Source organism: Primulina eburnea, chromosome 4 (genome assembly GCF_022965805.1).
Source record: "Primulina eburnea isolate SZY01 chromosome 4, ASM2296580v1, whole genome shotgun sequence".
In the NCBI taxonomy this organism is placed as follows: Eukaryota; Viridiplantae; Streptophyta; class Magnoliopsida; order Lamiales; family Gesneriaceae; genus Primulina; species Primulina eburnea.
Genome location: NC_133104.1, coordinates 1961977 through 2022924, shown reverse-complemented (window position 1 = coordinate 2022924; position 60948 = coordinate 1961977). Strand labels below are relative to the sequence as shown.

The window sequence follows — 60948 nt, the reverse complement described above, 5'->3', positions numbered from 1 at the left end:
CTCACCGCTTGTGATCGCCCGCCTACCGCCTACCGCTTTTTAGAACACTGATATATATATATATATATATATATATATATATATATATATATATATATATGTGTGTGTGTGTGTGTGTGTGTGTGTGTGTGTCTTAATTTTATATGTTATATAAATGAAACTGTGAGTGGAAATCGAATTAATTGTATTTGTGGAAATTTGGTCTGTTTCAGTTAACGAGAGGGACCATTATATTTCATTTTAAGTGCATGAAATAATATATTATAGTGGATTTTATCTTATCTTGAAAATAAATTAAAATGGGCGAGTTTATATAGAAATACATGGCATGAATGGATGAAATGGGCAGAGCGATTTCTTTACAACTTTATCCATTTTATTGTTGCAGGGAGATTAATTGTTCTAGTTAGATGAACGATCAAAATGTGATATTTGAGTTACTATACAATTTAAAATATTTAAGTTGTATTGTTTTTGTTATTTGTTATATTTTTTGAAAAAAGTCACAAGCGTATGATCCCACGATTTTTTTTTATGATATTTGATTTCGGATTATTTATTTGCAGTATATCGTTTACTACAGTACACACTTTATTTTATATTTTTTATGTTTGGCTTTCTTTTTGTCTTTGATCGTGACAAAGTTTGGCTTTTGAATGCTCTCTTAGACAGTATATTTTGGCTACAGTAATTGCATGAACATTCTCCTTTTGACAAGATAACACAACTTTGAATAGGTACCTAAAATCATATTTCTTATATATTATTTCAAAGGAAAATAACTTGGAAGCCACGTTTTAAAACTTTTAATCGAATAGAAATTAAAATTAGTAAGGGATATTTTTATATATTTCTAGTCAAACAATAACTTATACTAAACAACAGCGGCAATGTTCCCCTAGCTCAAATTCGTACCCTAATCTAGAGACACGACGACTAAATCATACACAACATATACAAATTTATCTGATAGGATAAGAATTTGACCCATCATTATATTGTAATTAATTACGTGTGAGCATACGTACATACATATATATATACACACACACACACACACATATATATATATGACAAAAACTTGTGTGACACGGTCTCACGAGTTGTATTTTTGAGACGGATCTCTTATTTGGGTCATCCATGAAAAAATACTATTTTTTATGCTAAGAGTATTACTTTTTATTGTGAATATGAGTAGGGTCGATCTGTCTCACAGATTATTATGCGTGAGACGGTCTCACATGAGACTCACTATATATATATATGGCAAAAAACTTGTGTGAGACAGTCTCACGGATTGTATTTTTTGAGACAGATATCTTATTTTGATCATCCACGAAAAATTATTACTTTTTATACTAAGAATATTATTTTTTAAGCAAAAACTTGTGTGAGACGATCTCACGGATCGTATTTGTGAGACGGATATCTTATTTATGTCATTCATGAAAAAATATTACTTGTTATGCTAAAAGAATTACTTTTTATTGTGAATATCGTAAGAGTTGACCCGTCTCACAAATTAAAATCTGTCATTCTATTTTTTATTGTGAATATCGGTAGGATTGACCGTCTCAGAAATAAAGATTCGTGAGACCGTCTAACAAGAGACCTACTCTTAAAATAAACGTGAACTCAAAAAAAAAACTACGTACTGAGTCAGGTGCTTAAAAAACAGACGAGCCTAAAAGAAAATATCTACTTGGCTCGATTTAAAAAGTGACTCCAGAACATCAAAGAACTTAATACGAGTCTTTCACTTGAGACATAAATAGATAGTATAAACTTGTGACCATTTTACGTGCCTAACCTTACAATATCACATGTATCGTAATTACGAATTTAAGAATATACAACGACGATTCAATGATACAAATGCACGGAAGTTTGATCCAACTTTCTAAAGAAAATCTAAGCCAGTTGCTGCGGCAAGAGGAAGCCACCTTTTGCAGGTTACGGGGTTGGGATGTTCACTACCGTGCTGAAATTTCGATGGGTTTCCCAGGTGTAGGCTGTAGAACTTTGGCTTCCGGTAGCTCTTTCGACAAGAGCTCCTGCATTGTTATTATATCCAGAACAAAGTTGAGAGGATGATTTTATCTCAAACCAAGTGCATTTTAGCACCGGTAACATACAAAGCAGGATCTATGATAGAGGTACAATACGACGAATAATATGAACCCGTAAATTCGGAGGATGCGAATGAAAACTTGAGCACTTTATTCAAGTTGAAAATCCATATCTATGTTTAGTTAAAATGGTTTAGATTCAAGCTATCGTTGTCGGATTCCGAGGCAAACTCGCATCTACCAGGCAAGCGTGCCACAGGATGCCAATGCACCATCAGCACGAAAAGTTTGTATTGGCAAACATGCCAGGAAGAGCTTATTGGTTAAATTCTGAGAAAATGAATTAATCTATATGCAGTGAATCTTTACAAAATATGTGTTCTCTTTATTCACATATACCGCTTTCGAGCAAACTCTAGTGAATTCATACCTTGAATGATTCTACGGTCCCTTCAGTTTTAACAAGACTTGAAAGCAGCCCTTTACTATCAAGATCACCGTTTTTCATTGGAACGATAAACCTATAGAAGAGAAGATGAAGCAAATTTCAAATTTTCCATAACCAAGCTCAAATTATTGATTGAAAAACTCAAAAAAGATACATACTGTGCATGCAACAACTTTGCAAGACGAACAGCATCCTCTTGTCCAGAAACCAAAGTGAAGCTTGGCAAGAGTTGCTTAATAACAGGGGTTATAACTATGTCGGCGCGTTCTTTCTCAAAAATATTTTCATTATAGACACAGTGGGGTTCATAGTACAGAGTCAGCTCGCCTTCAGGAGAGGTGACAAGATAGCTGTGGTATAATATGTAAAGGATAAAATTTGTAAGAATGCATCATTAATATGAAACAGAATTCGGTCTTGATTGAGTGATACTTCACATATTCTACCCGTTTTCTGGACGCTGCCAAGGAGGACCTAAAACCGGCCCTGCAATAGCTCGGATCTTGACTGAAGAACCACTATTGACTTGTATTTCAGAGGCCTGACCTGGTTCTAAATATGTGACCTAGACATTTGTAAGAAAAAGCCAGTAAAATATACAGCAACTAAAGCTTCGGCTCATGATAATCATGGCCGCAATAACAACTTTGAACTATTATTAGAAGTAATAAGATTAGATACTTTGAACTAGAAAGAAAATGAGCAAAGACTGATAACATAACTTACATTTGTAAATAAGGGATCCAATAGAGCCTTGGCATTCGGAGTCGCAATTACTCTAAGATCCGGTAACTTTTGTGAAAGAGGCTTTAGAGTTTTCATGTGGCAATGATCATCAAGGCTTTGTGTAATTAGTAAGCAATTGATTTCGGGAAGATCATCAAGCTGCACTGATTTGGTCACACATCCATTACATCACAGCATACACAATATGATAAATTTAGGGGAAGACCTACCCAGAGTTGAGTAATGACGGTCATTTCTTTCACAAAATACATTGAATCGTTCCATTTATTTAAATTTCCAAGTTCAAAACAAAACAAAAAACTGTACTCAAAATATTGATTCAACATCAGATAAATTGTACCATGAAATTCTTGAGAAGCTTTTTAGCAGCATCATAAAGCCAAGGAATTCCGAAATCCAAGTTCCCCACCAAGACTGGATCAACCAATATTTTCACCCCTCCAACTTCCCACAACCAACTATTCCCCTACTCCAAAAGAAAATTTTAAAAATATCAAATTTTCGACAACAATTCTCAAAAACCTCAACAGAAAAACAAAGCCCAAATCAAGAAATTACAAAGACACCTCTAAATAAGTGAGCTTGAAAACATCAGATCCAGAATTACTCGTCTCCACCTCTTTTTCTTCTGATACCACAGCAGCAACTTTCTTACTTAACCTGTCAAAAAATTACAAAAAAACCAAAATATACTCGTGAATAAATACTTCCTCCACGGGCAATTCCCAAAAATGACACAAGCCCATAAAACTAAACCCATAAATTAAACAAAATGCGAAACAGAATCAGCTCCAATGGAATCAACTGATAGGTAGGATAGCGATTTTCAACTGAAATTTACAGGAAAAAAAAAAACCCGCCCACAGCTAGCTATCACTAACATGAAGCATACCCCAACCTGTTAGCTGAGAGCTTGAATACACTAGAATAGATGAAAAATGGAGTTTCCTGAAGAAAGGAGAAATGGGTTTTTAGCACTGGGGTTTTCGGTCTCCTAGTCCATGGTTTAATGGAAGAGTGTTGGAAGAAATTGCTCCGAGAAGCCATGATTGATAGTGGGGACTGAAGATACAAAATCAACAATAGTACATTGGTGGTTTCTTGAGGTGGGTGCTATGTGAAGTGTCGATTCAATTTTCTGAAACAGATTCTTGATTTTCTTAAAATGAGTGAATCGGATAATCCCAAATGGCAACATTTTCGTGTTCAGACAAATTAAAATACAAGAAGACAGGTAATTTGCAACAGCCACGATAGTGGTTTCCGATAGAAACGAGTATGAGATATTTTTTACAATGTATACGTATATGGATAGAGAAGAAGCTAGACTTTTCATGAGGGGAAGCAATTTTTTTTCCAAAATAATTCATCATCAAAAGATTTTGAAAAATAACTCAACTTTTTTATTTTATATTTACCTACAATAAATAGTAATAATAACATTTATCATATTTACATATTTATAAAAAAAAAACGTTTTTGAATATAATGAAAAGTTAATAAATTATAAAATATTGGTTAAAAATAAATTAAATAAGAATTAGAAGAAATTAAAATGAGCAAAATTTTCAATATTTTACTATGACAGATTCCAAAAACCAGCCGTACCTTCAAAACATTGTTTTTTGAAACATAAGAATAAAATAAAACAATATTAGTATATAATATATTAACAATAATTTGCATTGCAATGCCTCTAAAACATAATTAAATTATTGAATTATTCAAATTAAAAATGTAATTGCACTTACGTATCCGAAATAAAATGTCCGAATTGCGACTGAAATAGTAAAATATTTTTCAAATCATTGTTATACAACAACATACATACACTAATACAAACTTATGCAAAAAAAAAAAAAAAAATTGAAATTAGGTGAAAATGAGAGACAATAGTTAAAAAAAAATTCATGGCTTCTAGTTGAGTAGTAGTTTACAGAATATTGATAGTTATTCAATATTTTTTAGATTTAAATATTAAAATAAGAATAGTATGTTGGGTTAAATAGTCTATTGCTACCATTTTCTATGACACATGGGGAATTGAAGGCTCTACGGAAGACTAAGATCCTTATATGAAAGAGATTTTGAAACGACCAAGTGCTTCTTCTTTTTTTACACCACTCTACCATAAGAATATTTGGGCTACGTCATTAATAGTGCGAGGGAGATCGCAGAGAGCTTCTTAGTGATCCAACGGTGTGAGAAAAATATCTAAAATTTGTCGATCCCATTGGGAAGAAAAAAAATTAAAACATTATGTTTTTTATTGAGTTGTTTATATGTAAATTTAATTTAATACTAATTGATATTCACATACATTACACACTTGTTTCATACTTTAAGATGGAAAATCTAAATTACCTAATTACTTAGTTTTTGAGTGGTATTATTTCCTTTTTTTGCCTAAAAATTTTAAATTTCACAAACATTTCAAATGGACTTGCTTAATAAGATTAGAAACTCTACAATCTAATCAAAATTTGCAATTCAATGTCTGATCAAAATCTCCAATGTAACAACTGTAATTACTTTCAACCGTTAATCGAGTATCAAGATATTGACACTTTACTGATAATGATAGAGGCGTAATTGGCAATGGCGGATTCTGGCGATTGTCGAAGCTGTGCTATTAGAGGAAGCAACTCCGATGAGCTAATAAATTGCCTACATTGTGGGTAAGCACACATCCTGACAAGTGAAAATAAGGCTATCTTTAGGGGTGACTCATTTATGGCATCCTTTCTTGGGTTCAATGCCACCTTCGAGCAATCGGCCACCACCTTTAGCAATGCCTGAAATGATAATGTTTTTGGTTTAGAAAAATGTAGAGGCATGGATAACATCAGCACTCACAACACAAATGTAAGACTGTTGCAAATGCATGTGATTATGCACGCAGAATATTTTTTTGAGATAGCAAATGATATAATAATGAGATCATAATCTCAAAACAAAAGGAAGGGGACATGACGAAATCGGTAGACGCTACAGAATTAATCGGATTGAGTTTCCCCATTGGTGAAGTGCAATGAGAAGGAGATGGTGCCTGCTCATTTGCTTCCACCCTTGTGACATTATAGTTCCCAAGACTTCTACGTGACATAGTTATCAAGACATTGGCTGATACTTTTTCTTTCAATCGTTTACCGGCAATTCATACAAAAGCACCATCATTCCCACGTGGTTGAAACTACAGGGAAATTGACAGATAAAACTGAATCCACCTTCTTATTTGTGACAGAGGATGGCCAATATATCTGTGAAGCATCTTTTGAGGCATATTTTTCGGACAAACTGGTGGCAACCCAGAAGAACCAGATTGCAGTGACCTCAATGGAAAAAAAGATCTGACTAACGCCAAATGACTCATACGAGCCTGGAAGAATTTGATTTACCTGCATGCCTCCTTTGGAAACCATGTCTTCACAAAGCATGTTGGAGTTCCGAACAAGATTACTGAGAGCACCTGCAGCATTTGCCTTTGTTTTATCCTCCTCATCTGAGAGGAGTACATTTTTCAGCTGCGGGATGACTCTTCTAAGTTCTTCATACAAAGAATCGTTGTGATATGCAGCATTTCCAACCTGGAGTTCAAGACATATGCTCATTAATTAGTCTAAAACAATATCACTTCGCCACAAGACAAAATAGAGATAATGTAGTCGCGACATTGTTGAGGAATAGACTGTTGGAATACTTACTGCAAAACAAGCAAACTTCCTTGTTCTTTTATCAGGATCAGAGCATCGATCAATAAGGACACCAATTATATGATGTTTTGCCTTCAAATAATACGACAGCTAGTAAGTTACTATAGTAATTGTGACCAGACTTCTAAAAATTTAACGTGTTGATTAATTAATGGGTAGTAGATTATCAAGATCAAAGAGCAATAAATAAGAAAGCGCAAGTGTCTCTTTGGGTTTTCATGAGTTCTATACCAGTAAACCATAGAAGTAGGAGCTGTGGCGACACATATTGCCAATAGCACTGCAAGCCTTGGAGCGAATATTTGGATCTTCATGCGTGAGAAAGTGCTTCAGAGCCTCCAAGATATCCGCTGCCTTGATATTTTCATAAAATAACTGCATGAATAATTGTGATTAGAAATTTCCGATGTGACTGTCTCACTAACACGATAATGAAAGTATCTGCATATAGAAAATTAGATAGAAACTACTATGTCAACAGATGTTTTTTTTCCCAGCTGATTGTTAAAGTGGTGAGTCTTCATAGATGAAGATTATAGTTTATAACTAGGCTATAAGCAGAATAAAAAACCGATCAGAAAGACAAATCATTTTGTTGCCATTTCAAGTACAAAAGAGACAACCAAGAGGCATTAAGTTCGGATTAAAGTCTCTAAAAGATCAGAATAATAAAGATTTATTTTTACTTCAGAACCTTGTGTCGATGAGAGAAACAAAATCCCATCAACAATGCAATACAGCTGACCAGCAAGTGTTTTTTTTCAGGTCAGTAAGTTTTCCTATCTAGGAAGTATGTGTAGCAAACCTTCCTGAACTGACACAATAAATAAGGCCACAAATATTGGATATCAACATTACACCGCCATAAGAACCACAAGAAAAGTAGGAATTATGAAAATTTAGCAATGCATATTTTTCTCATTTTTACTGTGTAGCTAATAATCTGTATGATAGATAAGATATAGACAAAGTGACCAGTAAAATGCGAGGTAAAATCATGTCATTTGAGTGTAGTTTGTTATGACACGTAAGAACTTCACATGATTCATTATGTGCCAAGATGTAATTTTATGAAAATTACCCTAGTAGAAGTACATCATAGAAGTACCTTATCCATTCGAGCTAAATCAGAAACAATCATAAGAAAATCCAAGGTGGCTTCTCTAGGGCAGGGGCCATTAAGCAACCTTCTTATTCTGGTTGGATCCAAGAAGCCTTTGCTTACTAGTTGAACAGCAAGGGGGTGTTGGTTCGATAGTTTGGAAACAAAAGCAACTGGCCTGGAAACATCTTTAATTTCCATATGGTCCAAGCAACGGACAATTATGGCTGGCACTTCAACCTAGAATACAAAAGCAACTGCATCATCTCAACTACAAAACCACAATTTTTCACTTCAAAAGAGTTCATGAATCATTGAGTTCAATATTTCAAGTCAAGGACAGATTAATGTCTCGTCAATCTGTTCATGCTTGCAGGGAAAAAAACAAAGAATGAAATGTTCCTGCATTATCAAGGAAACTTGTAAAATGTCGAGATAGAAATTAATTTTTTTCACCTAAATGGCGTCACAGAACTTTTTTCACAATATAATGTGTCATTTACATTCAGAAAAAAAATGAAACCATTGCCATCTCCATGTTTTATGGCACACATCTTAAAAATTCTCCAAGCATGTCACTTTCCCAAAAATACAGCAGTGACACATTTAGGTTCCTAAAATTTCCCCTCGTCAAGTAAGCATACAATACAACAATATAAAAAGGTACAGAAACTCAAATCAAGTGTCTGATAGAAAGTATAGGGTAGTAGGGTACTATTTGAAATGTAAACTAAACCGAACTGTACTTATACTTAGCACCATTGGGATGCTCAACAAACAATATAAATTAGGGGAACTGAGAAAGAGGCATAGACTGACCTCCAAAAGAATCTTGATATAGTTGTTCATGTTCGTCTGTATCGCTTTCATCATGTCTTTGTCTTCAGCACAAACCTTCCCACCAGGAGAGCCCATATTGAGAAGGAAACCACCATTCACTGAAGCAGTAGCGGATGGCAAACCAGGTGAATTTTGTACAACAACAAATGGAAATGCTAAGAGGTCAATTACTGCATTTATTGTATCTCTAACACCATATTTTCCTCCACCAGGTCCAATCCATGATCGAATAAGCTTAAGATGTGTGTCAGATAATAAATCTGTGATGCACTTGACATGCTCTGTCCTTAGCAAAATATGGCGAAATGTCGAAACTCCGCCTGAAAGGCATTGACATATTGAAGCAATAGTCCTAACAACCCCAGCAGGCGACAATCCTATTTGATCTTGTGAGCAGACAGATCCTTGTTGAGAAGCATTTGAAACATTGTTCGCCAATAAATCAATAAGAAGCTGTGGAGCACCGCTTGCACACAACTGTTGCACAGCCAAGGGTCCTCCCCAACTCAGTCTGGAGTCCAACAATCCAACGCAGCCATCCCTGATACCATGCCAGAATGTGAGCATCCCCTTTGGCATTTTGAGGTTTATAACATTTTCATCAGTTGCTGGACCTCTGAGATACTCACACAAAGTCGGTGTTCGAGGAATTAAAGGAAGAGCTATTTCAGAGATGGCATTTTCAACAGAAGTTCCCATTTCAAGAGACAGAATGGATGCGAGAGCCAACATAGCAGATGCACAAGCAGGTTGCAGCGGAAACTGTGTCCTTTCGTCCGAGGAATAATGGTGTGCCAGAGTAGAAAGCCGAGCTGATTGCTTTTTTGAAGATGTAGTCAGCATAAACAGTGCAGAGTTTCTTCCAGATGATTTCAGACCTTGAGCAATGGTGGCAAGCACAAGACTTGAATGCATAACTAAGACACGGGAATTCATTGCTTTGAGTTTTGTACTATCTGCGTCTCCTCCATTGATCTCTTTGTCAGTAACATCACAAAATGATAGGATGGAGAAGAGCTCCGAAACTATTGTGCCATCTCCTCCACCACTAACAACTGTCATCACAGGTAGTTTACCTGGCAAACCACAGAGAACATTTACTACCACTTCACTGCGTGTGCAAACTCTCAAGACAAGCTGCATAAAGCACATGAGTCATGTAGTTTAAAGATAAATAAAAAAAAGTGCATTAAATAATCAGGAGAAAAATTAACCCAAGTTGCTATAGAAGTCCATTGTAGCCCTTTATAAACTCATTTTAAATCTTGATTTTTTTCGATGTGGGACAAGGGTATCACAATCACCCCTCCTTCAGAACGCGACGTCCCCGTCGCGGCCTGACCACTCGATCCACCAGCACCGAGAATCTAGAGGTGGCTCCTACAGGTTCAAGAGGTGGCTCCCGTCATGTAGCACTTTGCCCCGCAGGTTCAAGAGGTGGCTCCCATGCACGTAGCACTTTGCCCCGCATAGCACTTATTTCTCGGTGTTTCATGCCGGTGACCGGCTCTGATACCATTCTGTCACGCCCCGAGCCCGGGCCCGCGCCTGCGTGACTGCACAATGGACCCCTATAGCAACTACTTCTTATTCGTCCTCGCTTTACGAAAATGATTAACTCAAGTTGCTATAGAAGTCCATTGTAGCTCTTTATAAACTCATTTTAAATCTTGATTTTTTTCGATGTGGGACAAGGGTATCACAGGAGAAGCATAGAGAGTACGGAAAAATAAAAGTTTGATTTTGCAGATTACTTGATGCTTATAAGATCTAGGAATTAGTTTTAGCTGCATTTGGTCATGAAAAATTTCTAACTGCATTTGGTCATGAAAAATTCTAGCTGTGTTTAGCTGATCAAAGAACTTGGTACAGAAATAAACTTCGTTATCCAAGATAAGATGATTATTTGAAGCTCTTGCATCCAAGAAACACAGGTACGTGGAAGAAATCAAAATCAGCAAGAGAATAAAAATACCTGCAACACGGCACAGAGACCAATCTCATTGCGTTGGCGAAGACAAAAGAAAACAGCAACCTGTATGGCTTTAGACTTGAGAAATGCTTTGGTAATGACATCGGTGACTTCTCCTGATTCAGATCCATGTAAGAAACCCTCATCACGGCCCTTAAGGTCAAGTCGGAGTAGAGAATGGCTTCGCAAAGAATTTAGTGGAAATAACGGTCTCTCTCTCATGGATAGAAGTTCAAATGCATCGATGAGTGACCAAATTCCCCTGCAGGCCTCACAAGCAGCTTTTAACAAAATCGTAGAGCCTGATACGAGACTTGAGCCTGATGATTCCAGGCATAAACACAAATAATCCACCACATCCGAAGATTTAGCATGGACCAAAATTTGTTGAAGAGTTTTATTCACCACTGAAGGAGCAGAAGCTGCCTCAGGGGTTGAAGTGGCAGCAGATGCTCTGAGAGACTGTGATACTTGAGATAACATGATGGCAACACAGGAAGTGCTCTCATAAAAAACTCTCCCTGATGCTTCATCACTGCAACTTATCACCTGCAGAATTTAAAACTTCTGAGTGTATCAAGCAAACAAATGTAATTTTTCTTGAAGGACAAAGGTAATAGCAAAGAAATGAATCTAACCTGTGAATACAATCCAACCATGGTAACCCAATTTTTGAAATAAGGATCTCCGATACCACCTCCACAATTATCTATCATTCTTTTTATGGCTGAGAGGCTCTGTCACATAACAAACAGATTTAACACTCGTAATGACTACCACTAGCTTGAACAAGTGACTAGAACTTCCTAAAGGAAAAAAATCAAGTAAAATTTTAAGTTTATATGGAACTAAGTGCTCTAGTTTAAATAGTTACAATTCTATTTCTACTATTGAAAGAGGGGATTTCCAGTCCTCAGACACAGAACTTTACAAGAAGAGACTGGTTACCAATTCGATATTCTCCCAACTCACAAGTAAATCCCAAATGTTATCCATACAAACTGCTATAAAATATTAAACATGCAAAACGATTCACACTCACAGACATTCATGATAATTAAAAGTGACATCTACATACCTTTGCAATCAAGTCATTTCCATTTGTTGGTTTAAATTGAACTATGGCAGAAGCAAAACCAAGAAGTCCACCGACAATTTCATCCAAAATACCCCTTGAATTTAATGCTTCAGCAGCAATTAAATTTGAAAGAATTCTCAGTGATTGGTTCAAAATAACTTCGTCCAGACTCCTGTTATAATAAATGACAGGAAACATAACATTCTTTTGAGACGCAGTTAAAATTTATCCAATAAAAACTGAATGAGTTATTTTATGTAAAGCAGCCCTTCAAAATATTATTTATATGATCTGCAAGAAGCTGCATACAAGTACAAACAAATTAAAAGTGATTTTAAAGCAAAAATAAACTTCATCGTAGTCCTGCTGATACTGGGTCTAAACAAGACAACAAGTTATACAGACATCCAACAACAGCAAAATATACTTTTCTGTTTGATTCCATGTCTTCACAAAAGTTTCTCAAACTTTAACATCCTCCTCACATATACCCTCTCATACAGCATCAATGCACAATTAAGAAATTGATATTTAACTTCATAGAATGCTTGCGTACAAAGAAACTTACATTGAATATCAAGGCATTTATTTAACTTTAGTTTCAAAATCATTTTAACAACGCAAACAGGCACTGAATGCTAGTTCAAAACACAATAAGATAATTTACACATACAGATATATAAAGCAAAATAAACAGCAACCAAAAAGCATATCTAGACTTGTAAAGAAGACTGATTTACATGCAAGAGTTTTGTGATCCACTGCACACTTTTTTAAGTGGTAGCATAATAGCAGCCAATGCTTCATTGTCTTGAACTATTAAATTTGCACCCTTGACTGTTCGAGAATTATTCTCCAGTCGATCCAACACTTGGCACCCTGAGCACAAAAGGAGGCCATACAGCCACGTAAAATACAATATTATTCAAATTAAATTAAGTTAAATCATGATACACAAAACATTATCCATCTTGTACAACCAATACAGTGTAACCTTTCAAGAGAAATAACAATTACAAGATGCTAATGAAGCATCATTTATATGGTGATTGGCATGATGCAAAAAGCAGCAAGACCTATAAGAACTGAAAGCAGGCGCAAAAAGACATTTAGGGTAGCAGAGAGCTACTGTAGAAGAGGGAAGGATTATGGAACTATCTATGGAAGAATATGAAAGTCATTTTATCACTATAGGAAGTGATGAGCATAGGAAAGAACACTGTGCAGATATTATTATGCAAGAACCTAGAAAAACACATTAAACATAATACAAGAGAAATCAACTCTCAGTTTGTCAAACAGAATGCTAACAAATCTAACATTGTCCATAACATCTTAAAAAAGCATAAACCCAAGCTCTTGGGAAAGTGGTACAATTAAAACGTAACATAATGTCAGTACTAACCCCATGGCTTGTACAAAGACAGACTGGTCTCTTTCAACAATCACCCAAAAAAAATTGCATTCTTGACAGCCAGAAGATGGAGTTATATTTTTAATATTTACACACCAAATAGCAAAGGAGAGTTTTTTACCTATTACCGAATGGGTATAAGATAATCCTGTTTCCTAAAAACTCATCAGGATATAGATAAGCTCATTCTTGAAAATATAATACTTTTGATAGATACCATCAGGGCAAAGAGTAAAAAAAAGCATTGAAGCTCCCTACATTAATAAATCAGATATATGATAGAACAATAAGGAAAAAAATTTGAAATTTTGGAAAATGCACATGTTGCAAAAATACAACTTGAAACTCTTGGGTACAGCATAATCATGTGTAAAAACAAAGCGAAAGAGTGTGCACCATTTATCAAAAGCAACTTACCTGATTGTGCAGCACCATCCTTACATGGAAAAGTTGGAAACTCCTCCCTTGGCATGTCATCAACTGTTGAGTTAGCTCTTCTCGATTGAAGATTAGTAGGAGAGCATTGGACAATCTCACTTTCACGGCTAGGAGAATAATTTTTACCTATAATAAATACCACCAGAGTTTAACTTCAAGACATAACTTTGGAGAATTATAGCAGCACTAACTCTCTGGATTAGAAAATATTCACTGAATAACTTTTAAAGACAATAAAGAGCATACTCTCTGGTACAACAAATTCACTTGGCTTTTGAACACTCCTTTCGTGCCTCAAAGCTGCATTGAAACCTCGTGGAGATGCTGTGGTCACGGTACTTAACTCCTGGTTATAATAGATAACACAAATTTGTATGATTATTTTATTTAAAAAGCGAGCCTCTTTTAAAAAAAATATGGGAAGAGCATCAAGCAAATGACAACGGACAGGAAAAAACTGAAAACTCTTACTTCATCCACTTGAGTTTCTTTAACAAATGGATGTTCAAGAAGAGCAGGCCATGTCAGTCTGTTTTGTGGAACCTGTTATGAAGGAAGAAAGTAATATTCAAGAGTCATCATGAAAAATAGAATGTCCTTGCACATTTTTTTTTTCGCAAACTCTACCTTATTAAGTAAACCCTTCAAAAAGCTTCTGAAGTTTGAACTCATGTTGTCTGGATATTTAACAGGATCCTGCAACAAATTCAAAAAAATAATCAATATATGACACGGTGAAAATAAAACAGAAAAAATGTAATTACCTTAATGATATGCCGGATAAGAGCATACACAGAATTCGTATAGAATGGAGGTTGGCCAACAAATAGTTCATACCTGTGTAGCATAAGGATTTCTAGATAAGCCAAGATGACGACTATAAACTAGAAAGCAAAATGAAGAAATATTTCATATAAAGTTGAATACAGCAGGGGCAAGCATCTCTTGAGACATTTTTTTATCATTAGCCGTCATCTTTCCATGAGCTTAGCTAATTGATGGACACTTTTCATGAAAAAAGAAATTGAAACTATGCAAAAGGAACATCACACGAATAAGAAATTATTCGTTTTAGTGCAGTTTAACCTGGCTCATTTCTGGAAGAAACATCATTGAAACTATACAAAAGGAACATCACAAGAGTTGCTGAAAGAAGCATCATGTTTCTAGCAATACTGGCACACAAGGGTAGACAAATTTTTGTTATAAGAGTCAGTCATTTGCAATAATTTTCTCCTTAATACTGCTTTTAGAGTCAGTCATTTGCATTGAATTCCTCCTTCATACTGCTCTGTCATTTGCTTTGATTATTCCATCTTATGCTAGATAAAGACAGAAATGGTGGCCGAGTTTGTTTTAGTTCAAGGAGATCTTTTAGAAATCATTCAGAAGCTGACTACTAAATTTTGCTAGAATGCTTGTCAATATGCAAACTAAATAACTGAAATTTTTTTCGTTTAAATTCAAAAAGGAGAATTAGATAACAAGTCATTGTTTCTTCTTGATGCACAAAAAAGTTAAGAAGGAAGCTTGCATACAAAATAACACCAAGGGACCACAGATCGGCAGTGTGGTTATATGGCTGTTCTCGTACTAATTCTGGGGCCATGTACAAAGGAGTTCCTGATTTTAAAATATGTAGAAACAGAAGTCAGAGACGTGGCTGTCAATAAAGGCAAAGAAACAATATAGGCATCGCTATTGATTCATCCTTACCTTTAATAGACCGCAAGACAACTGTGTTTGCAGACATTGCACGTGCAAAACCAAAATCACACAGCTAATAGACAATATGACAAAAAAAAGGAAAAAGAAATCAGGCATGCCGCTGATATAATCATTAAGAAATAGAACAAAACAGTGCCAATTTATAATGATCGATAACATATGAATGTCAACCCTAGGTCAATGCAATACTGTAAAAAATAAAGTAAAACATGAAAATGTGCCTCATAACATCAACTTTAAAACAGCAAAGGAACATTTATGAATAACAAATGTGAACAGAAAATAAAGACAAGGGAAACATTCAATACAAACCTTTACAATGGATTCAGCACCTATGAGTATGTTTTGTGGCTTCATATCACGGTGAATAATACGATTTGAGTGGAGATAATGCAATGCTCTCACCTAAAAATAGACCAGTAAAACAATAAACCAAAAGGTGAATTTTGTATCCAAGAGTAACCAAAGCATGTGGACATCATTTCAATATCAATAAAAGAAAGAACAGAATCATCATATTCCCTACAGGTTTTAAATCTTATCACCAACAGTCCTACTGAATGAGATCAGATGCATAAAGTCATAGCTTAAAGAAACTTAGTACCAGCTGTTTTGCAATTGCTTGAACTTGTTCTTCAGGAAGGCACTTGTCATCCTCCAGAATTTCAAAAAGCTCGCCCTGCCATAAAATACATTAATCACATAACTTTAATTTTCCCTGACAGAGTGTGCAGGATGTGCACATCAAATAGCTCAGATAACAACTAAGCCTAGTAGCAAAGTACTTGATCGAGTGGAGATAATTTGAAAGAGAAGTAGCAATTACTTGCGCGAATTCCGTGACAACACAAAACTCTTGTGGGCTCTCGAATGAGTCCAGCATTGCTATGATATTTTCATGCTTCAACTTTCTAAGAATCTGAAGAGCTCCGAACCAGCTAAAGTTAGCAAATGGCCACACACAAAACATGACCAAATTTAAAGTATTACGTAAATACCACGATGCAAACATAAAATCACAAGCGCTTAGTCTGATAATAGAACGCAATCAACAACAGAAGAATAAGAACAACCAACATGATAAATACCTCAATTTCCTGTCTTAAATTCAAAATGTCCTTCTCTGTTTTTCCATGTTTGGGGATAAATTTCATAGCAACCGTCTGTCAAAGTATTGGCACAAACCAGATCAAGAACAGATAAATAAATTCACACCAGTGTAATAATTATATAAATATAAAACAAACAAATAGATAATACCTGGCCAGTGAACTTTCGTCTTCCTTTGTAAACTTTACCAAAGGAGCCCTCTCCCGCAAGCTCTATTACATGATAATTCTCAACACCCATTTTCGTTTATTCCACCAACATATACTGCAATTCAAAAACTATCACGCATCAAGAAGTAAGACCAAGAGCCTGAACCCGGATTACAGCAACGAGTGAGAAATGTCCATCAATTTAATACAAAATCACTTCAATTTCAAACATATCAGCTAAACTATCCATCAACATCTTCATGCATAGCGATTGGAAGCATAAAATTCGAGGAAATTAAACAAACAAAAATCGCAAAATAAAATTGTTTTCACCTGCAAAAAGTGACTGTGAATTCTGAATCAAATTGTTGAATTCTGAACTTCAAGTGCGAGAGAGTGAAATGGGGAAGTCTTTAGATTCGAAAAATTGGAGGGGTCCGTGATTATTGCCGTTTAACTCATTTTTTATATTTCAATTCAAAATTTTCAAATGAAGGCAAACCCCGCTGCGACTGCGTCACGTTGTACGACGCCGCTTCGATCTCTTGCTTAAATATTTTTTTCAATACTCGAAAATAATTTATTTTGTTGTTGTGATAAAATCATAAATGATAAAATATATTGGTAATTAAAGTAGTATAATGATAAATAATACTATTTACTTTTTAATAAGGTGTTTGGTTAACTTGTTTTGGTTAGACAACCGCTGTGATTAAATGTAAATTACAATTATAACCTCTGATTACTATAGTTTTAAAAATTAAATTTTTTTATTTAGTCATTTCCAATAAGATTTTATCCATCTCTCTCTTCGCATAACTTCATTTATATATACACACACTAGCGATTGAGCACACACTTATGTTTGTTATGTTATTTTAGTTTTTGAAAAAACGATTCTGTAACTTACATTATGGTACAATAATTGTTCATGTTATGTGAAACAATTGAAACGTGCTGCTTTAGCTGTTGTACGTTTAAAATATCTGAGTTAAAGTATTATGGTGGTCTGTTATAATTTTTGGTAAAGAAACAAACGCTCGGTTTTTATGACAAGTTACAATTTTGAACTTTAGTGTAACAAGGTGTTTATTTGGAAAAAAATTAAATTTTAACATGAAGACATAAACAAATAAAATCACCTTAAATGATATAACTAAACTTCATATTTTTTGTTTAAATGTAGTAATTGAGTACCTTATGTTCATAAGGATATGTTTGGTACGATGGAATAAATTGAGAATGCAATGGACATTCATATTATCAACTTATTTCATTCTATTCTTTGGTATAATATTTGAAATGAGACTCATTTCCATAGGTTGGTTGAGTTTATTCATTTTAATTTCTGAACTCATATATGTGTGTGTGAAATCTTATGATAATAAATATTTATAGTTTGTTTTTATAGTAAAAATTATAATATTAAATAAAACTAATAAAATTTTATAATAATATAACTTAAATATTTTAAACCGTATATATTTCGATTGCTCAAACAAACAAAAAATAAAAAAATATCGATGTTCACATTTAAATAAACTGCGTGCATAATATTGTAAATGTACAAATATTCGATAACTAGTTTAGATTTACAGGGAAAAAAAAGGAATCATATATAATTTTTAAGAGTTCATATATTTTTCTCAAAAAGACAGAGGATTGGATGTTATCTAGCGAGACCTGCCACTTAGTTCAATCTACAAAAGACAGGCGGCGCACAGATTCTATATAATCTATCTAATCAAATGTATTAAAGATTGATTTTTTTTATTCTATGAATTTATTAAAAATTGTGGAAATAAAAACACTTAAAGTAGTAATTTTAGCCATTTACTAGCTTTCTAGTTATGAATAGTAAATTTTGAAGCACGATTGGTGTCATAATAATCATTGTTTTTCTTTTTTAAAAAAAAGACAAAGTTACCCTGAACTTTACATGGTTTTAAGGGAAAATTAATTAAGACATAAAATAACTTTAATAATAATAAAATAATATAATAAACACTATATATGTATATAGACACTTTCATAAAGCAAACTTTTTTTTGAGCAAACTTTTGGCCTTCACAAGTTTCATTTTTGTTTTGGGAAAAGCCTCCATTTTCATTTATTTATTTATCGTAATTTGTAAGTCGAGACATGATCGCCGTTATAAATTTCAAAAATCTAGAAATTTTTGATTTAGTCAAACGAAATTCAACTTTAGTTTTTCACTAATTTTAGTAAAAAAGGTACAAATGAAAAGGATCGTGGTTTTTATTATTATAAAAATAAATTATTATCTTTTTGACTTCAAAAGATTTACACAAAAATTCATATGAAATAGTCTTATAAGTCAATTTTGTGTTATATATATTATATTTGGATCACCCGTGAAAATTTATTAATTTTTATGCAAAAAATAGTATTTTTTTGTTATAAACATGGACATAGTTGACACATCTCATTAATAAAGATTCGTTCTCAAAAATTTATGATTTATAATGTCATACATAGCTCGACAGAGTTCATGCTAGCATAAAGTTAGTATCAATTTTGAGATTTTTATAAAATTAAATGGAAATCATGCTTAAAAAATATATTATAAAACTGAATTTATTACCGAAGAATCGTGCTTACTAAGGCAAAAATTTATGTGAGACGGTCTCACATGTCGTATTTTGTGAGACACGTCTATTATTTGGTTCATCCATGAAAAATATTATTTTTTCTGTTAAAAATATTACTTTTTATTGTGAATATCGGTAGAGTTGGTCCGTCTCACAAATAAATATCCGTGAGATCGTCTGACAAGAGACCTAGTATTTTACTAATACAATGAACAAATGCGGAGCATCAGCTCTTAGTGCTTTTACTTTCAAGTTTCATCATCCAGCCACCATATTATCTCTTTAAATGATATCAGAAAGAAAATTGTAAAGCTAGCTTTTTGATTATGCAACATGCCAATAAACTCACTAGGAAAAAAAGGCAAGAAGTACCCAATAGAAATATACAAACCAATCACCTTTAACGTAACATTCCACCAAAAAAATGATTAAAAAAAATCAAATGGAACAACTAATTAGCACTACAAATACGTGATGATAGGCACTGATCAACTCCTGCATTCTTGATGTGCTTTGCTTCGGTTGCAGAACGAAAGAAGATGGTGTCATCTACGCCGCAGCAACCCAAGGTGAAGTTTACCGATCATCATTTATTATTATTTTGGTTTAATACAAATTATTAGAAACATTTGGAGTCGACAAGTAAAATGAAATTTTAGATATGAGATAAAGTTTTTCAGAACACATGAATTTGTATTGTGTAGGAAGTTCCATCGGATGAAACGTGGGCAGGAAAGGGTCCCTCGCGCGAGGGGAAATGGTGGTACTCAACGTTTCATTCGGTCACGGCCATGGTTGGTGCGGGCGTGCTCAGTTTGCCGTATGCCATGGCTTACTTAGGATGGTACGTACGAGGCTCTCTCTGCTCTCGAGTGGGTGTATGAGTTTGTGTAATTGTATTATATACCAAGGTTTTTTTCCCCCACCTAGTGTTGTGTTCAAATTTCAAAATAACAATAATTTTCAGGTAAATGTGCTTGAAACGACCACAAATTTGAAGATATTGATTTCGTCTCTCATTCCCGTTTTGTTTTGAAATCCTGCCTTGTCAGATTGGTTTGTGGTCAATTTAGACGAGATGGTATAATAAAATTTGAGAATATATATATATACGTTATTTGGGTTGAGGGAAGATCATATATTTTGTTGAACTATATTTGCTACTCAGAGATAATAATCTTCACTTCATCAACTTATTTGGCTAACATCACTTGGAAACAGGGGTCCAGGAACACTGATCCTGGCACTGTCCTGGTGCATCACCTTAAACACGATGTGGCAGATGATACAACTCCACGAAATCGAGCCTGGGGTGCGTTTCGACCGATACTACGATCTGGGACGACACGCCTTTGGGCCGACACTGGGGGCGTGGATAGTACTGCCTCAGCAGCTTATTGTACAGGTGGGATGTGACATTGTGTACATGGTGACTGGAGGGAAGTGCCTCAAGAAATTCATGGAAATCGCCTGCTCTAATTGCACCCCAATCAGGCAATCTTACTGGATTTGCATCTTCGGAGGTCTCCATTTTTTTCTCTCTCAATTGCCAGATTTCAATTCTGTTTCTGGTGTCTCGTTGGCTGCTGCAATCATGTCACTAAGGTAAATCAAAGGAAATCATACTTTGTTTTTCTTGATTTTTACCAAGAAAATGTCATGTTCCATGAAAACTAGTTCTGTTGACTACCTGCTTTTGGTTGCTTGCAGCTACTCAACTATAGCATGGGTGGGTAGCCTCAGCCATGGACAGGTCCCAAACGTGAGCTACGCGTACAAGAAAACTAGTTCCATTGACTACATGTTCCGTGTGTTCAACGCCTTAGGGCAAGTTACATTCGCCTTTGCTGGACATGCTGTTGTGCTAGAAATCCAGGCCACCATTCCATCTACTCCTGAGAAGCCCTCAAAAGTCCCCATGTGGAAAGGAGCCGTTTGGGCATATTTCATCAATGGGATCTGTTATTTCCCCGTCGCCCTCATCGGATATTGGGCATTCGGGCAAGACGTTACTGATAACGTGCTCGTCGCACTTCAGAAACCGGCATGGCTCATCGCTTCTGCTAACTTGATGGTGGTGGTACATGTCATTGGAAGCTATCAGGTGCACAGGTCATATATGTCATGTTTTTCATGCTCTACAAGGAAAGAGTTGCAAGTAAACTTGAACAAAAAGTGTTTTACAGGTTTATGCAATGCCAGTATTTGACTTGGTTGAGAGGACAATTTCAAAGAGATTTAACATAATCTCTTCTGGATTTGTGCTTAGGCTCATTGTCCGTTCTGCTTATGTAGGTGAGAATCTTATCATGAATTTTCATATGAATTAAATTTGTGGGAATTATATTTACTAATAAGAAGAGCAAAATATCACAGCTTTTACGCTTTTTATTGGTGTGACTTTCCCTTTCTTTGGTGATCTTCTTGGCTTCTTTGGTGGATTTGGGTTTGCTCCAACTTCCTACTTTGTGAGCCCTCCAAATTAGTACTCTGTTCATGCTTTTATAATTCCCGTCGAAGCTCCAAATTTTTCATATATGAATTACATTACCATTGGGTATATTTTTTTGCAGCTGCCTAGTATAATATGGCTAAAACTGAAGAAACCGCAGAGATTCAGCCGTTCTTGGATTATCAATTGGGTAAGTTACATTAGAACTTAGAAGTTAACTACCTCCTTTGCATAAATATAACTAGGTGTGAGCAAAATATCAATTACTTCATTATGTTTCTTTTTCAGTACATAAGTTCGGTTATATCGAAGAAATCCAAGCTTCTCTCTTACTTTTTCTTATTTAAAATAATTTTCCTTCAGGCATGCATAGTTGTGGGAGTGTTCATCATGCTAGCATCAACCATTAGCGGCCTGAGAAATATCATAACCGATGCCTCTACTTACGAATTCTATTCATAGAATTTGAGTTCTGTGCTGATTTTTGTGTGTTCATTACCCTGCAAGTCTGCAAAATACTTGTAAAATATATTTTATAATTATAGATATCCTACATGTTCCATTAATGGTGGAAAGAGTTCCTGTTACTTTTGAGGGTGTGTGTGTCTTTTGATGCTAAAGATTCACAATTTAAAAATCGCAAAAGATAGATTTTATAAACAGATATGTCCCTTGCGTGAGTATTATTGCTTGCATTTTGCTTCTATAGTTTGATTATAGAATTGATAAATTATTTGTTATTATCATTTAATTGTCGTCTAAAAAATCATCGTTACATTATTGACAAAAGACAAACTCTCTTGGAAAGTGGAACATTTTTGTACAGCAAAACATTAATAGACACCACTACCTATGCATGTGCATGCCAAATAAGAGCAAAATCTGCATATTAGAATATGATTTACTTCATATATCATCAATTGAGTTTTATAAAATAACTCCAACGTTTTAGGAGTACCGTCCCTTGTTTTTCTAATCATGCAACTGAATTTAGAGTTCACTTTTTCCCCAATATACATATTATACACTAGAAGAAATATATATGATGGGCAGGGGAGGGCAGGGCAATGAACAACAGGCTAGCATGATTCTTAGGTTTTGCTTGTATAAAGTGATTTGAAGTTATGAATTTAAAATTAATTTGATTTCTTGGAAGAGTTTATAATAAATAGATTTTAAATTCACTGCACTCTTAGCTTATGTAAATGCAACTGTGATCCCCTCCAAATCAAATTCTTCCATCCAAGCGCACCTTAGATAATGCAAATTTAAACACAATAAATTATTAAACCCTAAAGGCTTTGCATGCGTAACGAGTGTGTCCAAGCTGATGGTGTTACTTATGTATGCAATGTGCACCAGAAGTAATGTAACACGAGATAAAACAGAAGATGCAACAGAGGATGAGTAAGGAAACATATAGATGAACAAAACTAATTGTACCTTTTAGAAGATGATGTGGATAGGCTCTACATGTGTGCCCCCCCTTTTCACCATGAAGTAAAAGCAAACAGCAAAGATAACTAGGATGTAATCATAAACGGCGTATTGATAGATGCCTCACATTCAATGATCTAAGTTGAAAAGAGGAGTGAACTGTGATGAGGCACATCATTAATTGGGTTAATTGAAAGGACTGGTATGTAAGTTATCTTCAATTTCTGTCTGAATAAACAGATGCAAGGAAGTTCAGTAGAACCACTTCACTTGGAAAAATAAGTTCGTATTGGCCTTTGTTTTGAAGTCATGATGAATCGACAGTCAAAAGAAAAGATTGGATTCCAAAAACGATGAAAAGAACTCCACCACAGAGTGCGATCTACAATCAATATACAGTTCTAAGTTCTTATAGGAGCAAATGTATGATAAATGTCAACAAACTTACTATTTTCTCAGATATTTGAGTCGCCAGACTCTTCCCTCCCAAGACTGCAGCAGTGGTGCACAAAGCTTGTCCTCTGACATGATATGAACGAAATCAAACACGATTTACTACACAAAGCAGGTAAATTTTACCATCTTACTACCAGCAAAAGAGCAAAAAATAAAATGGTAGGCTGGTAGCCGAGATTAAAGTACCTTTCATACTGAGTTATGAAGATGAAGGTTATTTTTGTCACATAGTAAAACTCGAGCACAAAAAACTTCAAAAATCATAATCAATATATAACATGTGAGAATACTAGAAATTTTCAAATTATTAGTAATAAATGGCATACGTGCAGAAACATAGCACACAAAAGGGAGGTGAATGTACCAATCAGTCAAAGTTTATAGCATGAGTCCACAAATGATACTAAAACACATAGCATGAAATATACACGTCGTTTAGTCTATAAGACATGGATATAATTCGAACTTACAGGATTCCACCTAGAACAACACCTAATGGATTCTCATCTGCAGCCAAACCTATTGTAGCAAGCTGGAAAATGTTTGTGGTTAATGTTAAACAAGTAACCTTACAATGCAAAGTAACCAAAAAAATTGCCTCTTCAACATGGACATACCTGACTCTTGTCACCCCATTCCCCAAAGAAAGTAATGGAAAATGCCTGCAGCAAAAAAAAATCAAATTATTTAATTATCAATATGTTGGGTTTTGCATCCCACTAATAAAAAATTTAGTAAGGAACCTTCAGCAAGATAGGCGACAAAAATTGAGTAAGAAAAGGTCGGTTTTGCTTCTTCAGATCATCAGCATCCTGGAACAGAATACAAGAAAGATATCCTGGAATTAATCCATAATCAAATATGAAATGGCAGATCCCATATCAAAGAAAATGTCAGATCTCAATTCAATCAGAAGAGAACCTTAATTAATGAATATGACCTTAATTAATAAATATGGAAGCTGGTCAACCAAATATAACTTGTATCCTCATCACTAGAGAACATAATTAAGAAAATATACTCTTTTTTTGCAGCATTCATTTCCATTAATAAGTTCCAATGGGTGAAGCATGTGACGAGAATATAGACTATACAAGTTCTGCTTATGAATAATCTAAAATTCTAAAACAAGTCGTGAATCTTATTGTGTGATTTTGCTGCATAATGTGTTTTTAGAGTATTGTTGTGTTTCCAATGTATTGATCGAATATAACATCAGAATAATACAATATTTTTGAAATTTTAGTTTGGTGCACTTGTATTTTCAAACAACTGGTGCTAAATTATAGGGCGATTAACACCCCTTACCCAGCCAGGTCCACCAAGTGAACTGCAGTTTTAAGCCACTCTCACCCAAGAACGAAGATCTTAAGCATTAAAATATAACTAATATACAATAACTTAAAGAACGGGAAGCAGAAGGTTTATCGCATTACCTTATTATGCTCTTTGGTTGCTCCGCCTTTGATTTCAAAATTAGCATTCTAGGCACACCATTAGGTGAAATGAGTGAGATTCATATATAACTTCAACTATGAGACAAAACACTAAACAAACTAACCAGTTCTTTCTCAATTTCATCAAATTCCTCGGTATCCCTGTTAGTGAAAGTGAAAACATTTATAAAATACCCTTAACGAGGGAAACATTGAACACTATCAAATTTCTATCAAGCAGCAGAGCAGTAAAAACAAGAATAAATGGATAACGACCAAGTACCCATCATTGAATGCATCCCATATAGACCACAAGCCAAACCCCAAAAACAACAATGTCGTGATGTGATGAGTCCATTTGCGTGAGATCTGCATCGATAAGAGTATAAAGCATCTGTAAGTTTATCATAGAATCATGATAACCAACAATGAAATTTACCGTAATGAATAGTCAGCATTCCCCCAAAAAGAGAAATCAATTCTATGGTGTCTCACACATGCCATGATTATCAAGCCAGCATGCACACTAAACGAAACTGAATATGACCTTAAAGTCAAAATCCCCACCCTTCAAGTAAAATCCATGAATGTGCCAAGTTACGTGATCCCTAAGCACAGGAACATACAGTGGATAGAAGCAAAGAATCAACCAGCCCACAAAAGCAACTGTAGTCTTATTTTCAAGCGCAATGATACATGACCAGTTGCTCTGTTTGTGACCCTCAATAGATCAGAAATTAAAAGGTTAAATTTAAGGGTCAGACACTCGCTTGCACATACCAGAACCCAAGATTGCTATGGGGGATCCTTCATCCCCATAAAATGGAACCCAGTTGTGAGGATAATCACATAATATAATGTCAATATGATGTTAATCCCATGGGCAAAATACCATGTACTGTCACTTAGAATAATTACTGGCCTGACATTCTTAAGTCGATAACCCGGAGAGTTGATAAATAAATCGGCTTGATGAAGGGCAAGTTTTGCTTGCAAATGTGAGCTAAGAATGTAATATATCAACATGCTTTGCTGTAATCTTAGTTGTACTTCTATACATAGGACACATTACTAAACTCGGGATAGAAGTCATATCATATATTCTAGGATCAGATTTGATATTATTAAAAGTATTATACATTTTCAATATAACTTTAATGTTTTTTTATTAGGAAATATTTCCACCATATTTATCCCAATAAATTTCCACATTATATAAAGATGTTATTGTGTTTTAAAATGTGTAATAAGAAATTTTAGCCCTTTGGCCGTTTTCCCGTAGATGCAGGCATTCAAGACGGAAGAACATAGAACATGTAGTTTAATTGTGGTCACTTTGTATGACATTTATACATCTATTCTGTGTTCAACCGCCTAAAATTAGAATATAACATTACAATTTCTCTTAAAAAGAAGGTAAATGAAATTTCAAAACGCTTACCAGATTTGGAGTAGCCCAGCCAACAACAGCTGATAAAACAGTCATGACCTAGAATGAACAAATATTCCAGGTCACTTGAGGGACTTGAAAAATGGACAAGCACAAAAGCATCAAGGAGTTGAAATCTAGGAGAAGTAACCAGAATCTTACAATCAACGCTCCAAGGCATCCAGACAACACTAGTCTTCTGGGGTGACGCATGGCCAAGATCTGAAACAAGTATGCTAACGTCAAGATTTTAAAAACCGAAGGTTAAAGTAAAAACTACGGTGTTTTTCACTAAACCAGGACACACTTTTTTAAAGCAGAGGTAACTTTCAAATTTCTATTCCAAAAGGGTTATTTCCTTCCATTCCAGATAGAAAACAATTTAAAAACCATCATTGCATTCATCCAAAGCCAGTTCATTACTATACTACTTTGTACTCGGTTAAATTAGAAAGAAAATGGCAGACTTCACGACTACACAAAAAAATCTGTCACTGAAATTAATCCCAAACACCTCTGCTTCCAGCTGCCACCAATATGCAAGCTGATGATAGACAATTCATATCAAAATTAAATTAATCATAACAACGATAATGAACTCAACATCAACTCTTATTTCATCAACATTGAATTTTGGATATCAATATAAAAACTACTTAAAATCAAATTCTCCAAAAATAACCAGTTATAACAAAAAAAAATGCCTACTACCAAATTCCCAGTAGAAACTAAGAAACAAAATTATCTTACGGCAGCTGCAAAAAATGTCTTGTCCCCGATCTCAGATAACACGGTCATTGCCAACGACTTCGTAAATCCCTAAAGCAATAAAAAAAACAGAAAAAAATTATTTAGTTAACCAAAAACGTCGGAACCGAAGACAAGAGCCGAGTCTTACTTGAACAACAGAGGAACCCATTTCGATCGAAACCCGAAAGGCAAAAGATTTCTGGAAAAATCAAAGATCTTTATACGTGTGTATACTGGAAGGGTACTAGTAGGTGTACCAGTGAGTCTTGTGATCCGAGTTCACTCACTGATGAACTCGAATCTGGTAGACTCGGTCTCCCTCTCCCCGAAAGCGTAAGAGAAACGGATCCGGTCCAAGTCGGACCGGATGTTGGTCAACGGTCCACATAACCTGATCAAAGGTCCATGGTTTAGAACCGGTACTGAACCTGTTGGCAAGCGGTTGAAAGTCGGGCTTTTCTTGCACCGAAAAATTCCTAAAATTAATTTTAAATTTGGTTGTTTGAAATAACTGCGAAATGCAATGAGTCAAATTATAGAATAATATACTAAATACAAGTATCATACTCACAAATACCGTGAGCACAGTTATTATTTTTGAGAATTTATTATTTAGCGAATGTAAACGATTATTTGATGTAAATTTATCTACTAAAAATTTAAATATTATTATCATTCAATGAAATCAAGTCAATGAAAATCTTCATGAATTTGTTAGTAATTTCAGTTCATCAACCTCACGTTTATTTCAAATAACTAATCTCAACTATTGATCATGCTTCTAACAAGATTCTCTAATTTATTAATCCACTCCTAAGTTAAACTAATTCGACTAAATGAAATTTAATTATTTCTCATATATGATTACATGCACGATTTATGAATCTCTTAGCTTTTGACTTATTAGACTATCACTATCAACATATATTCAATTTTACATGTCTATCCAAATTGTAAATCCATGAATTACTCGTTCATGTTATAAATTATTCTTTCGAACTCACTCGTAATATAAAATACCAAAAAATTTAGTTACACCTTAATGATTTAAAAAAATATAATCAAGCATGAAACATAAGTCGATAATCAAATTAAGTTAAAAAAATCTTGGGATAGGATCTCCTTGAATACCAAAAAATCTATTTAAAAAAATTAGCTGCTAAACATCTTAATAAAATAATCAAAACAAAGTTTTCAAACTCAAAGTGCTAAACATATGCATATGACTTTTTCAGAGTTTGGAGATATAACTGGAAGATGTAGAGAGCTGATAAGTCACGAGAGTCAATTTTCTATTTCTTTGGTTCGAAGACATATAAATGAGTTAGCTCATCTACTAGCTAGGAGATGCTGTTTACATTTAAATACATCTATTTGACATGAACCACTATCATTTGTAGAGGATCGGTTATTGAATGATATTATTATGTTACATTGAGTAATGAAAATCTCGTTCTTGCTCCAAAAAAAAAAAGAGAAATGAAGGGAAATAAAACATCACGTGAAAATCCCGATTTCTTTTTGCCTCTTCAACTCTGGTCTTATCTCTGTGTGGCAACTAGGGGTGATCACAATGCGGTTTTGCGGTTTTTTAAAAAAAATTCAAACCGAATTGCGATATGCGGTCGGTTAGTATTTTGAAAAAATAATCGCGGTTTTACATGAAGAATTAGTATTACGGTTTTTAGCGGTTTTTAGCGGTTGCGGTCGGTTTACGGTTTTTTAATGAAAAATATTAGAACATATATTTTAATTTATTTGAAAACAACAACAATATAGTGTCTTCAAATATAAATTATAGTTCAAAGCATATAAAGATAAAAATAGATAAAACAATAATCAAGATTTAAAACTAAGTTAATAATTTAACAACACAACATACTTACAACAAAAATGACATTTATACTACTTTATCATTTTTCTACTTTCAAACTTCAAACTAAATATTATAGCAAAAGAAATAAATAATCTAATAAAATATTAATATGAATAATAATTAAGAAGAAGATAAGTTTTATTTGTAAAAATAATAATTTTGAAGAAAGTTGAGATTTAATGAATGACAACTTCTTAATTTGAATATAGTGTTTACAAATTATTATAATTCTAGGCCAAATATTATGGCAAGCGGTTTAGGCGGTACGGTTTGGTGCGGTTTTTGGCAAAAAAAATAACCGAACCACGTATGCGGTGCGGTTTACGATTACTATTTTTAATCGCGGTTTTTTTTAAATATTATGAAAAACGGTGCGGTGCAATTCGGTTCGGGCGGTTAATAAAAAAATTTGATCACCCCTAGTGGCAACTCTTCTTCTCCTAATTGATATGTCCACAGACCACAAGTCTGTTTCAATCCCTCTAAAAGAGATAGGCCGTTCAAATTCACCCAACGAGCCCTCTCGAATTTTTTACATCATTTTCATCTTGCGTTGAGCGGTCAAGTTCACCAGCCCTAGCGAGCCATGTATATATATATATATATATATACATATACGAGAATGAAACTTTGGGTAGGGATGTAAACGATCCAAACCAAATCAAACGATATCAGGCTTGAGCTTGGTTTGTTTAAAATTGTTTGAAGCTCGAATTCGATTCGAGCTTCTATTATCAGACTCGAGTTTGGTTTGTATTGAAATTACTGAGCTCGTTAAAAGCTCGAGCTCGGCTCGTTAAAAGCTCGTTTAGCATGTTAATCAAGCCAGTCTCGAGCTTGATTCATTAATAGCTCGTTTAGCATGTTTAACAAGCCTGGCTTGAGCTCGTCTTGTTTTTGAGCTCGATAATCATAGAATTGAGCTTGAGTCTGAGTTTGAATCGAGTTTGTTAAAAATTAAATATATCTAAAACTAATTTTAAATCAGACATAAAAATGTAAATTCATTCATAAATAACAAAAACGACAAAAATAATAGCAAAAAAAAAATATAAATAAGTATATTATTGAACATTCCAAAATCATGTTTGCGAGCCACCTAAACGAGCCTGAGCTCGAGCTCGAGTACGAGCCACCTAAACGAGCCTGAGCTCGAGCTCGCGAGCCTATTATCGAACATGTTTGTGAGCTCACGAGCCGAATATTTTTGGGTTTGAGCTTGGTTTGATTAAATTTTCGAGCTCAAAATTCGAGCTTGGGCTTGGTTTGATATTATTAACAAATAAACTCAAACGAGCTTTTTATTGAGTCGAGCTTCGAATAGCTCACAAACCGTTTAGTTCATTTATATCTTTGAGTCACTGGACCTTTGTATATCGTTCGTTTTTTATTTAATATTAAAGTGTCAATTCCAGAAGGGAAAAAAAAAGGAATTATGGAAATGTGAAACTTAAATTGCTATATAGTTTAAGACTTATCAACCAATATGACACTTGAATTGCTAGATAATTTAATATATTTAAGTTATCAACCAATATAGTTTTTTGGTAAAACGAAAAATCAAATAATTTTGTAATAGGTATCTTGTGAGACGGTCTCATAAATCTTTATCTGTGCTATGAGTCAACCCTACCGATATTCACAATAAAAAATAATATTTTTTCATGGATGACCCAAAAAAGATATTTGTCTCACAAAATACGATGCGTGAGACCGTCTCACACAAATTTTTGTCATAATTTTGTTCGTAAATATTAAACTTTTAATTTAATTCACCCAAAATTTGCTTAAAAATCTACACATGTTTGATGTTCCTCGATAGAACTAATAATAGAACCATAGAACTAATAATAGAACCAAAAATGGAACAAGATAAGATCGTAAATAAAATGGGCTAATAATTGAGCTCCACCCAAGACCTTTATCTAGGCCCATCCAAAATTTAGGCCCAAATCAAATATGCGGCCTATTGAAAATTAATTTTCCATTCCATTATTGTTGTCTGGCTTGTGTACGACTGTGACGAAACTCTCTCTATATTTCTATATCCGACATTCCATTAAATGATTATATTTCATTATTTATATTTTTAATCCGCAAAAATATTTTTTAGCCACGTTTTCATCACTGTTTTAAAAACTCCAATTACATTATATCACATATCAATCTACGATATTTAAAAAAGTAAATATATCATATTTTTTAAAATATATTTATATATTTTGAAAACATATTTTTAGGAAATGTTGAAAATAAAACCTTATATAAACCTATTTTTTTTCAAAATATAAATAAATAAAAGTCAGTTTTCGATTTTGATTTTTTGCAGTATTTGGTGAATTTACGCGAAGAAAGAACAAGAAATTGCGACACTATATGACGAAAATTTGTGTATATGTCGTTACACGGAGAGTGACGTTTCTTCTACGAAAATAAATGTCGATGCGACTACTAATTCAGCGTCGTACACTAAAAAACAAAATGTGACGATTTTTGTGACGAATAAACCATCCCTAATTACTTAGGAGGTGGTGGTTATCAAAATACTAGTTTTAGAACTTGTAATAAACAGTTGTTCAAAATAGGGATTATAAACATGCAATTCTCTCCGGAGAGAAACAAATCGATCCATCCATCCATCCGGGCAGGTCAAACCCTAATTAATCATCCATGGATCCTCGACTGCCGAGCTGGGTCACGTAGGGCGCTCGGTGGAGCGTACGGCGGCCGTCAATGAGCAGGTGGGACCCGTACACTTTATTCCTCCGGCCTGGCTTGGCAACTAGTAACAGCTGGGTACGTAGATGCATGATTGCAGGGGTTTTTGTGGTCACTTTTAAGCAAAAAACCTATACTATTTATTGCCCATTTAATTTCCTCTCCTAACTTTCTTTGAATATATTCCTACCTTAAGGCCCTCCCTCGCATCACCATCCCATCATCTTTTTCTTTTAATAATACATTATTCAGTTTACATACGCTCCCCACTTCTCAGAGCATCCCGTATTCCCCGTCCCCCCGTATAATTCATGGCTACGGAGACAACTTCCTTTAATATATCAGTATTTATTGCATGTATTTCAGTATTATGCATGAATTCGACAGCAAACGTCTTTTCAATGCTTACATGTTTGTACAAGGAACGGGACGAATGAAAAATGCGTAATTAGAGCTCGAAATCTCTTCTCATACACTCTTATTGTAATAAACAATAACGGGCTAATTGCATCAACATTTTCTATATATCAAAAAATAAGGGTGAAATATGTTGATTTTTATTTTAAAATGGATAATATATCGGTAGTCTATTTATATTTTTTTAAGATATTTTATCTTTTTTTAGACTTTTCACAATTGGTGCAGTTAACCCTCATAATGGTACATGTATTAATTTTTTTGATATGTTAGAGTTTAGACTTCAAATGAAAAGTTTTATACACCAAAATGGAAAAACAAGTTGTTGCTATCAAAACCATGGCAAAATAAAATTCAAATACCAATTTCTATTTGATTTGATTTGATTTGATTTATCCATTGATTTGCTGTCGTTTAAATTTAAAAACATTGATAAATGAAAAGAGGGAAAACAAAATTTGATACTCGTTTATCATTTTTAACGAATCTGAATCGAAGTCGACTTGTTAAACATATAGTTGAGCTTGATTTGAGTCTGTTACAGATATAATCGAGCTCGAGCATACGATAAATGTATCTGTATAAACTAATTTCAATCTAATACAGAAATGAGTAAATTCATTCGTAAATAACCAAAACAACAAGCTTAACAACTAGAAAAACTTAAATTGTTAGTTTTATTTAGATTTGTTTTTGCGTTTGTATCTTAAAAATTAAAATCTCTTATCTAATTATTATTTTTATTAATGATAACTTAAAATATAATAAATAAATTGTTTAAGTTTGTTTTTAATAATTTAACTCTTTTTATTGGATAATTTTAATTTTAATTACTAAAATAATCATTCATCATATACGATTCTAATTTTTTTTTTGTATATTTTAAATTGAATTGCTATTTTATTAATAAATAAAAATATAAGTATATTCATAGCAGTTAAATTTTTAATACATTAACAAGTTTCGTTTAGATGATTTTATTTAACTGAAGTCTAAGATATCATTCATCATATATAGTTCTAATTTTTTTAGATGTTTTAATATGAATTTTTATTTCATTTAATTAGAAAATTTATTGATCAAATCATCGTTCATTAAACATATTAAACAAAGAAATATTATTTTTTATCGTACAAATTGTTTCCTATCTTCGTTCTGTTCTCATTCATTCCAATTATCACATAATAAATTTCGTCTATTTAAGAAAGAGTGAATTCATAATTCTAAGTTTAAATCATAATAAATTCGATATCATTAACTTAAAATATTTAGATTTTAATTTTTTTAATAGATATTTATTTTACTCTATTCAAAGTATTATAATTATAAAATATCTTAGTTGTAGCAAATTTATCTATTTCAAATAATTTAGTCTAAATGATTCCTAAATTCTATTAATTAGAATTTTGTTTGGTTAAACATGCATGAGTGAAAATATTATTGAGATTGCTGATCACGCGAGAAACTGCTGACGTTGTGTCATTTGATCTGTTTGACTAGGTGGACCATAAAAAAATAATCAGATCTTAATAGTTTAATTGTGTGGGTGATAGTCTTAAAATTTTAAAATATTATTTATCGGAGTTTTGATGTGATCTCTTACTATTTTTAGTTCATTATTTCAAAATTACAAATTAATCTCTCACTAATTTTCACAATTATTATATGATTTTCATTTAAATATTATCTAATCAAATTACAAATATGTAATTATTTTAAATTGTAGAATGACTCATCATTAATTTTTACAATAATAATATTATTTTTATTTAAATATAAATCAAATCAATTATAAAAAATATATATATGAGCGTGCGAAATATCAACAGTAATACTAAATTATTTTGAAGTGTTGGAAAGTTAAATGGGATGTAATAACTACGGTAGGACGTATGAAGGCAGAAAATATAATTTTTAAGAAGCTGGACAGATACATTAATATTGTTTGGTTCGTATGTTTTAATTTGAAAATGGAAAAAAGAGCCACAATATGAATTCGAATGCATATCCAAATAATAATACGTTCAAAAGTTTGAAGATTGATTAAAACATTTCAGCTACAGATATACTTTTTAATTAATTAACGAGATTGTGCAATATATTTCAAATCTTATGCATGATACACACATTTAATGCAAATTAGCTATTAAATTGACGGGATATCTGTTGTTTATCTTGACTTAAAACTCCCTGTTTGAACGTAATAAATGCTTAATGCATAAAAGTGATCTAATATAACAAGAGAATGTAAGACGGTCTCACTAATTTTTATCTGTGAGACGGATCAACCCTATCGATATTTGCAATAAAAGGTAATACTCTTAGCATAAAAAAGTAATACTTCTGCCGATATTCACATTGAAAATTATTACTCTTAGTATATATAAAAAGTAATATTTTTTCATGGATGACCCAAATAAGAGATATGTCTCACAAAATACGACCTGTGAGACCGTCTCACGCAAATTTTTGCCATATAAAAATTAAAACCAAAGTTTTAATATGTGTGTGGGGACCCGGACGCTAATCATTTCCTTAACCGTTTTTAATATCAGACAATCATAGTAATACTTACGTCATGTCGAAGCTCTTGTCGATAAAAACACGGTACTGAAATCGGATTTAAAATCGGGTAGCTGGATCTTACAAAACCTCAATTCTATGATGCCAGATGTTTAAAGCATTTCCAGGGAACTCTCGCTTGTTTCTTTACTGATTCTGAGGAAAGATGACTTAATATATATCAAAAGTGCATGTAAAGAAACGTGGCTCATTTTCCATGATTTCCAGGCGGCGCTCGAGAGGTCGTAAATTACTGCTCGGGCGCGGCATGTTCTGTCAAGATGTTCAATTGAACATCTCCTAACGCTCGGGCGGTCAAAAATTACCGCTCGGGCGCCATACTTTCTGCCCGATTCCTCTTCATGTTGAACACTGGCGCTCGGGCAGTCATGATTTACCGCTCGGGCGCCAGATGTTCGGCCCAACATCTTGGTGTAAAATGTAACGATGCCATGCTTCTTCATTTGAGTTCCTATAACCTCAATTCTGTCAATAAACCAACGTCTGATTACAGTAATTAAATTTCGAGCATTACAATGTGTCAGTACAAGAAATATTGTTATGCATACATGTCACTTTCTACGTTTATTTTTCCATAATATATTATTTATAAAAATTATTTTCGTCATCCGATTTGATTTTCCTAGCTCTGTTCCTACATATAACCATATATAAGTTAAGTATATCCTGTATGGATTTCAAAATATATATTTGGATTAAAGAATTTGAAAACCATGTATTTAAACGTATTTATATTCATTAGATAACTTACACAAAAGAAATTCAAATCAATATCACTTCTTTTTTACAATAAAATGATTTGAAATCAATCGTGATTACTATAATTATAGTGTAAATAAGTAGAATATGGTTTGAGTTTCCTCTATTTAACTAATTCAATAATGAAAATAAAATCGAAATAGTGAGTTTCAAATGACTTGATCCAAATACACAATAATTTGATGTAATGAACTAATTTTGAATTTCAAAATCAATTTAAGTATTTTAATAATAATTATGATGAAAATCAAGTTCACTTCCATTATTATTCCGCTGTCAATATTTATATTTTCTTATGCGTTTTTGTAATTTGATTTCCAGTGACAACAATATTTTATATACTTTTACACGTAAGATGGATGATATCTATACATGTATATATTTAAAAATAGACTAATATATGTTATAAACTCAATTGATTTTTTTTTTTAGAAAAAATGATGTCAACTCCATATTTCCTTTTTGTGACATGACAATTATGCAGGTCTTTTTGTTACGTTCCGAGCTCGGACTCGTGTCTGTGTGACTGTACAATAAACTCCTATAACAACTACTTCGTATTCGTCCTCGCTTTATGAAAATATTAACCCCAGTTGTTATAGAAGTCTATTGTAGACCATTATAAACTCATTTTAAATTTTTAAGTTTTAAGATGTGAGATAAATGTATCACAATCACTCCTCATTTAGAACGCGACGTCCTCGTCACGATCTGACCACTCGATCCAACAACGACGAGAATCTAGAGGTGGCTTCTACATGTTCAAGAGATGGCTCCAGTCATGTAGCACTTTGTCCTGCAGGTTCAAGAGGTGGGCTCTCATGCACGTAGCAGTTTGCCCCGTATAGCACTTATTTCCCGATGTTCCATGCCGGTGATCGGCTCTGATACTATTCTGTCACGTCCCGAGCCCGGGCCTGTGTGACTGCACAATGAGCCCATATAGCAACTACGTCGTATTCGTCATCGCTTTATTAAAATGATTAACTCAAGTTGCTATAGAAATCCATTGTAGCACATTACAAACTCATTTTAAATTTTTAATTTTTAAGATGTAGGACAATAATATTATACTTTTGAATCTTAATATCAATTTGTTTGCAAGTTTGTATTGCGTGTTCGTTTGATTGAGATCAATTTTTCATATGTTTCGTTTCGGTGTGTTTCGAATTTCCAAACTAGTTTATAGAATATTATCATTCCAATGTAAACCAAATTCGTCCAATTTTTATTGTATTTTAAATAATAAATTTCTAAAAAGTCGATTAACTCAATATTTCATTCCTTCGCCTCAGTTTTCTATAAAATCATGCAAACATTTTTCATGTGAAAATTGAATACTTTAACTCGATATTTTTCTTAAAGATAATTTAGAATACATTATGTGTTATTTTTAAAAACAATTTATTTATAATTGATTCAAAATTAATCAATTAATTGAAATATAAAGATTAATTAATTGAAATATAAACTCACGGTATTTTAACAATCGATTTAATCGAAAATATTAAATACTTTTGGAAATGCATGCAAAATTTATCCCAGAGCTTTAATTGCTCAAATTATTTGGAAGAATGAAAATTTAATTAAATACAGAAAATAAAAGACCGGACAGCAAAAAGAAAATGTCACTTCGCGGTCCCTTCTAAATTTAAAACCGAATATTGACATATTTCTGGCTGACGCATGCATGATGCTCATGCTTTATATGTAATTATTAATAAATAAAAATAATATAATGTCATTTTCATATGACAAATAAAAAAAGCTAACAGAATTGAAAATTTGTCATTTTGTTAATTTTCGAGGTAATGGCCAATTTGGTCTTCAATGTGGTAAGTCTTGATTCAGTTATTTTTCTTTTTAGTGGCCTAAAATAGTTGATTTTGTTTCAGACATTTAACTTAGTTTATTCAAAATTCACATTTTATTCATGATCTTATGTGTATTTGCATTTTTTCAAATAATTTTTTTCATATTATTATATTTTTTTCTAGCTCATCGTGTTTCTTTATATTAAATTAAAACTGTTACCTTTTGACAAGAATGTTGTCGGGTTGTATTATGGAGTTTTACAAACTGCTCATCACAGCTTAACCACACAGTGACAATCGATAATTCTTTTCATATATTCCTTCAACAACACCTATCACAACTTTATTTTGTTTTCTACTTCAAGACGCTACGTCAAGGCGTAGAGTAACATATTTAATTTCTAAATAAATTTGACAAGAGATGAAAAATGCTTTGTATTTTTATTCAGATATAATATTTATTATTATAATAGTAACCCCCGTAAAAAAAAAAGAAGACAGTTTGTTTAGATTCTTATCTTAGCTTGAAACATAACATCAACTGAAATATTAAAAATTTATTATGAAGAAAACTGAACAGAATGGTTGATGCCTCCAACTTTCTTCTGTCTTGATATGTATAGAGGTTCTTGGAGAATTTGATATATGGACTTCATACTTGGTTGATAATTTTACATTATTTCTTGTCAATTGTTGCGAATTATTGTGGACAACTACTTGTGAGGTGACCTATTTTTTCTTTTTTCTGCCACTTTGAGTAGAGGTTGAGTGGTCCTATCTGCTGATATACCTTAAGCGAATAAATTATATTTGCGTTAGTATCAACTTTAGATCTACCCTTGGCAGTTTGAGGTGTAATGTTGATATCATTTTCATCAATTCTCGAGGTATTGGGCTGACTTGATGACTCGAGATAAGAATCCAGAGCCTTGCCTTTTGCTTGGGACAGCTCATCCGAAAATGATACATATTTAGCACTTATGTTAGAGGTAATTGAATCCACCGCTCCAAATTTGAATCCATGTACTCGAAAAATTTCTTTTTCACAAGCCAATGGTTTCTCCATAGCTTTGAGGGTAACTGCAAAGCATTGATAGGTTCTCACGGAACTCACCTTGTGCTGCTTTCCCTCTCTTGGAGCTCTCAGTTGATGAGAACTGGCCTTGTGCTTTCGCTCCATCTCCCGTAGTGGACCCTTGCTTCTTAAAGGAAGGCTCTGAAAGAGATGGTCGACAGATCTGCCTCATAAAGAGTAATAAGGTTCCGGGGCTTTTGTAATATATATCATAATTGTATGTAAGCATGTAAACATCATGTTATTTTATAAAAGATTGTGTTATTATCAATTTGTTGTAGCATGCCCACTATTTATGTACTTATGGCAAACTTTTTAAACTCGTTTTTAAGCATTTCAAGGTGTTCTATCACTGTATGACTTCTGTATCTGAGAATAATCCATCGCAATATCTGCACGATTGTTAACTTCTTGTGTGAGTTTCGTTAGAACCGTTGTCCACCAATGGTCAAATTATCTGTGTATAATATCAGATCATCTTCATATTGAGGAATAATCATCTTGAAAGTGTATTTCAAATTTTTTATAGTTGGCTAAGTCATCGAGTGTATTCTTTTGTTCATACAAATCTTGCATTTTTTTTAAGTAATTGACTGAAAATCTTTTTGTGTTGTAATAGATTCTTAATAAAAATTTCAGCAAAATTAACAACTTTTAAGAAACTTTGAAGTTTTCTTTTGTCTTCAATTTTTTTTGAAAATTCTGCACATTTTCCACAACGTGTTCTTGCATAATTATTTATGACTCTCCCATTTCTACTTCAAGGAATTTAATCTTCCTTATAACGATGATTGCCTTCTTTTCAGATAATACTAGTCTTTCATGTTTACAAACTTTATAAAATATTTCTAAATTTTTAACATGCTCATATATATTTTTAGATGCAATAAAAATATCATCAATATAGAAAAATATAAAATGAAGATAATTTTAAATATGTTATCGTTTTTCTTAAATATCTGATGTGCATCAACCAATTTCATTGACAATATTTCTAAAATATAATGACTTCGTGATTTGGAGAAAACTGTAAATTTCTTACTATATTCCTCCATTCGAATTTGATATAATCCAAAAATATCAATGTAAGGACCGTGTATCGTATTATCGTAAATCTTATATGATTATCGATAATTCATGAATTTGATGTGAGATTATACATTTGATGTATAATACGACAATGGAATTGAGAAATGAATATTGGATATGAATTAATGTTATACGAGTTGAGTGGAGTGGTCGGACGCCAATTTAGTACAACAATGTATATTTGTACAGAACATGTGGCGCCCGGGCGGTAGAAAATGACCGCCCGAGCGCCAAGGTATGCAAGGTGAGTTCTCGGGCAGAACACTTCGCGCCCGAGCGGTAGTTTATGACCGCCCGAGCGCGAAGCAAATGGCAGTTAGACAGAACATGCCGCGCCCGAGCGGTAATTTGTGACCGCTCGAGCGCGGTACATATTTGAGTCGGGGGCAGAATGTCTCGCGCTCGGGCGCGAGAATTCTACCGCCCGAGCGCGGTAAACGGTGAAGGATAAGAACAAGTTGCTGCATCGTTTCCTTCATTTGTTTTTAGAAACTTCGAGAGAGACACGAGAGAATTCCGATTTTCTTCGCCCAAATCGACTTCGAAACGCCGTCTAAATGCGAAACAAATTATATATTTGTTATTTGCGCGTCGAGGGCTTTAGACTGAGGTAATTTTCTTCTGATTTCAGCAGTTTTAAATACCAAAGTGCTGGAATAGCACGTATTTGAAATTGAATTTCTGATATGTAGTAGAATATCCGACAATAAACTTATATTCGAAGTCGGAATTGAATTATGATATGATTTGGATTTGATATGAATTTTTGAAGTTTCAAATGATATTTGAAACTCATGTTAATGATTTTGGAGTATGTTATTGATTGGAATGAATATGCTATTGATGTAGATAAAGTGTTATATCAATATCTTCAGGCTACATCAATTGGAACGAAGAATTGAGGTATGTTGCGACCGGGTAACATACGACAGGTATCTGTAGTATATGATATATGATTGGATTGATTGGATTGGATTGGATTGGAATACGTGTCTATGTGCCTATTTGATGATTTGATGTGGCATACATGACATGGAGATTGGAGTATCGATGTATAAAATAAATGTTTTGTTAACACACGTCATTTTATGCATACATCGATACATGACATGCACGTTGAGCTATGATCCTTGGATACCCTGATATGATTTGATTGGATTCCGGAGTTTGTGAACACAATCGCTATGCCGGTATTATATGACCCGTAAAGCATAGACAATTGTGGCCCCATATGATTGGATATGAGATGTGGGATTGACGACGCTTCGTCGACGTTGTCATATGTGTATTCCCATATCGGCCGGTGTGCCAGCTCGAGCATTGATTTGATTTGATAGCGATTCGATTGATTCTGACATGTGCTCAGTGGATGGGCATTTGACCTGATATCTCCACGACATACATGCATTGCATACCATATATCATTGTTTAGATATCTGTGGTATATATGATTGGTTGTTCCATACGGAGCTTTGCTCACCCCCAAAGGGGGCTGTTGTTGTCTTTGTGTGTGGACAATGGCAGGTACTCCAGGATATCAGGAGGCCAGAGAGGGCACTTCTGGAGGAAGCCACAGCTTGGGCTGAGGTTTTTGTTTATGTCTTGTTCCCAGTATATATGTATATGTATCTATATACCGGGGCATGTCCCGAGGATATGAGTTGTTTGTATATGATTGGTTTTGATTTCTTGTGGGCGTGTTTTATGATTTGAGATTAAATACTATTTTTAGTATTATAAATCTAGAAGAGATGTTTTGGGCTCGTCGTAAAAGAAATTTTAAACCCGTTTTCCGCTGTGATTAATTAACCCTAATCAGATTGCATTGTAATAACGATTAGGCGCTAAGGGCCCCACACAGAGTGGTATCAGAGCATAGCTGGGAATGCTCTATTGAGTCTTGTGTACACTTGAATAGGCACAAATGAATTGTGCGTATGTGTTTGACTTATTTGTATTACTTGCTCTTATGTGATTTGATTTGAGTAAGTATCTGATGAGATTGATGATATGAGATGATGAGATTATGAATTGATATGAAATTGTGATATTCATCTTTTGATTTGTAGATGGATCACACAAATGAGACTGCGAGTAGCAGTACTGAGAGGATTGTTGGGCAATTTGAAGGATTGTCCATGGATGTTGTGATGGCTCGATTTCAGGATCTGAAACCACCGAAGTTCTTTGGCACTGAGAGTGCTGAAAGAGCAGAGGCCTGGCTGAAGGATATCGAGCACTTGTTTAATATTGTTGAGTATTCCAAGGCTCGGAGACTGAAACTTTCTCTCTATCAGTTGAAAGACCGAGCTAAATCTTGGTGGGAAGCCGCTGAGATTGGATTGAAAGAGGCCGGGACTGAAGTCACATGGGATGTCTTCAAGGCCCAGTTTTTGGAGCAGTATTCCCCTCCTTCTTATTATACTGCTCAGGAGAATGAATTCAATAATCTGCAGCAGGGAACGATGTCTGTTGCAGAGTATGCTTCGAAATTTTCTACATTATTGAAGTATGCACCTCACGTAGCTGGAAATGCGAGGGCAAAATATAACAGGTTTGTAAATGGTTTACATCCTGCTTTGTATACCTATGTTGTTTCTGGATTGCCTACCAGCTACGCAGAGGCAGTTGAACGAGCTAAGGCAGCCGAGGCTGGACTTAGGCGGGGAGGTCCACAGTATACTCCTCCACCACCGGTGTCAGCTCAGCATCCTACTTTGCGACCGAGAGGTAAGAAGTTCAAGAAGACTGGCTCTGCTTCTTCGTCTTCTTCGAGCTCTAGTGGATCACAGAGAGGGAGTCCTGTGATTGCTCCCTACTGTAGCCATTGTGGGGGTAAACATACTATCGAGCAATGTCGAGGTATGTTTGGTACTTGTTATCAATGTGGGCAGGAAGGCCATTTTTCTCGAGTATGTCCGAACAGGGGTACGACTTCTGCTCAACCCCAGCCAGGCTTTAGAGGTGGCCCTAGTATGACGAGACCTGCTGTTCCTGTTCCATCTTTTCAGCAGTCGAATGTCCCACGATATCGAGGACCGGGTGGTCAGAGTGCCCCAGTTCCTCCTCAAGTGAGAGTGTATGCCATGACTGAAGATCAGGCGAGAGAAGCTCCTGGTGGTGTGATTGCAGGTATTTGCACGCTTTGCGATTATCCTGCACGTGTTTTATTTGATACAGGAGCATCTCATTCATTCATATCTCATGCATTTGTTGCATCTCACGATATTGAGTGTACCCCGTTGTATGATATTTTGTCGATAGCCACGCCAGCAGGGAAGATTATTTTGTCTGAGAAAGCTGTGCATAATTGTGTATCGATATACGAGGATAATGTGGTATTTCTGAATTTGATTGTCCTCCCTATGCACGACTTTGATTGTATTGTTGGCATGTATATCTTGATGACGAATCGAGCTACTGTTGATTGTTGTCATGGAGTGGTTCGATTTCGACCTATTGATGGACCCAAGTGGAATTTTTATGGCAAGGGTTCCCAAGCCAAAATTCCATTGGTATCTTCCTTGGAAATGTCTCGATTGCTGACTAGCGGAGATGAGGGTTATCTGGTCTACGCTATTGATATTTCGAAGAAGGAATCTTCCTTGTCTGAGATTCCTGTTGCGAAAGAGTTTCCAGATGTGTTTCCCGATGAGATTCTTGATTTTCCTCCTCATCGAGAAGTTGAGTTTAGTATTGATCTTGTGCCGGGGACTGCACCTATATCTAAAGCTCCCTATCGCATGGCACCATTGGAATTGAAAGAATTGAAAGAACAATTACAGGATCTTCTCGATAAGGGATATATTCGATCGAGTGTATCGCATTGGGGAGCTCCAGTTTTATTTGTTCGGAAGAAAGATGGTACGATGCGAATGTGTATCGACTATAGGCAGCTGAATCGGGCTACTGTGAAAAACAAGTACCCACTTCCGCGTATTGATGATTTGTTTGATCAGCTTCAAGGTACTTCTGTATACTCGAAGATTGATCTTCGTTCTGGGTATCATCAAGTAGGAGTTCGAGACGAAGATGTGCCCAAAACTGCTTTTCGTACGAGGTATGGCCACTATGAATTCTTGGTTATGCCTTTTGGTCTTACGAATGCTCCTGCTATTTTTATGGATTTAATGAATCGTGTCTTCCGTGATTATCTAGACCGATTCGTTATTGTTTTCATTGATGATATTCTTGTGTATTCGAAATCGAAAAAGGAGCATGCTGAACATCTGAGACTGGTACTTCAAACTCTTCGTACTAGTCATTTGTATGCCAAATTGTCCAAATGCGAATTCTGGATGGACAAAGTGGTATTTTTGGGCCACGTCATTTCGAGACATGGCATATCTGTTGATCCTTCGAAGGTCGAAGCTGTATTGAATTGGCCAAGACCTACGAATGTTCCTGAGATCCGTAGCTTCATGGGTTTAGCTGGTTATTATCGTCGATTTATTGAAGGATTTTCGAAGATAGCTAAACCTATTACTCAACTGACACAGAAGAATCAGCGATTCATTTGGTCAGATGAATGTGAAGCTAGTTTTCTTGAATTGAAGACGAGATTGACCACTGCACCTGTGCTTACTATTCCCTCAGGTACCGGAGGATTTGTGGTGTGTACAGATGCGTCTGGTAAAGGTTTGGGCTGTGTTCTGATGCAACATGGCAAGGTGGTTGCTTATGCGTCTCGTCAATTGAAATCCCATGAAACTCGTTATCCTGTTCATGATCTCGAATTGGCCGCAATTGTGTTCGCTTTGAAGATTTGGCGCCATTATTTGTATGGAGAAAAGTTTGTTATTTATTCGGACCATAAGAGTCTGAAATATCTCTTTTCTCAATCTGATTTGAATATGAGGCAACGCAGGTGGATGGATCTCCTGAAGGATTTTGATTGTGAGATTCAATATCACCCTGGATCGGTGAATGTTACTGCGGATGCCCTGAGCCGTAAAGTTTATGATTCTGTTCTAGCTTCTGTTAGTGTCGCCAAGGTACATGATGATATATGTACTTCTGGTTGGACTTTTCACTCGAATTGGAATTCTGTCACTGTTTCAGCATTGCAAATTGAGCCGAATTTGATATCGAAAATACGAAAGGCCCAACGAAGCGATGCTCAGATCCAAAAGTCGAAAGAACTGGTATCTGCTGGACATCAGTCTGGATTTCATATTTCTTCTGATGGTTCTTTACGACTTAATGGTCGGCTGGTAGTTCCTGATGACTCTGATTTGAAATTGGCCCTTCTTCGAGAAGCACATTGTAGCAAATATAGTATTCACCCTGGAGGTCGAAAGATGTATTTGACACTGAGACCTCAATTCTGGTGGAGACGTATGAAGAAGGACATTGCTGAGTTTATTTCAAAATGTCTTGTCTGCCAGCAAGTGAAAGCCGAGAGAATGAAACCTGGAGGATTTCTCCATAGTCTTGAAATCCCAAAATGGAATTGGGAGCATATCGCTATGGATTTTGTAACTCATTTACCTCATTCGCCCAAGGGTTGTGATGCTATTTGGGTGATTATTGATCGGCTTTCGAAATCTGCACATTTTATTCCGTATGAACGGACTTATTCTTATAAGAGAATGGCCCGTTTATACATTGAGAATGTTGTGAGACTGCACGGGGTGCCAGTCTCGATTGTATCTGATCGTGATCCCAGATTTGCTTCTAAATTCTGGGGTAGTTTTCAGGAAGCGATGGGTACGCGTTTGGCTATGAGTAATGCTTATCATCCTCAAACTGATGGCCAAACCAAGCGTACGATTCAAACGTTAGAAGATATGTTGCGTGCTGTGGTGATGGACTTTAGAATGGGATGGCAAGATGCCTTACCATTGGTTAAATTTTCTTATAACAATAGCTTTCAGACGAGTATCGGTATGGCTCCGTTTGAAGCTCTATATGGGAGACGATGTAGATCACCGTTATTCTGGGATGAGATTGGTGAGAAACAATTGAATGGACCTGAAATGATACAGGAAATGAACGATAAGGTTCAGTTAATTCGGCAGCGGATGAAAGCTGCTCAGGATCGTCAAACAAGTTATGCGAATAAACGAAGACGACCCTTGGAATTCCAGAAAGGTGACAGAGTGTTTTTGAAGATATCTCCCTTTAGATGCACTGTTCGATTCGGCATGCGAGGGAAGTTATCTCCTCGATATGTTGGTCCATACGAGATTCTGGATCGAGTTGGTGATCTTGCATATCGATTGGCATTGCCACCAGCTCTATCTGCTATTCACGATGTGTTTCATGTTTCTATGATGAGGAAATATGAACCTGATCCATCACATGTACTTGCACCTGATGAGGTTGAGCTGGATCCTTCTCTTTCCTATGTTGAACAACATGTTCGCATTATGGATCGAAAGGAAAAGATATTGAGAAATAAATCGATTCCTCTGGTACGAGTGCAATGGACACGACATGGTGTTGAAGAATCGACGTGGGAATTGGAGAGCAAGATGCGAGATTCGTATCCACATTTGTTTGATTCTATGACATCTGTTCCATTGTATTCGATGTATTCTGATCCTTATTCCGATTTTAGTTTTGATATGTACTATAACTGGTAACATATGTATGTTTGCCCATGTTATGTATATAAGAATGTTTGAGATTTCGAGGACGAAATCTTTTAAGAGGGGGAGAAATGTAAGGACCGTGTATCGTATTATCGTAAATCTTATATGATTATCGATAATTCATGAATTTGATGTGAGATTATACATTTGATGTATAATACGACAATGGAATTGAGAAATGAATATTGGATATGAATTAATGTTATATGAGTTGAGTGGAGTGGTCGGACGCCAATTTAGTACAACAATGTATATTTGTACAGAACATGTGGCGCCCGGGCGGTAGAAAATGACCGCCCGAGCGCCAAGGTATGCAAGGTGAGTTCTCGGGCAGAACACTTCGCGCCCGAGCGGTAGTTTATGACCGCCCGAGCGCGAAGCAAATGGCAGTTAGACAGAACATGCCGCGCCCGAGCGGTAATTTGTGACCGCTCGAGCGCGGTACATATTTGAGTCGGGGGCAGAATGTCTCGCGCTCGGGCGCGAGAATTCTACCGCCCGAGCGCGGTAAACGGTGAAGGATAAGAACAAGTTGCTGCATGGTTTCCTTCATTTGTTTTTAGAAACTTCGAGAGAGACACGAGAGAATTCCGATTTTCTTCGCCAAAATCGACTTCGAAACGCCGTCTAAACGCGAAACAAATTATATATTTGTTATCTGCGCGTCTAGGGCTTTAGACTGAGATAATTTTCTTCTGATTTCAGCAGTTTTAAATACCAAAGTGCTGGAATAGCACGTATTTGAAATTGAATTTCTGATATGTAGTAGAATATCCGACAATAAACTTATATTCGAAGTCGGAATTGAATTATGATATGATTTGGATTTGATATGAATTTTTGAAGTTTCAAATTATATTTGAAACTCATGTTAATGATTTTGGAGTATGTTATTGATTGGAATGAATATGCTATTGATGTAGATAAAGTGTTATATCAATATCTTCAGGCTACATCAATTGGAACGAAGAATTGAGGTATGTTGCGACCGGGTAACATACGACAGTTATCTGTAGTATATGATATATGATTAGATTGATTTGATTGGATTGGATTGAAATACGTGTCTATGTGCCTATTTGATGATTTGATGTGGCATACATGACATGGAGATTGGAGTATCGATGTATAAAATAAATGTTTTGTTAACACACGTCATTTTATGCATACATCGATACATGACATGCACGTTGAGCTATGATCCTTGGATACCCTGATATGATTTGATTGGATTTCGGGGTTTGTGAACACAATCTCTATGACGGTATTATATGACCCGTAAAGCATAGACAATTGTGGCCCCATATGATTGGATATGAGATGTGGGATTGACGACGCTTCGTCGACGTTGTCATATGTGTATTCCCATATCGGCCGGTGTGCCAGCTCGAGCATTGATTTGATTTGATAGCGATTCGATTGATTCTGACATGTGCTCAGTGGATGGGCATTTGACCTGATACCTCCACGACATACATGCATTGCATACCATATATCATTGTTTAGATATCTGTGGTATATATGATTGGTTGTTCCATACGGAGCTTTGCTCACCCCCAAGGGGGGCTGTTGTTGTCTTTGTGTGTGGACAATGGCAGGTACTCCAGGATATCAGGAGGCCAGAGAGGGCACTTCTGGAGGAAGCCACAGCTTGGGCTGAGGTTTTTGTTTATGTCTTGTTCCCAGTATATATGTATATGTATCTATATACCGGGGCATGTCCCGAGGATATGAGTTGTTTGTATATGATTGGTTTTGATTTCTTGTGGGCGTGTTTTATGATTTGAGATTAAATACTATTTTTAGTATTATAAATCTAGAAGAGATGTTTTGGGCTCGTCGTAAAAGAAATTTTAAACCCGTTTTCCGCTGTGATTAATTAACCCTAATCAGATTGCATTGTAATAACGATTAGGCGCTAAAGGCCCCACAATCAAACTTAGAGAACATTTTAATATTATGCATACAACTGATTAAATAATATCTTATATGTATAAAACACTCATCAAATTATAGGATTTTATTAATTTATGGGTAATTAATTATTATCTATGGTTTGTTTGTTTTGGTCTCACTGTGATTTCTTACCAGAAAACATAGACTGTTGCTTGGTGATTTTTTTTGCTTTGATTAAACAAACATCCAATTGTTTCTTGATATTGTTGTTTTTTATATATAAAAGATGACGAACTTATACTACATTTCTCCATTTACTTTAAAATTGACTTTGAGTATATTTCCTTCTCACCATGCTCAGGGGTTCTCATGCAGGTTTATTTAAACTTTTTATTGACTTCTTCTAGAGATACCTTGTATTCAAGCTTTACATCTTTCTATTGTAAAAAACTCTCTCTATAAATTACATCTCTTATGGTTGGAGATTTTGATATGTTATTATTTGGAATATTGTTTTTCCAAGTCTTCTGGAATACTTCATTTTTGGGTTTAGAAGTTTTCGTTCATCATCACTCTTGCTGTGAAATTGGATCGACAAATTTTTATAAAAATGCTTATAATCTTAATATCTGGATCATGATTTTTGTGATCACAAAGTGTTTTTGTGTTGTAAACACTGATCTTCTTATCTCATTATCTTGTGTGTAGATTTTGAAATTTTATAAGAAATTTTTTCTTAACAAAATGTCCGATTCTATATAATAAAAATAAATCGGTGGCGTTTTTACCTTATATCAAGGTGTTTGTCCTGGACTTCGTTAAGATATCTGTTTTCTTAATCCTTTTATATAAGATTAATATACGTTTTGAGAAATCTCGTCTAACTATTTAAGGTAATTCTTATTTCACTTATTTGGGAAACTAATTTTTTGGCTTTAAAAATTCCCAGTCCTCAATCAATATAAGTAGAAAAATATTCTATTTTATATTGTTTATATAACATATCGTCTAGAATGTATATTGAGAAATGGACTTGTGGCCATTGTATTATCCACGCTATGTCTTCCACTGTGAATTATATTCCGCTCTCAAGTCGTGTTCAAGATTTATGTTCCCCGATAAACTCTAATATAAGAACAAGTTGGTTAGGTTATTATCCTAAAATTCTTTTAATGAATCTTCAATTCATCGATGTTTATTATCCCTTGGTAGGTTCCTATTATAGGTTGTTCAAAATATTATATGGTGTTGCAAATGAATGATGAATTTGACTTGTACGATAATATACTATTTTAATTTTGCTTCGTCTTTCTGGACATCTAAATTTTCCTATTGTTGAAAAGCTTTTTGGTATCAGTTGAGTTTTTTGGACATGTGTTGTTTCCCACCTGTGACTTATGCTTATATCTCCTTGGAAAGATAATATTTTGTTTTAGTCTAAGACTTTAATTTCTTAGTTGAATTGATTTATCTTGGATCTGGATATCTGTTTTTTACTAAAGAGAACTCGATTCTTTTAAGATAAATTGTCTGAGCGATTTTTCAAATATTTTGTTATTTCAATAAACTCATTATGTTAAATAATTTCGAATTACGCGTATCAGACATATAATATGAATCATGATATTTATAGAATATGGTCTATTACCTTATTCCATCAACATTTTTTTCTTGAAGTTTTGATGTAATATCAAGGCTCGACTGAAATATTAATCTACTAAGTTTTAGGAAAATCTTAGATAAATGATTTATACATTTTTCTTGGGCAAAAATTTCTTGAGATAGTACTTAGTATTGATTTTGAAGATTTTTCATTTGTTTCAAATATCGCAATATCTATTAGTTAATATATTCCTTATTTGAAAGTAGCTTTTGTAATGACATTGCCTACTATATTGTGAATCAATGACATGGTTTGCACCGCATCTCGCTTGAGCTTCTGCAATTACTCTTTTACTTCTTCAAAAAGAATTAAGTGGATCTGCACCCGTTTCTTGTAAGTTCCTTTGGATTGCAAATTCCCTTTTTGAAACCTTATAGATTAAGTAATGTTTTTTGTTTATTAAGCCAATATTATCCCATAACTTTTTTATTTGTACTATAGAGAATTTTTGATAACTCTACATGCTAGGATTTTCTTATAATCTTTTGGACCATGTTGTGAGATACAATTGTCTAACTGAAGAAATCATAAAAATCTTCATGTGTTTTGTGTCGAAAAACTTGTACTTCAGTCGGACTCTAAATCTGTCTCTCTATCAGATCTTTCTTGACTCAATACTTCTTCATCTTCGTATATATCATCTGAAAGAATATTCTTAAACTGATATACTTGAACTAAGTCTTGGTAATAAACCACTTCTTAAATATTCGGAGTTGGCTCAATACAAATTATTCAAACTTTCTAGTTTTCTTGATAATTGTTGAGATGTGTCATTTTGATCCACATGTCTGACAATTGTTGTCTTTAAAACTTTCATTAGATGTGCTATTAGCTCTTCTGAAAGTTTTTCTAATTAGTGTTCGTCAGGTACTTTGAGATGAATTTGAGGCTTGGGATGAGATACCGCTTCTTTATTATCTACTTTTTTGTTCAGATTTGTAAGATCATGCTTTCTGTCTGGACCATTGTTTTTGGTATAACTTGTTCCAATTTATGTACTTTTGGCATAAGGATGAGATCTGAATCTCTTTTTATTTTATCTTCATGGTTTACTTACAATTATCATTGGAAGATAATTTTCAATATGAAAGAAGTATGTTTGTTAATATCTCTTAATCTCTTGTAGTTCTTCTCTAATAATGTTAGATGACATCATTCTGCCAAATTTTTATTAAGGAAAGAGGTTCTTATGGCTAGAATATCAGTATTACCATGATTATATTCTCTTATTAACATTTCTCTCTAGGTACTCAATATTTTGGTGAAGAATATCTTTATTTTATTCGACTCAGCCATCTATATTTTGTGAATAATATAATATATTATCTACTAGATAGATGTCATGCATTTCAAATCTGTATCGAGTTTGAGTGTATTTATTTTTTTTTTCATGTATCTTGACCGTTGAAATTGTCTGACCCCTTGACTTATGCTTTGAATAGGTAGCGGTTATTTCGACTATTTAACTAAGAAATTCTCCTGATAGGATCGACTATTTAGTTTCTAGTGTAGACATGTTCCAAAATATCTTGACTGATCTCGTAAGACTTATTTATAAAAGCTTAATTAATCTTTTTTGTTTTTTTGAAATAAAGAATTCCAGCCGCGATTCTCACAAATGAGTCCAGTTGATAAAATGTTAGGATAATTGAGCTCCGACCACTTTCAAAACATAAACTTAGAAATAAGAATCATATTTCTCCTTTTTTTGTGGAAAAATTTATTATGGATACATAATTAATTTGAACAATAATATCATTGAAATATGACATCTAAGCGCGCATTCCAATGCTTTCTTTTGCATCATTGATTAGAATAGTTGGCTATATATAATTTAGATATTCGAATTTTCAGACAGTTCTTATATTTATTGATCGCCTCACGTGGGAGGTATACACATAGGCAACACATGTTGAAGGACCTCATTAAATTTGGACAAGTTCGCAATTTTTTTTATACATAAATGGATAATATAAAAAAATATTCTCGTTCATATCCCATTTAAATAGCATATATATAAAAGTAATAATTCATGAAGCATTTCAAGTCCAACTACTTTTATCATACACCTAAAAGTATTATCACCTAAAATATATATAATTCACGATCATACACAACTTTCACCTACAAATATTCTATAATACTTTAATTTAAAATGTAAAAACAAAAAAAATTCATATTTTGGCACACGTGTAAGAAGTATTATACACATGATTAAGTGGGGTGTATTCAATTCAGAGTTTTGATGACTTTTAATGACTTTTTTAAATGATAGACTTTTACGGATTTGATAAATTTTATTGACTTTTATGGAATCTCACAGATTTATAAACAGATTTATGTTGATTTATGTAGACTTTTTTGCAAGATTTTTATAGACTTTTGTAGATTTTTTTTTATAGAATTTTATAAATTTTGTACTTAACTATAACATGTGATTTTTTATTAATTTCTTTGAACAAATAATTAATTGACATATATAACATATTCAATTTGAAATTATTTTTAATATTTATATTAATAAATAAATTTACTTATTTAAAAGTTAAATCGTTTAATCCTTACATGTATATATATGTGGGTTTATATGCATGTTTGTAAATTTTTTAAAATACATCAATTGATTAACATGTAATCTTATTTTTAAATTGATAATATAAATGTAAAAATAATATTATTTATTATTGTGTGAATATAATTTTGTATAAAAATATCATAGCTTACATATTAATTAAAAATACGAAAATGAATTTAAAAAATAATTGTTGTTACGAAACTATTCAATTATTAAGAATTAAACAACATTTTTTTGATCATCTTTTATTATTATTGAATATTACATTAATTTGTATAAATCATAAATTAAAAATCACAAAATCAATTCTATAATTCAAAATTTCCCCGTGTTATTAAAATAAAAAATTATTAAATGAACAATCAGCCAAAAAATGAAAAATTTGAAAAAGAAAGATTAAAATATATATAGAAAAAACTTCGAAAATTTGAGAGAGTAATAGAAATAGATGAGAGGAGAGAAGATATGAAGATATGTGATGTGAAGCGACAGAGAGAGACTTAGAAGTTTTAAAAATCCATTCAAATCTTTGGGGTGAACCAAATACAATTTTTTACAATTTGTAGTTGTACCTTAGGCTTTAATGTTTGTATGTCAATGAATTCCATGGAGTTATTAAAAGTCCATGGAAAATTTGAATACTTATAGACTTTTATAGAGTTTATAAAAGTCAATGTTGAATACCACTTGACTTTTTAAAACTCCATGAAAGTCTATTTTGAATACCACAAAACTTCTATAGAGTATGCAAAAGTCTTGATTGAATACCTCTAGATTTTTAAAATCTACAAAAGTCATTAAAAGTCAATCAATTTCCCACGTTGAATACACCCCACTAAATTCTCTTCAATATTTTAAATTCTCTCCAACTATATTATGACACACACAATTATAATTATATGTACACATTCTCTATGCATGAAATATATGGAAAATATTATTTATCTAAATAAATATAATTTTTTTTATTTATAGTATATATTTTTTGGAAAAAGATCGATCTATATTATATATTTTTAAAATTAAAAAATATAAAATGATTAAATTATTATTACTGTCACGAAGTGCATTCAAGGGTGCTTAAGACAAAACTGTAGGTTGCACGTTCCACGCGCACATTAGGATAGAACTTGTTGGGGCAAAGTTGTACACTCGAACGGAAAGGGGTCTGTCTGATAGAAAACTGTGCGTGTACGAAAATATATAAGTGGTAGAGCAACCGAGTGATAGTTTTAGTAATATTGTAGTATATTTATTTTGTTATTAAATTTATGTTGAAGTTTTTATAAATAATTTTTTTTTTTTTATAATAATCGATATACAAATATGATTGTACGTATAACATTATTCAATAATTTTTATTATAAATTATTTTTTGCGTTGAATTTCTAAATCTATTTGATTATGATAGTCGAGGGAAAATTATATTAAAAATGTATATATTTAGAAACACGAAACTTATGAGTAATTAATTGTTTTTTTAAAAATATATACGTTCAAAAATTAGACATATAACTCTTCATGAACGAGATAAGACAAGTTTCATGTACAACAATCTTGTTGAACTATTTCAATGCGATCATGTGATCTATATATATGCGGTGAAAATCAATATTTTTGATATAAAAATTATAATTTTAACTCAAAAGAGTATATATATATATATTATATCATGTATTTATAACGTAAAATAGTAATTTTACTCGGATCGATATATATTATATTATATTTTTCTAACAAAAAATTATAATTTTGACAGCAAAAATCAATATTTCGAACATAGTAATCCAAATTCATTTCATAAAATTAATTAGAGACGATATCACGTCAACTTTTGTGAAACGTGCTTCAGTTTTCTCTGCACAGGTCAAATACACTCGATTTTTAAAAAATAAAAAATATATTAATGATTTTTCAATTAAGAGCTGGTGCGCAATTAGCTATAATTTTAAGACAAAAAATTTTGTGAGACGGTCTCACGGATCGTATTTTATGAGACAGATCTTTTATGTTGGTCATTCATGAAAAAATATTACTTTTTATGCTAAGTGTATTACTTTTTATTGTAAATATCGTTATAGATTAAGTTTCGTGAAACCGTCTCACAACATACTTACTCTATTTATAAAAACCTAGCCAAAATTCTTATCTCGTTCGTTGTGGGATGGTTAGTATTTTAAATTAAATAATACATATTAAAAAGCCACACCGCTTAGAGACGCTATCCTCTGTCGAAAAAGATTGCTTCCGAGATTTGTCTTTTTAACCTTTTCTCGTATTTTTATCACAGTCATTTCACCTTTCTACTCAACACTTTTCTCTTCTTCTGCTTCTCAGACTTTAATTTCTCGAGTGTTGTGTTGTACCCACGGAGATCTCGCCGCTGTTTAAAATATCATTGCATGCCGTGAATGTGAGAGAAAAATGGAAGGCTTCAAAGCTTCAGTTCAGCAGACTATGCCTCTCACAAACAACGATGTGTTTTGTCACTCGAACTCGCCATTTTACTTCAGGCGCGTGTTGAAGCTTGGTTTATGCCTTGTTTTCATTGTAAAAGTTGCATGCTTGACTTTTTTACATGGGTTTTCTGTGTGGTCTGTTTGTTTGGTTCTTTCTATGTTAATGTGTTATGTGGTGTAACTGTAAGTTTGTAAGCATATGTGTATGTAGAGTTGACGAAGGGAGTGGAAATGGTACCCGTTTTGCGGATCTCGGGGAGCTCGATCAGTCAACTGGAAATGGTCCATTTGATCATGCTGTTGATTTAACAATAAGTAATATGTATCTTTTCCGTTTCTAAATATGGTTCCATTTTTCAGTTTTTGTGCTCTATTTCTTGGTTCAGGGTAACCAGCAACTAACTCTCTCCTATTTGTAGAATCGATATACAATGATCCAAATGCAAGCAGTGTTTCTGTTTTGTCCAACAACTTACAGTTTGGTGGAATCAACGCTGTATGTCTTCCGAAGGAACTTGTTTCCGTTTGTACTTACGCATATTTTTATGTTCTAGCTTGTTATTGTGAATATATATTGTGCTTTTGTGTAGAGTATGGTTTCGTCTGAGATGGGATCAGCTGTGGGAGGAGTAGACTCTGCCCAGTTCATGTTGCAGAAGGGAGGAATGATGGCTGTTGGCGGCGGCGGCGGTATTGGCGGTGGCGGTGGAGCTTTGGGAAACGGGCAGTTTGAGAACTGGGGCGATTCCGGGGTGGTGGCAGATCACAGCCAACAGACTGATGCGTCCACAGACACTGATGACAAAAATCAGGTCATTTTTTTACCACGTGTTGGAAAAGTGCCTCAGCCTTTGGAAAAAAACTGTGTGTGTGTGTGTGTGTATATATATATATATTTGCATTAGGTAATTTTTAGCTATAGTTTTATTGATTGATCATATATGAATTCAAGTGAATCAAACTAACTTATGTGAGCTCGGCTAGAGTTCTTGATCGAGCTCGAGTCGAATTTGATTAGCTCGTAAACTATATCGAGATTCAAACTCTTAAACCATCTCATATGGAGCTAAAAGCTTGATGTCATAATAGGTGAATACTTTAGAAATAATTTTTTAATTACTTATGTTATAAAGTATAACTTAAACCATTAATATGACCCATTATTTTAAATAGTTATATTATTCTAAAAACAGATTTTTATAATATGCTGCATGATAGGACCATGGAATGGTAAGAACAATATTTTTCTGAAAGTACTAACATGTGTTTGGTGGATACTATTAAATATAGGATAATATAAGTAAAAAAAATGTAGGGTAATATTCTATTTATATGTGTAGCTAAAATATCAACTTTGCCCTTTTCACTGCCACCCCTCTCTTGTTGCTGCCGCTAATTATTGGATGACGGGCTTTATTTGTCTTTTATGAAGAAGAAAAGATGAGTCGTAACTTCTTTTCAACGTAATATTTTGTCCAGTACAAACGATAATTTATACGGGGAGTTAAGGTTTTGGTAAGAGCTTCTCCGATCTAGTTGATCTTTTTTCCCAAGTCGAGCTCGAGTTTCAAATTTTTCGAGTCGAACGCGAGTGTGCCACCCCTCTCAGTCTCAGATAACATGAGGGGAAAGGAGCTTCATAATATTTCATGGGATTTGGATTTCAAAATCCTATTTTTACTGTTTGGCAAGATGTTAAAAAAAAAGATTTTGATTTGCTTAGGATTTCATGGGATTTCATGGATTTCAACAAGTTTATCCAAATCCCATCAAATTTGATAAGATTTGGTGGGATTTGGATTTTAAAAACATAAAATTACTTTTTTATCCAACACATCATTCTCCACCAAAAATTTATAAGGGTAGTTTAGTAAAATTTTAAAATTCCAAATTCGAATCTTTTTTTCTCCAAAAAAGAAATAGATTCATAAATACCATTTTTAAATTTTAAACCAAACACCAAATAGAATTCCAAATACTTGAATTCCCAAATTCAATTCCAAATCCAATTCCAAATTCCACAAAATCCTCTCAAATCCTGGTGCCAAACACACTGTTTTTGACCTCTCCCTTTATTCATTTACTTGCCTCAGGAACTTTGCGTACTAGATTTGAGTTTATATTTCTTTGTGAATCTTGATATTTCTGAGGTTAAATTCAGTATTTTGTCTCATGAATATTTTGGAATAGGTGGTTGTTGAATATATATCGATTGCGTAGACCTGCTAAAGTTTGACTGTACTTACTATTACATCAAGTTGAGAGATTCTGTAAAAAACCTGCTTGAAAATTTATTAAGCTTCGATTTTTCCGTTGTTCGGTGTTGTAAATTAATGTGTGTTCAAGTGTGTTCTAAATTACCTTTTTATAAGAAAATTATTCGTGCCAACAACTCAAGATATGTTGAATCGAGCCAGACATGATGAAAATTGGAATAGAAGTATCTGAGCTCGTAAAATTTAAAATTTTTTGTTCGAGTTTGGCTAAAAAATTTGAATATGTTCGCGAACTATTCGAACAATAACTTGAAAATAAATACTTGAATGACTCGAAAATAGATATTTATATTAAATTAAGTTATTAAAATATAAAAAATCGTGAACGACTCGGAACTATCGAACAATATCCGAAAAAAATTCGAACATGCTTGAGTTCGGCTTGAAAAGCTCACAAATCTACTCGGTTTGTTTACACCTCTGTTCCCACTGAAGCTAATGATTTTCATGCCAAGATAAGGGGTTATGGTTGTAATTGTAAAGCCTGTAGAGATCAAACTAGCTGTTGGTTACTACAGATAGGGTTCTTGGGATCTTGCCGTTGAGATCAGGTAGGCCACGTATGTTTACTTTTAGCCGATGAGTCGTTGCATATTTGTTTGTTTCCTAAAATTGCAAAAAATAAAAAGTAAAAGAATTGGAAAAAGAACTACAAGATAATCATTGAAACTCGAAAATCTGGAGCATGTTATATTTGCTACTTATCGAAGTTATGATAATGGATTTACAATAAACTCGAAAACTAGTTTTTTTTATTGTTGAAATAATTTGTAGTTATGGGGATGAGTTTGATTTGGGTTTGTACTTTTAGTTACCTGGAGTGCATATCGCGAGATTGACAACTTTGGATTCGAGGGACCCTTGCGACGGAAAAATTGGAGAGCAGAAGGTTGATATTTTTTTATGTTGCTGTTGTCTCATTTTCACGTGATATTTATTGTTATTTTTTAGTGATTGTTTTGTTTGTTTTTGTTGCTATTTTCTAGGCACTTCGTAGGTTGGCTCAGAATCGGGAAGCTGCAAAGAAAAGTCGAATTAGGAAGAAAGTATGCATTGATCTATTGAATTTATTATGTTATCTTTGTAGAAAAGTTCAGTTAAATAGGGAAAAGCTCGGGATCATGTTTTACTTCCCTGTCCTAATCTTTGTGTTTTAGGTTTATGTTCAACAACTTGAGAATAGCCGACAAAAGCTTACCCAACTGGAGCAGGAGTTGAAACGAGCACGACAGCAGGTGCTTTTCTCTCTATGTCAGTATGCAATGTGTTCATAAAAAATAAAATGGATTATATATATTTTTTAAATGTCTTCATGTTTGTAATGCAGGGCATCGTTGTTACGTCCGGATTCTCGGGAGATCATAGTCATTCTATCAGTGGAAATGGTCGGTAAAGTTGTGAAATAACATAATCTTTTAGTCAAGATTTAATCGATTACGAAAACCCCATACTATTACACTGTGTAGGGGCTTTGGCATTTGACATGGAGTATGCCCGATGGCGTGAAGAACATCAAAGGCTGATAGAGGATCTGAGATTGGCTGCAAACTCGCACGCAGGAGATAGTGAACTACGTCTTATTGTTGATGAGGTGATGTCCCATTATTATGAAGTGTTCCGATTGAAGAGTGTTGGTGCGAAATCGGACGTGTTTCACATGCTTTCTGGTATGTGGAAGGCTCCTACTGAAAGGTGTTTCATGTGGCTAGGAGGCTTCCGTTCCTCAGAAGTTCTCAAGGTGATTTGACGATTCCTTTTTCTGTCTGGCATATTAATTATTTTGTTCGCGCTTTTCTGATGAAGGTCATGAATGAATAATATGTGGGGAGATCTGCACTTCTTTGCCCTCTGCTGTATCTTCGACGAAGGCTCTTGAAACATAATGTTGCGTGTATTATTTATGAAATAATCTTAGGCTAGGATGAGTTGAAAAAACCTTTTTAACAGATGGTTTTAGGATTGTTGGAAAATATGCTCAAGAAAACTCCATAGTTCTGTTGTGTGTACGAAGTGGCAAGTCTTGATTTTGTTCTAACCCGTTCAGTCTTTGGAATAGATACCTGAAAGGCAAATTGAGCCATTAACTGAACAACAATTGATGGGAATCCGAAGTTTACAGCAATCCTCTCAACAAGCAGAGGATGCGCTGTCCCAAGGAATGGAAGCTTTGCAACAATCACTTGTCGACACATTATCCTCCATCTCCTCAACTCCTCGCGACTCCAGATATGTTATGGATTACATGGAACAAATGTCGATGGCCATGAGCAAACTCGCCACACTCGAAAATTTCCTCCATCAGGTACATTTAATCTATCCTATATAAGATTTTCCAAAAACGCAGCAATGATGAATCTATGATTATATGGATCGTCGTCACAATCCTTGGACAACCCGAGTGCATTTAAAATTTTGTGTCTGTATTTCCAATTTATGAAGAGGTTATGTATTTGTAACTTGACAGGCTGACCTCTTGAGACAGCAAACTTTGCAACAGTTGCAGCGAATCTTGACCACCCGTCAAGCTGCTCGTGCTCTTCTTGCCATCAACGATTACAAGTCGAGACTCCGGGCCCTGAGTTCTTTGTGGTGTGCACGCCCCAGGGAATGAACTTTTCCCTGTGTGCTTCTCACCATATTTGACGTATGTATGTTAAATCTTTCTGTTTAAAACTTCTCGATCACAATGGAACCACGGAGATATTGCTATGTGAAATTCCTTTGTAGAATTGCTGTTTCTTATCTGGGGATTACGTTGGCTCAAGACTAGTTGAGGCTCTGCGTTTGTCTTGACACAAGGTAAGCGCAGTCTTCAATGAAGCTTGTGCCTTAACCAGATGGCCTGTGACTCGGGGCCACTTTTAAGCGCACGAGATGGCCCAAGACTCGGGGCCCACTTTTAACCTCCTGGTTTCCAGCCCAATTATCATACCATCTTGTTCGCGAAACACGAGATGGCCTGTGATTCGGGCTTTGTTTCACCATCATAATCTTCACCTATAAATTTCATGACTTGCCGCCTCAGCTCATGATAGGAAAACATCATTTTCATACTCCAATTAATTACTGACGTCGCCCGGGTAGATTGGGCAAGCTGGGGTGGGCAATCTACCCGAGCATAGAAGTGTCATTTCCCAGTAAATATTTTAACATGATGGGATGAGTATGACCTGACCTGATCTCCATGATGATCTGGCCTGGTCTCCCGGATGGTCTGGCCTGCTCTACCCGCGTGCGCTGGCCTAGTCTCTCGGGTGCTCTGTCCTGGTCTGGCCTTGTCTGTCCGGGTGCTTTGGCCTGGTATACCTCGGTCAGACAATCTGCACACAACCAACAAGATAATGTCAGGGGGGGCTTTTGAAGGGTTTCCGGCCTAACCACTCCGACGTTCATGTCAGTAGAAGGTTCACCAAGTAAAGAGAGATTTTATTGAATGCAGTAGATTGCAATGTGCGTTTAAAATAGCAAACCTGGATATTTATAGGAGAGAATATGACCTCGATTATGGTGCATGGACATTGTTCCTGATTAGACAACTGCCCATATCCTGTACTCTGACAACTGCTCATGTCCTGTCATGACTCATACTGCTCGGGTGATCTGAACCCTAGTGAAAGTACCATGGTCGGGCTGAAGTATCATGTCCAAATTGTACTCATGCTCTACTCTTTACAGAAAATTGGATTTTGATTTGTTTTATTTTTCTCTTTCCGCTCGAGTCCAAAAATGACCCGAGCTCTTTCCAGGTATCAATTACCACAAGTAGCCATGT

At 34.3% G+C, this 60948-nt stretch overlaps 5 protein-coding genes across 12 annotated transcripts; 2 read left to right on the top strand and 3 right to left on the bottom strand.

The window, feature by feature from the left end:
• Positions 1-1733: 1733 nt before the first annotated feature.
• LOC140830552 (uncharacterized) lies at positions 1734-4487 on the bottom strand. 2 transcript variants are annotated; one of them, XM_073193917.1, is made up of 8 exons: positions 4157-4487; positions 3831-3924; positions 3605-3730; positions 3244-3402; positions 2964-3082; positions 2676-2867; positions 2500-2590; positions 1734-2054 (listed from the first exon to the last, which is right to left on the bottom strand). In XM_073193917.1, exons 1-8 carry the CDS (start codon positions 4309-4311, stop codon positions 1974-1976), a joined length of 1017 nt encoding a protein of 338 aa, XP_073050018.1. In that variant the 5' UTR covers positions 4312-4487; the 3' UTR covers positions 1734-1973. The 2 variants fall into 2 exon arrangements, with proteins under 2 accessions (XP_073050018.1, XP_073050019.1); XM_073193918.1 differs by having other exon boundaries at positions 4163-4485.
• A 1255-nt stretch (positions 4488-5742) lies between these two features.
• Positions 5743-17291, bottom strand: LOC140830550 (serine/threonine-protein kinase TIO). 3 transcript variants are annotated; one of them, XM_073193916.1, is made up of 23 exons: positions 17142-17291; positions 16810-16923; positions 16638-16712; positions 16376-16468; positions 16154-16228; positions 15862-15954; positions 15538-15601; positions 15360-15444; positions 14586-14658; positions 14449-14517; positions 14293-14364; positions 14068-14167; positions 13825-13947; positions 12710-12848; positions 11970-12141; positions 11530-11628; positions 10895-11440; positions 8899-10056; positions 8086-8319; positions 7209-7352; positions 6969-7049; positions 6663-6851; positions 5743-6059 (listed from the first exon to the last, which is right to left on the bottom strand). In XM_073193916.1, the coding sequence occupies exons 2-23, from the start codon at positions 16897-16899 to the stop codon at positions 5817-5819; spliced, it is 4017 nt and encodes a 1338-aa protein (XP_073050017.1). In that variant the 5' UTR covers positions 16900-16923; positions 17142-17291; the 3' UTR covers positions 5743-5816. The 3 variants fall into 3 exon arrangements, with proteins under 3 accessions (XP_073050017.1, XP_073050015.1, XP_073050016.1); XM_073193914.1 differs by having other exon boundaries at positions 5744-6059; positions 13801-13947; positions 17142-17290; XM_073193915.1 differs by having other exon boundaries at positions 5744-6059; positions 13801-13947; positions 16810-16937; positions 17142-17254.
• A 2532-nt stretch (positions 17292-19823) lies between these two features.
• On the top strand, positions 19824-22459 carry LOC140830548 (lysine histidine transporter-like 6). Of its 2 annotated transcripts, XM_073193911.1 has the most exons (8): positions 19824-19989; positions 20125-20264; positions 20642-21025; positions 21131-21524; positions 21607-21715; positions 21797-21888; positions 21994-22062; positions 22236-22459. In XM_073193911.1, exons 1-8 carry the CDS (start codon positions 19927-19929, stop codon positions 22332-22334), a joined length of 1350 nt encoding a protein of 449 aa, XP_073050012.1. In that variant the 5' UTR covers positions 19824-19926; the 3' UTR covers positions 22335-22459. The 2 variants fall into 2 exon arrangements, 1 of the variants encoding a protein (XP_073050012.1); XR_012117644.1 differs by lacking the exon at positions 21797-21888 and having other exon boundaries at positions 22236-22438.
• LOC140830549 (GDT1-like protein 4) lies at positions 21441-27830 on the bottom strand. Of its 3 annotated transcripts, XR_012117645.1 has the most exons (13): positions 27529-27828; positions 27381-27449; positions 26793-26852; positions 26643-26690; positions 25485-25570; positions 25327-25363; positions 25202-25249; positions 24509-24577; positions 24383-24427; positions 24236-24297; positions 23758-23830; positions 23316-23691; positions 21441-21556 (listed from the first exon to the last, which is right to left on the bottom strand). XR_012117645.1 is itself a non-coding variant. In XM_073193913.1 (12 exons), the coding sequence occupies exons 1-12, from the start codon at positions 27547-27549 to the stop codon at positions 23439-23441; spliced, it is 648 nt and encodes a 215-aa protein (XP_073050014.1). In that variant the 5' UTR covers positions 27550-27830; the 3' UTR covers positions 23297-23438. The 3 variants fall into 3 exon arrangements, 2 of the variants coding, with proteins under 2 accessions (XP_073050014.1, XP_073050013.1); XM_073193913.1 differs by lacking the exon at positions 21441-21556 and having other exon boundaries at positions 23297-23468; positions 27529-27830; XM_073193912.1 differs by lacking the exon at positions 21441-21556 and having other exon boundaries at positions 23297-23691.
• Positions 27831-54647: 26817 nt separating this feature from the next.
• LOC140830547 (transcription factor TGA2.3) lies at positions 54648-60041 on the top strand. Of its 2 annotated transcripts, XM_073193910.1 has the most exons (12): positions 54648-54954; positions 55112-55215; positions 55320-55396; positions 55491-55712; positions 57988-58065; positions 58163-58222; positions 58334-58411; positions 58504-58561; positions 58643-58914; positions 59233-59478; positions 59641-59820; positions 59904-60041. In XM_073193910.1, the coding sequence occupies exons 1-11, from the start codon at positions 54866-54868 to the stop codon at positions 59785-59787; spliced, it is 1431 nt and encodes a 476-aa protein (XP_073050011.1). In that variant the 5' UTR covers positions 54648-54865; the 3' UTR covers positions 59788-59820; positions 59904-60041. The 2 variants fall into 2 exon arrangements, with proteins under 2 accessions (XP_073050011.1, XP_073050009.1); XM_073193908.1 differs by lacking the exon at positions 59904-60041 and having other exon boundaries at positions 59641-59897.
• The last annotated feature ends 907 nt before the right edge of the window (positions 60042-60948 follow it).

What these genes read in the sequence shown, in the direction of transcription:
- LOC140830552 (XM_073193917.1), bottom strand. Translation starts at nt 4,311, where the DNA reads ATGGCTTCTCGGAGCAATTTCTTCCAACACTCTTCCATTAAACCATGG. An exon ending in TGGCAGCGTCCAGAAAACGG is followed by an intron (nt 2,868 to 2,963) that starts GTAGAATATGTG and finishes ATTATACCACAG; the next exon opens with CTATCTTGTCACCTCTCCTG. An exon ending in GGACCGTAGAATCATTCAAG is followed by an intron (nt 2,055 to 2,499) that starts GTATGAATTCAC and finishes ATAACAATGCAG; the next exon opens with GAGCTCTTGTCGAAAGAGCT.
- LOC140830550 (XM_073193914.1), bottom strand. Translation starts at nt 16,899, where the DNA reads ATGGGTGTTGAGAATTATCATGTAATAGAGCTTGCGGGAGAGGGCTCC. An exon ending in TGAATTTGTTGTACCAGAGA is followed by an intron (nt 13,948 to 14,067) that starts GTATGCTCTTTA and finishes TATTTATTATAG; the next exon opens with GTAAAAATTATTCTCCTAGC. An exon ending in GGATCACAAAACTCTTGCAT is followed by an intron (nt 12,142 to 12,709) that starts GTAAATCAGTCT and finishes TTATTATAACAG; the next exon opens with GAGTCTGGACGAAGTTATTT.
- LOC140830548 (XM_073193911.1), top strand. Translation starts at nt 19,927, where the DNA reads ATGTGCTTTGCTTCGGTTGCAGAACGAAAGAAGATGGTGTCATCTACG. An exon ending in GCTGCAATCATGTCACTAAG is followed by an intron (nt 21,026 to 21,130) that starts GTAAATCAAAGG and finishes GGTTGCTTGCAG; the next exon opens with CTACTCAACTATAGCATGGG. An exon ending in TGTCCGTTCTGCTTATGTAG is followed by an intron (nt 21,716 to 21,796) that starts GTGAGAATCTTA and finishes AAAATATCACAG; the next exon opens with CTTTTACGCTTTTTATTGGT.
- LOC140830549 (XM_073193912.1), bottom strand. Translation starts at nt 27,549, where the DNA reads ATGGGTTCCTCTGTTGTTCAA. An exon ending in TGGGATGCATTCAATGATGG is followed by an intron (nt 25,364 to 25,484) that starts GTACTTGGTCGT and finishes TTTCACTAACAG; the next exon opens with GGATACCGAGGAATTTGATG. An exon ending in AATGGGGTGACAAGAGTCAG is followed by an intron (nt 24,298 to 24,382) that starts GTATGTCCATGT and finishes AACATTTTCCAG; the next exon opens with CTTGCTACAATAGGTTTGGC.
- LOC140830547 (XM_073193910.1), top strand. Translation starts at nt 54,866, where the DNA reads ATGGAAGGCTTCAAAGCTTCAGTTCAGCAGACTATGCCTCTCACAAAC. An exon ending in AGTTTGGTGGAATCAACGCT is followed by an intron (nt 55,397 to 55,490) that starts GTATGTCTTCCG and finishes GCTTTTGTGTAG; the next exon opens with AGTATGGTTTCGTCTGAGAT. An exon ending in ACACTGATGACAAAAATCAG is followed by an intron (nt 55,713 to 57,987) that starts GTCATTTTTTTA and finishes TTGTACTTTTAG; the next exon opens with TTACCTGGAGTGCATATCGC.